This window comes from Saccostrea echinata, unplaced genomic scaffold (genome assembly GCF_033153115.1).
Source record: "Saccostrea echinata isolate AGI-Se365-2 ecotype Australia unplaced genomic scaffold, CSIRO_AGI_Sech_v1 ptg000058l, whole genome shotgun sequence".
Classification (NCBI taxonomy): Eukaryota; Metazoa; Mollusca; class Bivalvia; order Ostreida; family Ostreidae; genus Saccostrea; species Saccostrea echinata.
Genome location: NW_026889807.1, coordinates 2,435,999 through 2,508,087, shown reverse-complemented (window position 1 = coordinate 2,508,087; position 72,089 = coordinate 2,435,999). Strand labels below are relative to the sequence as shown.

The following is a 72,089-nucleotide window of genomic DNA, read 5'->3' as shown; positions in this document are numbered from 1 at the left end:
TTGAATGTTAAGGTTACATGATAATTTCTTGTTTCCCAAGGTAAGAGTTCCTTCACCCAAATTTAACTGACAGTTATGCTCTTTAAGAAAATCAAAACCCAAGATCATCTGTGCTTCAACGTCAGCGACAGCCACTCTATGTTGTATAATTTCCCCATTGACACGAATCTGAAGTATTGTCTGACCTTCTGGTACCACTAGTTCACCGTTTGCCATTCGTAAGTTATTATGATTTGGCGATAATTTAGGTCTTACACATCTATCTATCTCGTAATATTTCTTTGGGTGAATAACTGTAATAGCTGAGCCAGTGTCAATAATACAGTTAATTTTAACTTTGTTAACGAACACATCAATTGTTAATGAGTTATTATTAATATTGGAACCCTTTATTTCAAAAACATGTGGCCCTTTCTGTTGTGTAGTTGACGTTAGGCCGCCGACGTCAACTACAGTGCGTTTCCCTGGTTCTCAGGTTCTTTGGTCGTCACGTTTTCCGCGTAATCTGGTTTTCTTTGGTTTCTGTGTTTTTCGTCTTTGAGGTGTCGTTGTAGCAATCTGCATTCACTTTTGACGTGACCATCTTTCTTGCAGTAGAAACAGGGACTTTTCTTGTAAAATTTCTTATCTTTGTTTTGACTGATCATAGCTACTTGATGTGTATAATCCTCGTTTCCGTCTATGTACATTGGTTCCTCTCTCTGCATACGTACTGCAACTTTATTTCGTCTCCCCCTTGCTTGTTGAAAGGCCTCAAATTCCAATGCCAGTCGCACTGCATCTTCTAGGTTTTTAGGTCTTCCTTGAAACACTGCCCATTCCATTTCTTGGTCATTTAAACTTTCGATGAACGAATCTTTGGTTATTTGGTCACGGAAACCTAAAGGTGCGTTTGGATATGACATCCTTACAAGTCGTTTTATGTCTTGCATTAATTCTGTGATAGTTTCGTTTCTCTTCCGTATTCGACTCTTAAGTTGTGCTTTGTGGATCTCTGTTTGATTTTCTGGGTCAAATCTCGCTGAAAGTGCGGAAACAAGGTGGCGAAAATTATATCGATATTCTGGTCGTAGATCACTCAACACGCTTAATGCCGGGCCGCGTAGACTGGTAGCCAACTCTAATGCCTTTGTTTCCTCATCCCAGTAGTTTAATTGGGCGATCATGTCAAAATGAACTATGTAGTCGTTCCAGTTCATGGCACCATCAAATGTTGCTGGTTTTCTCCCTTTTGGTTCTGGTGTTCGCCTGAATCTGTGTTCATGGACTTGTCTTGTGTGACCATAATTTGGTACATCGTACTCAAAGCTGCGCATGGTCGGCTGAAATTCGTTGGTTCTAGCGTTGTTAGTAAAGCTGCGTGATACCATCGGGTTTGCATGGTTTGTCCAACTTGTTCTTGAATCTTCATAATTACGAGATTCGTCATATGAATTTTGTAGAGATGTATATCTATGTGGTCGATGTTCGTTCCGTATTTGGTCCTCTTCAGACGTGGTATTGGTACAGAATCGCACACTGTTTTGGTCTACATGTTGGCTGTCAGCACATGTTGGTCTCACTTGATTTTGTAATAAATTCATTTGCGACTTCAAAGTTTTTAATTCATTTAGAATTGTTTGTAAACTGTCTTGTGTACATGAATTTATTCCGCTGCCATCTCCTATTTGGTCGTTGTTATTAACCCGCAAAAGCACTTCTCTGCTTGGAGTACCTTCGATAAATTGATGCTCTTGTGGTCCTGAAATATGGTCATTTTCCTCCATAACTTCGTCGTTCCTCGACATCTTTATATTTTTTTTTAAGTTTCACAATTTTCTTGAACAGCGTATCCCACCGCTGCCACCAATGTAACGAAACCGAGGGTATAAGGTTATTACTTAATCAGTTAATCGTGGGCCGCTGTTGGTTACTGGTAACTGGTCAAGGTTGAAATGGTTATCCACAAAGTTTATATACAATCGGAATAATGACCAATTTTTGGTCCACTGAATAATTGGCGAAATGACCAATTTTTAGTTCACTATAATATCTGCACTAGAACCGTGACGAATAACACGTTGTAAAGTTTATGATATTTATTAAGACGATCAAATGGTTCAATTATAAGCACAATGATAAACCTGGTAGGTACAACGTTATTTGGTTAATACAAAGATGACGAACCAATGGTCAATCCAGGACGTTTCTACTCTGAATGACTCTTCATTAATGATTTCGTATACATAGACTTGGTACTGTTTGTACATACCACTGTCTTACACCTGAAGTATACGGAGTCGCTACCCACTGCAGACTGACTTCTAAACACAAAACAGCTGTCTTTTATAGACAAAAGTTGTTATGATGACGTATAAACGTCAGATACCAATAACGTCACAATCAATATCTAATTTGTAAGTTAGCGGGTTTTGACCACTAAAATTACTTAATAACGTTGTACCTATATAGAACATATACAACATAACGCTTTGTAATTACAATACATAAATCAAATTGATAAAGTTCAAATAATAAATCATTGTTCAATTCTTTCGTTCATTGTTCATTGACATATATTTTAGTAGTTTATATACATCGGGTTCAGGGTCCGTTTATTCAGAACTTGTCAACAACAGTTAATCCGAATTTCACAGGTAAACTTATCGGAACGTAACAGTATCGAAAGAGATTGAAGCTTTTCTTACCCAGCATACAAAGCTTCAGCGTGAAGTAGATCAACTGGTAAAGGATAACACGGAAATAAGAGTTTTGATGACCAACCTGTCGTCAACAAGTATGTATCAAAGTGATATTTTACTTCAATTGGGAATCTTCTTGCTAGGAATAAGTACACCAAATGTAACACTTTTGATTCTAAAACAAATCTTAGTAGCTCACATAAACTTAAAGCCCCTGTAGACTTTTCTGACCATTTTGTCCCATGTCCGTTCAGCCGTAATTTTACTTTTCTTTTACAATTTAAACCTCTTATACGAAACAAATAAACTTGCCTCAAAGCATTTTTGGGTGAAGATAATTTAAAGTTGTTCAAACAAAGAGCCACGGCTTTTCTGAAAAAAAATGAAGATAAAAAAGAAAATTTGGTGACATCTCCAAAACATTTTTTTTTTTTTTTGAGAACCATTGGGTCAGAGAAGCCAACAACTTCGAAAAGTGTTCAGAAAAAGTAGCAAATTCAAGTTTGGTCATATCATGACTCCCATTGTAGAACTGGGTCACAATAGGAAAACAAATCTTTACATGGGAAATATATCGAAGAAAGTTCAATCAGTTCTCCTCAAAAACAACAGGGCAATGGACTTTTGCGAGAAGGGTTGACTTTTACAGTCGACGGCTTACTTTTTTACTAGGACAATATACGGAAGCTCTTTTGCGACGTAAATATTTAGCTGAACAATTAATTAAAAGGTAATAATGGGCATTTTCAAAGCACATATTACGTTGTCTACGGAGAGAACTGCAACCACTCTATCATCTTTCCTCTCCCTTTCCACCTTGACCAATTCCTGTCGAGTTTTCCTTTCGAAATGTTTTTTTTCCTTCCTTATCTAATTTCTTCAGCAAATGAGATTGAAAGGAGATACTACCCCTTATGAATAACATATTTTAACTAATGTTATTCTGTCTACCATCATTCTCAAGTATTGTTTGTATACAGGTAAATCATTTAAGTGACCCTAACACCATACCTATAACCACTATTTATGTTTTTTTTTTATCTATTATCAATTTCGTACCTCCGTAAATAACACAGGTTTAAATGTCAAAGTAAGCCGTCGACTGTAAAAGTCAGCGCTTCTCACAAAAGTCCAGTAGTAAGTTATATTCATATAGGAGCATCCACAGGTAGTGTAGATTCAAGATTGTTCAAATCATTGCCTGGGGATGGGGCCACTTTAAAGGGTTAAAAATTTGGGTGGGAAAATGTTACAAATATTCAGTAAATAATTTCATTTTCAGAGAAACCGGTTCTTAATTAGTCAATGTTAGTGAAGAATTATTTAATTATAATTATCATAAATATTTATCAGGTATGCCGAGGTAGTGCTGACTTTTTATCAAACCAATAACTCAGGGTAGAGTGAAGTCACAAAAGGAAAGCATAGTTTTACATTGGGAAATATAGGATATTTTTCTCATTCAGGATTTTTTTTTTTAAATCCCTCTTATGAAACGAAAGGTTCATGATTAATAATTATAGTAAACAAGCATATTAAGATAGTACAGATCAGTATATATATATTATTATAACAGTAACTTGATCCGAAGAGCCGTATCACGTCGAGTTGACAGGCGCGGATCATCAGATCAAACGAGACGCGGAGCGTCGAGTTTGATCTGATGATCCGCGCCTGTCAACGAGACGTGATACGGCTCTTCGGATCAAGTTACTGTTATAAGGATAAATTTATTATATACCCCTCTAAAGTTAGCAAACTATTATAAAAGAAAACTTTTGGGATCAATTACATAACTTTTATCCATTTAACAAACCATTTTGTCAGGGAACTTTTTGATACGCGAGAATAAAAACGTTATTTATCTGTGTACTACGTCATCAGTTTCAGAGAGGGGTGATATGGATTCAGAAAACCACAGTGTGGTGATCCGGAACATCAGATCACACCGTCACGTGATTGCATAAATTCAACAGTAAAACTGAGTGACAAACAGTTGCGTATATATATATATATATATATATATATATATATATATATATATATATATATATATATATATATATATATATATATATATATATATATATATATTAACAAGTCATGGCCCATGGAAGTTGATTTGGGCAACAACTTGAAAAAGACGATAAGGGTAACCTAACTAAAAAGCTTTATGATAAAAGTGATGACTTCAACTGTTCAATCGTCAACTTCCCTTATTTGAAAAAACAACCTATCATTAGGTCAAATGCTGACTTACGTTTTCCATACTAATTTTTTGGTCATTATTTACACACATAATTGTCTACGGATTTTTTTTTTCATTTTTCTCGATTATGACAAGAAGAACACGGCGGGTGTGACCAGTTGGCAAGGGATGCTCAATCCTCCATGGCACCTGATCCCACCTCTAATGTTTTTGGAGGTTCCGTGTTTGCTCTGCTCCCAATTTGTATTGTTAAATAGACTTTGATCTTGAATATTGTTGTTTTTCTCCAAATTTCATTTAGAGCATCAGAGTAAACTATAGTACAATCTTTAAAACTTTTTTGATGAATAGATAAGGCATAATTAGTCTTTTTTTATGTTCAGTATTCTGGAGTAGTGAAGATTCATTTTTAATGACCCCCCCCCCCCTTCCCGTTAAGGTAGGATTAGGCTACAATAAGGTTTCAATCTTTACAGGATTAGAAGGTCTATACACAAATATTAACAAGCAAACTATTTCTGTTCCCATTAATGGACTTTGCGATGATACAGGGGCTTAAATTTGAGATAAATTTCAAAAAAGCATTTGTTAAGGATTTAGAATAGAAACTAAATCTTCTCAAAAATCTTCTCTAAAAAGAACAGAGTGGCCATTTTTTTCGGATTGATATTGAAGCATTTCAATGTTTTAAATTCAGTTTTAGGTTACCCCTGACCTTATGTTTAGTCACTAAATAGCGTCAAACCTTGTTTTTTCAACGAAAAACATAATTTTAGAACCTTCTTTGAAGGAAAATAGGTTCAAGACGACACAAGTGAGCATTGTGGCCGATGGGCTTCTTAATTTTTTCTTTAAGTTGGCCAAACGCCTTTGGATTGTTTCGAAATTTACAACAACGGACAAAGAAAGACCGGGATGTACAAAATATACCCATTTGGTGAATTTAGGAAAGCAGTTTACGTGATGTGTGATATGGAATTACAAGGCGGAGGTTATACGGTAATGTCCAGTAGCCTAATGGATCCTTAAATCATGAAAACGTATAGTATCTATTGTATTAAAAAAAGACATGTGCAGTAAAAATGTGACCTAAAACCAGAATAACTTAATCCTACTATATTCTTAAATATAATAATACATATAAGATCATTGTCTACCTTTAAACTATTATAAAATGGTTAACATGGCCCATCTTAAAACCGTAGACTGTACATAATACATATTCAAACCAAAATAGCACAAAATCTGAACAATCGCAAATTAATAGAAAAAAAGTATCTTTTGTAGTATACCATTCAATTGAAATCACATAATGCAAATATTGGCTTCCAAGCTCAAGAAAATATATAGTGCCTTTTATATACACACATGTAAATATTTAAAAAAATATAGTACTAAATGTATTCATTTGATAAATCATAAAATGATTACAAAGAAGGGACTATATCAATTACCTAAAATGTAATAAGGACAGACAAATAAAAATTATGATTGCATGATGAGTAATTTTTGTTTTAGAACAGGTAATCGTTCATAAGAGCACACCATTTGTGTGCAGTTATAAGTGAAATCCTTGAAATTTGAATGTTGTATGCTTTAGATTATACAACACAGACATAGAGAAAATCCCAACGTGAATTTCAACAACACCTGGGAAGAATATAAACGAGGCTTTGGGTATATTCGTGGAAATTATTGGCTTGGTAAGCAAACCAGAATCATCAACACATGTCATATACTTTGATTTTCTAAATGTATGCATATAAATGTACAGTTGATTTATTGTTTAGACTACTTTTTTCAATTATATGACAGAATAAAAATCTTTTTTTATTTCTATGAGTCTACAATATTTAACAGAGATATTTAAATTATACAGACCCTGAAATATACGTTTTTGAGCACGTTTCCTATTGGAGACTAAATGTAATGTTTCCTCGGCTCTGTTAAGGAAGGAGATCGGAAATGTGAGATTAGTTTCTTTGTAATATACACTGTATATTACTATAAAAATTTCTGTAACAGAGTCACTGAACACATATAGACAGGGTAATATATATAATAAATATATCCATGGTTAATCAGTTTGTACCATACCAATACAATTAAATTGCATGTGTCATCTGTGTGTTACATGTCTGGCATAAATTAGAATTGTTAAGCAAAATGTAGAGAATGGAGCTACCTATATTACATGTTTTTGGACACAAAAATTGATACACATTAAAAAGATTGATTGTTTTTTTACGTCCCGTTCGAGAATTTTTCACATATATAGAGACGTCACCATATACCGGTGAAGGCTTCAAATTTAGACCTTTACTCTGCACCCAGGGCCATTGAGCAGAGAAGGTTCTTTATCGTGCCAACGTCTATCATGATACTGGGCCTCGCTTTTTAAGGTCTCCTCCGAAGGACTCTCAACTTTCATTCCAAAGTGCCGAGCCCTTAGCGAAGGAACAGTTGCTACCTGTTTTTTATTGACTTTGTTCAGTCGCGGCTGTGATGCGAACACACGACCTTCCGATCACGGAGAAGCGCTCTACAGACTGAGCACATTAAGAGAGATTTCAGTCATATATCTGAAAATTTTGAGAGCCAGTTTGTGCTATATCGGAAATACGCGTAATTTTATGGAAAATACATACCGTAGTTAAAATTCTTTCTTTGCACAAATTATTCTCTGAAAAAAAATAAATGTAGTTTGCGGACCAGAATCAGCTCTCAATACTTTTAAAATTATATGTGAACAATTTACCATCTATATTTCACCTTTTATAGTTTAATCTATTCACTTGCACTTTTGAGGTTAATTTGGAATACAATTATCGTGTTAGCGGTCCCCTTTCAATTCTCTACTGTGGAGCGCCACAGCGCCTAAAGAAATAGATAAATATCTTAAAAAGTTCTGTTGATTTAATTTAAAAATTGACAATGGTTTCATATTTACTTGAGCATTTTTGTAATTATCTAAATAATAGATTCATATATTTATACTGTCTCATTTCAAGGTTAGTGACGTCATTCATAACACATGTCACAGGGTCATCATTAAAGAATATAACGCTAGATTCGGATTTGTGAAGTTAAATGAGGATAACAAAGAAATGAAACATAGAAAACACAACACTCACAACACACACACACACACATAAACAAGAGACAAATACGGCAGATTAAATAAAGTTACAAATTACATAACTTGAGAAATTCACGTCGCCGCCAATAAAGATGATTTACGTATTATCAAAATTGGTGTAATAAGTATTTACATCATTAGAAATAAATCTTATCAGGTATCCAGTATTATAAAATAATGAAACATAATTTATAAGGCATATTGAAAGTCGATGACTTCAAAAGTAACATGAAGCGTTGGACCTCTTACACCGTAAAGGTAGAAATCTAATAGTCATTTGGTTTGGCGGGATAAGCGCTCATGTAGTGCACGAAGTTAGTATACATCCATATTAATAATCAAATAGTGGTCTGTCATTGGTCCACTGGTCGTACTCGTATACCTGGTCAGTTTGTATACTAAAAGTAGAAATACCACGTGACAAAACAAAACATTCACATATGGCACTCATTCACACAGGCAGCGCTGTTTGATAGGCAATGCGCACTAATCAAATATAATTTATTAACAAAATATTTAATTTAATATCAACTGTGACACACAGATTATATTATTTTGCAGTATTGTTATAAAATGATGTCATAATGATAACTACTATTGGTTGCATCATAAATGTGAACTAAGGCCTACCTCAAAGTGAAACAAATTCACTTTCTTTCATTTTTTTTTTTTTAATTTCCTTTTCAGTTATTAACTTTCTGTCCCCCTCCTCGATAAATCAAAACTATGATTCTACATCGCAGCTTTGTTGTGTTCAAAAGGTTTTTAACTTACTTTCAATCAATTCAAATATCTTTTATTTAGTTATAATGCACAAAATCTCTCAGTTGGACCTTTATCTAAATTCAATACCTACATAAAGAATATTTTTTTAAGATCGCAGAGTGGCCATTTTTGTCAGATTGCGCTAAGTTGTCAAGTGATTTGTTATTGAAATATTGGTTACTGTATGAACATATAAATAAGTTAAATTTCCTACCACTAATTTTCAATCATCATAATATTCCAGTACATCGATTCGAGTATTTTACAAGTGTATAACCTTTCAAGTCATGTAAGGGATAAAAATTTTATGTTACCTAATAAAAATTGTAAAAAAGAAATCCAAGATGTATTAAATACAATTATACTAATTAATTACTTATTTCATTTTTTAACTCAGGGAACGACGTCATTCATAAGGTGACCACAAAATACAACAACACACTGTTTATCAGACTGAAATCTAAAAAGAATAAGTTGTTTGAAGTTCAATATTCTTCATTTTGCATCTCTAATGAAACCGATGGTTATAGACTCTCCTTAGGGAAATACTGGTGGGCCCTAGATCATTTTTTCTTCCCACTTTTCATTTAAGTTTTAAAAAATATATACTTGTTTGCTATTACATGCTTTAAAACTTGGGGTCGGTAGGCAGCATTTGTTTTTCTTCATTTTTCAATTTTTTAAAACTAATTAAGGATAAATAACACTTTTTAAAAAAAGAAATCAGCAATTTATCAGTATATAGTTTATGTACATATAGATGATTTTAATAATGTACGTTTCCAAAAATGAGAGTGGAAACAATGTGAGATTTTGTAAAAACGTAATAAAGTGTGTGCAAATACTTGCATATATTAAATATAAAAAATACATAAGGCACGAAGTTGCATAATTGAACACAATTCTATCATACGATGCTTGTTTTTATTCAAGATTTTTTTTTTTTTTTTTTTTTTTTTTTTTTTTTTTTTTTTTGACACGATAAACGATAAATTTTTAAATCGATGCAGCCTACTGACAGATATGTTGATGTTACAGGAATTTCAACAACCTCGTTTAAGAGTCAGCATTTTGTAAATTCTATGGTCGTCATAATGACCATATCAGTAATTTAACCTAGGATTGGGTCATATGTTGACTGATGTGTTTCATACCTATCGTTAGGAATTTGTTTTTAAAATGAATTTTGCTACCTGATACCTATACATAGGGCTCACAGCGGTTGTGACCAGTCAACAGGGGATCCTTACTCCTCCTAGGCACCTGCCTGATATCACCTCTGGAATTTCCAGGGTTCGTGTTTTATGCCACAGCCACATTTTTTTTTATTGATAATAGACTTTTATGAAATCAGTTACTGTACACTTATTTTTACCTTGCCATTTTATTCAAAATCAGTCAAAAAATGCGTACCAATCCATGCAGAATTTTTTTTGTATGTTATGGATGATTAAAGGCAAAATATTAAATTACAATTTTTCCTGAGACTGTTTGGTGTTTTCTTCTTCAAACCATATTTTTTTATTATCTGTTCGGCAGCTTTTAAAATAACCTTTTGAATAAAAAATCGTTATGTTGGAAAGAAGTCTTATGATCATGCAGCTTCTTGATTTTACATGGAAAAGAAAGAATTCGTTTGGCGCGATTAATTAGGGACGGTCGGGTAACTGTAATCAAAGTAATTTTATCTTAGGTCATTTTTTAACTCAGAAAGGCATAACAAAAATGTATTATTCAGAAAAAGTGGAAAAATAATTGATGAAACCCCTATCCCACTGAATGTAATTTTCACCTTAATGCGTCTGCTCAGCATATATACCAAGCGACAATTGTGTTTTCAGTAACATGTAAATGGAAATTACTTTTTCTTTTGTTTTAGTTGATGCATTCAGATCGTATTTGGTGGTAGGATTTCCCTTTTTTACCTTCGATAATGACAATAAGTACATGTGCGGAGCTCGGTGCGGATCTGGATGGTGGTACGATTGGTGTACCCGAGTGAATCTTAATGCTCCTTTTTCAAAAGAACATCTGGAGTATGTTTGGTATCAAACTATTCCGAATGGCAGTGAGCTATACCTTTCAGAGATGTTAATAAGAGGAACGTAGTGAAGAATAAATCTTCTGTTTGATAATCCGACTTATCTCCTTAAGATATCATAAACATTATTATAATTTTTTTTCTGTCAAACCAATAAAGATTAATATCTTTTTTTTTAATTTGAACTTAAGAAATATTATCTAAAACAAATATCCAAATTAATTTAAGTAATGTATTTTTTTAACGAATTGAAATTAAATGCAATCAACAAGGAAAATTTGTGGAATAAACTTTATACATAGGCATTTTTGCCCGAGTTTATTTTTCAATTCAAAACGGGGCACATTTGTCTTAAAACATCTACGTTAGGGATATTTGGAAATGGTGTAATATTAAGTCATAGATGTCATTGATTTCCTAAATAACTCGGAAGAATGCCAAACTGTACACTTTTCACGTTAGATTACATGTATAATTACAATGCTAAAGTTCAAATATATCTAATTTAGGAAGCATCTCTAGAAACAATGCTATTTCTGATTACATTGATCTAATTCCGTCAGCATAGGATCCGTGTAACTAGGAATCGAAAGCCAGCATTTAATTGAATGGGAATACAATAAGTATTTCAGAAAAAATCACACAAATTATGTATCACAAAACGATTCTTAATAATAAAATCACACATGATAATGTTATTTATTTTCAATTGCTTTTGAACGCTACTCATTCTTTAAAGTCATTAAATGATCCTATGCACTCCAAACATTGGATTATGCTCTTGAAATATATTTTTATCCTAAATAAAAATACACTGGATTGCAGGCAAATAAGATTTTTCTGCAAATGATTGAATTGGATTTGGTTTAAAAAAGAATTTGTATTTTGATATACAGAAACAGGTTCTCTAAATACATATTTACACGCAAGGGATTAAACTCCGGCATTCAGTTATTTGATAGGTGACCAAACCTTTATTAAAAGGTGACTGCCAATCAGACACTTTGTTTCTAGACGTTTCAGTAAATAGTCAGTTGACTGAATGGAACAGTTCCCTGTGTGATGATTCCTGTTCGAGAAACCAAAAATTCATATCAATGCACTTTTTGTTGTTGGTCTATAAAGGTTCTGATAATTTCATAAACCACACCGAAATAGTAAATAGCTAATTAATATATGCAAACAAATGAATTCATATGAAGAGATATTCTCGAAAAAAAACAAGACCAAAAGAGATAAATAAAAATGTAGAGACGTGCATCTCCATTGAACATGTCTACTTTCTTCTTAACATCAATTAGAAACTAGAGCTGACTTTTGTTGTTACTCAGTACCTTGTTGATCTATATATTCTACCAAACCACCAATATTCACTCCAAATAATTCTGTAAGAAAAGATATTCTCTCTTAATTGAATAAGTTCAACTTTATACCTTTTTAACAGCTTTAAAATGTATACTGAATCTTAAAATGCTATTTTTGCAAGTAGATGTAAGTGCTTCCTATACATGTATAAGTAATGGATATATGCCAAATACTGTTCTATATGTAAAATTATCAGACTGTTTGAGGCCCGTTAGGGCCGAAAACAGTCTGATAATTTTACATATAGAATTGTATGAGGCATATATCTTACTTAAAACATTTCTATTTAAATGTCCAAAAGTTACCTGGAGGAGTCCGATAATTACACAGGAGTTCAGGCATCAATAGTTTTCTACCTGAAACCATCTGATAAGTAGACAAAAGAAAAGAGAAAGTTTTTTTTTCTTTAGACAGTAAAATCTGTGAATGAACTCTTTTGTTTCATTCATTCAATGTCAGTCGTTTGGCTTAGCAGGAACTAATGACTGTGGTCAGGTGATGAAGGATTTTTTTTTTATGATTCGGAATATTTTTTTATTAAGTGCGTTTGACATTGATCCAGATACAGTATTGGATGATATCATCAAAATGCATTTAAAGTAAAAATGCGGATTTTTATCTAAAATTTTGATTGGATGATATAAGGAAAATCTTGGGTTTTAAAATTGCAGTCATTGGCGAACAAACCTCGTGAAATGAAGAGATTCGCAGACTGGTTCTTTATCAGAAATGGATTTAAATGGGCTTATTCACAGTGCTGTATCGAAAATGCTTTGCAAAAAACCGAATGGAAAGTGTTACTTTTGAGGAAGGTTAAAACTCCAGTTTCTTCTTGGATTTGCTATTTTAACAACTTAATTTCCTCGCGTTCGCTTTCCCTGAATTTTTCTCCCTAACTTTTTTTTTGGTTTCTGGACAAATTAAACCTTGATTTTACTCTAGTTGTTGTTTTTTAACTACTGTCCGATTTTGTTATCACTGCCGTCCGATAATATATTATTGGACTGCTAATTGTTATTATCGGACAGCTACAGGTAAATTTTTAGACTGCAAGAACAAAGGCATGACGTCACAGCAATGTTTAAGTATATATACAGCTGTGGTAGGAACCCTTAAATATCTGTCTAAATCTCTATAATAGAATTTGATAAGGGACGCCTCTAGTATTGCTCCTTCACAATGAAAAAGAAATATCAACCCTAAAAAAGATAACTAAATTAATTTCAAATAGGAACTTCATACGTATACATGTATAATGTATAACTAATGTTATCCATTTCAGATACCTAAAGTAGAAGATATGAGATTCAGATAAACTGTTGACAATGGTTGTGCATCAATGAATTCTTTTTTTCAACCTTATTGTTGAAATTTCGTCCGTAACTTGCAAGCATATTAAGGAAGCTTAGGAATTAATGAAAAAAAGTTTAATTGCCAAAATTGAAAGATATGGTACACCCTCATTGTACATATATCGGGTTTTACTTTGGGTGAATAAACATAAAACAATAGTCTTTTTTTCTTCCTTATCTATTCATTGCATGTACTTTATTTGTTCGAAAAAGGAAACTTCTTTCTGCATGCAGGTAGTCTGTATAGATATATATGCATGGCGTTAACAATTACGATTTACTATCATAGATCAAACCCTTTGGCACACATAAGCTATCTCTGCAAAAACCAACATTCACAAGGAAGTTCCCTTTTTCTACCAAATAATGTAAATGAACGACGAAATAAAGGATTTCTTTGGGCTTTTTCACCTAGAATGACACCCGATGTTAGTAAGTGTACATGTACCATATTCTTATTTTTTGGCAACTTATCTACATTTTTTTTTTCTAAAGCTTGGTGATTAAATTACAGAAGAACAATTTAGCGATAAGATTGAGAAAAAAAATCGATTATGATAGTACCAAGGAAAACGAGTTCATCCTTCTTGGATTTTTTAAACGTTAAGATATAAAAAAAAATACATTCAAAAAAATATTTAACTTAAACGAGCAAGAGATCAAATGATGGCGATGATGTGGAAATATATCTTCGTGTCCGGTTTGTTGTTTACGAGTTCTCAGTATCTTAATTTGGGTGAAAAAGATGAGTGCGACAGTAATGAAAACATAATGGAAAAACTGCAAACGCTAGTGAACCAGCAGTCAAAGCTTCAGCATGAAATAGATCGGCTGAAAAATGATAAGGAGGAATTAAGAGTTTTGCTGACCAACTGTTCATCAACAAGTACGTATAATAAAGATATTCTGCTTTAATCGAGAGGCCTTATAGAAAGAACTTGAAACTTTGGACAACTTTTGAAGTCTATACACATTGACCAAATTGACAGAATAGGATTCCATTTTAAAATCATGATTATGTTGAAACAAGTTAGAAACCGATAATTAATCGTTGAATCCAGAATCGGAAGAATATAGACTGTGGTGTTTAGGTTTTCGTTTATATGCTTAGTATACGTAATTATTTCAAAAATAGCAAACTGGATGCTGGATACATGATCAGTCTAACTCATGTCAGATCTTTTTATCCGTTCACGTTAATTGCCACACTCGATATGATGACAATTTATAAATGGTAATCTTTTATGACCTTTTAAATATTGAGGAAAAATTCGCTAGCAAGAATCTACAAGCTTGTTCATTTGTCAAGGAATATATTTTTAATCTAATTTAAACATTTGGTTGTTTTTTTTTTTTCTAAAGTACTTTTTAAAAAATAAATTTATGTACATTCATATAATAAATATCAAATAATATTTCAGGCCCGTAGCAACTGTTTCAATAGTGAGAGGGTAGACTCCAACAAAAATCTGACCCCCCCCCCCCAAAAAAAAAAAAAATTCTGTGCTCGACCTTATAGCAACAATCAACCAGCAGATAATTGAAATTTACTGTAGCAATGTAACTATCTCAGAAAAAATGGGGCGGGGCATTTATTGTAAAAAAAAATTAAAATTTTTACTACAACGGGCCTGTATTTGTATTCAAGTTTTGATATCTACAAAAACTCTTCCCCTAATCACTAAACATGTAGGCATGTAAGTCACCCTTCTCCATTTATGAAGAATTTTCTTGATATAATTACTTTGTAAATGATCTGACGTGAATCAAAGCAAAGCAATGTTTAATTTTTATATTTTGATTTTTTGCTAAGTAAATTTGTGCATTAATCTTTGATTTATATATCTATTTATATATTTTCGTTATTAATAAGTACAAATTTTAGATTTTTTTTTTACTGAATGCTGCTGTTGATTATTATTAACTAGGCAAGGTATGTATATTGTATTTCAAGGTTGGTTTAATAATCGCAACTAAAAAAAGCAATAAAAGTTTTATTATATGATTTAATTACATATATATTTACAAAGTCGATAGATTTTTTGATTGTTTATATTTGTTGAAACTCTAACAATAAACAGTGAGAATAGCAAGGTTAAAACATAGGTTAACTGTTGCACAAATTTCGAATTTCTTATTAAAATCTATTTTTGAAGGAAAAACGGCACGTAACACTTGTTTGGAATATGAGGAGGTGAGGAGGTAAAAAATGGAAAATGATCTTGAAAAATAGACAAGTCAAAAAAGGAAAAATTCTCTGAACCGATATTTTTTTTTTTCGGGATGGAGTGAGGGTGTTTGGATTCATGAGCGTAAGAGGACTTTCATTATATTTTATCAAAAAGTGAGGGACAGCCTTTCATTGAAATTTTTCATTCTAAATCGATTGTAAAAAAAAAAAAAAAAAAAAAAAAAAAAAAAAAAAAAAAAAAAAAAAAAAAAACCTCAACTCTTTATACTACGTGCCTGAAATGTTACATTCATCCGTACAGAAGTCGGGTGTATGTAAAAAACTTTTCATAAATACATGTAATTCTGTCAGCTTAGAAGTTTGCAATCTACTTTAGTCCAATGTAAGAAAATACTTTTTTGATCACCTGAATGGTCACATGCAGGTAAAAATTACATATTATTTTTTTTTCTGCAATATTGGATCTCAGCCAATTTGAGAGCTAGGAATTATTCACAAGTATAGTTAAAAGGAGAAAGAAACAATGTAACAGTTTTAATAAATTCAATCTACAGAATATTGACAAGGTATTAACAATTAGGTAACAGTAGAAATGGTAGCCTTGTTGATCCTTATAATGGCAAAATAATGAATTAAAGTTGGATTATACAATTTCCAATAAAACCTGCACATGCACTAGGACATTTTTTTAAATTTACATGAATTTCCAAGCATTTTAGTTTGAAAAATTTACAAAAAGGTCAACCTTGTAGATTTTTTTTAATATTTTTTTTTCTTTTTTTTTCTTTCCAGATGATCAAACCCGTTCATTGGATTGTTCCGATATTTACAACAGTGGACAAACAAAGACTGGGGTTTACAAAATTTACCCCTTTGGTGAAAACAACAGGGCTGTTTCCGTGATTTGCGAAATGGATTCACCAGGGGGAGGTTGTACGGTAAAGGACAGTAACTCGGGTATCCAAAAGGCATAATAACGTACAATGCTTAGTGTATCCTTAAACAATAATAACGTACATTTATTAGTTTATTCTAAAATTATGATGATCCAAAATAAAATACAAGTATATCCTTAAGTCAAAATAGTGGTGACTACATAGTACATGTACATTGATAATTTTAGCGTAATCATGAATTATTTATTTATTCCAAGTTTGAAATACTATATAACACTGAGTGGATGCACAAACTAAAATGAATATCTAACATGTATAACTGACTTCCTCCATAAGCTAACCTATGAGAACAAACAAACAAACAAACAAACAAACAAAAAAAAAAAAAAAAAAAACATACATGTAGTAGTATTGATTAATGTAAGAACAAAAATAAAATATTGTCATTGTCCATCCATGAACATATTTTACTTATTTTATCCATAAAATTTCATGACAATTGCACATACATGTATTATATCTTTAAATCATTAATAAGTCATGTGTGATACAACTTGAGGTATAAACTATAATAATTTATGGTACGAATGATGTCCATAAACCATTAAAATATCCATTTATACGAAGTGTATACTTATAACATACTTATACCTATATCATAATTAATAGAAAAGTGTATTTTATTACCAAAATAACGTACAGTGCGTATCATACAACAATTCTCTTTGTTTAATTTTCATATTCCCTTTTGAATTAATTGATGTATCACTCCTGTCAATTTTATTCAAAAACTGAAACCAATGCATGAACGAAAGTGAGTTAAGGCTAGGCATAGACATTTCTATGCAAATAAACTAATTAGTGAATATATGAAATATGAAGAAAACGAACACTTATAAACCCCAAATTTAGAACGAAACGGCACAGTAATGAAGAAGTAGGGCGTTTGCTTCGTGACCAGAGGGCCCGGGTTCGATTCTCGTTCGCCGCGCCGCGTCAAACCTAATTAAGAAGTAAATGTATGCAGTGATTCTTCCTTCGCCAAGCATGGAAGTCATGGGTCTTTCGGATGAGACCTTAAAAACCAACGTATTTGCACGATAAAGTACCCCCACTGCTCAATGGCCCTGAGTGCCGCGTATAGGTCTAAATTTAAAGCCTTTAACCAGTATATGATGACCTCTCTATATGAGGGAAAAATTCTCCAATGGGTAGTAAATCAGTATACCATCAATTTGGGAGCTGAGCAAACACAGACCTTCACAAACATTAGCGATGGGATCAGGAGGCATGGAGCAGTAAGCATCCCCTGTCGACCGGTCACACACCCCTAAATTTCCTTGATACAAATTGTAAACGTATTAGTTTTAACAGTATTCATACTTCAGCGCCTTTTCCAATCCTTCTTGATCGCTAATTATGAACATACTAATATATTATTAAAACTAATACATATCACTGAAAAAAAACTTTGTGCGCTTGTCAACATTGAGCTATTCTGTTTAAAAGGACAATAACACTTATTTTTAGTGTGCTAACTTATATATGATTACAGTATATATTCAATGAACCAGGTGATACAGAAGAGGCATCGAGAAAATCCTCGTGTAAATTTCAATACGTATTGGGATGAATATAAAAGAGGGTTTGGGAATGTTCGAGGAAATTATTGGCTTGGTAAGTAACAGAAAAGATACACATTAATATTAATTTAAGCGGTATTATTTTCTAACATAATTTTTTTCTTTAAGGATCCTTCAGGTAGTATGGGCATGCATACTTTTTGAAATTTGAATACGAGTAACTCTTTACGTGTATTACCAATACGTCATGGAACATTGTATTGCAATGTTTACAATGTAAATCCCTATTACAATAAATTACCTACTACAGTTAATGGTGAGGTAAACGAACAGTGATTTTTCTCATAAATACCGAAAACAAAATGAATCACAGACAAAAGCACAGACAGTTTGCTTTTTTTTGGTTTGTTTGTTTGTTGTTTAATGTCCCTCTTGAGAATTTTCACTCATATGGAGACGTCACCACTTGCTGGTGGAGAGCTGCAATTTTTTTACCTATGCTCGGGACTCAGGGCCATGGAGCATTGAGGGATCTTTTTCGTGCCAGCACCTACTGCGACACGGTACCTCGGTCTCATCCGAATGCTGAATGACCGGTTTCCATGTCCCACAGTGGGATTCGAACCCGCTACGTAAGTCTTACCTCCTTACTCCGCGACTCTAGAGTTTAATGGTGGCTTAAGTAAGTTAAGACATTACGCATCTATAAGCTGCAGCTTTAAGATGGCTTAATCGTGGCTTAAAGGAGTATGGACATTGAGCATCTATAAGCTGTAGCTTAATGGTGGATGAGAGAAATCAACTTCTTTAAGCCCCCCTTTAAGCCGCCCTTAAGCCGTTTTAAACGAATGCTTAAAGATGTTTTTTCGTCTTTTACAGTATAACTATGTTGTCTGAGACAGAAATTATCCGTTTCACTGTAAAGTCCGGCCGTTATCTTTATTTACACTTTTATATGAACACATTGCAATTACAACCGTCACCCTTCTATTCAAGCACAAAAAAATTCATTAGTTTTTCACACCTTTAAAATTTTCTTTCAAGGAAATGATGCCATTCATAAATTGACCTCTTTATTCCCAAACCATCTGTACATGAGAATGAAAAGTACGAGTAACCAGTCGTTCGAAGTAAAGTATACATCATTTTCCATCTCTGATGAGGCAGATGGTTACAGATTTTCCTTGGGAAGGAGTTTAGGAAGCATAGGTGAGTGTTTATTTTATTCACAGAATATCATGAATTTGCATATAAATATAATCTCTAATAGCTTTTTTTTTAAATAATTATTATTCAACAAGTTGAATGTCTTCTTTCTTTTGATGAGGGGATAAAAAAAACCAGAATTGCTTGGATAAAGCTAATCAAATCATAAACTATGGAATTTATTAAAGTATTTATTTACCTTATTTTATGAATTTTATCGTATTTTCACTTCCCGTTGGTCACTTTATACCGGTATATGCTACTTTACAAGGTCAATAATATTAGGCTACAAATATAATGCAAAATGAAGAAAAGAAGAAAAAGACTTTTAAAATAAGATTTGTTTGTTTCAATGATTTTATCTAATGTATTTTTTTACATTCTACTCCCATCTTTAGCTTTCTTGTGTATGAATGCCAACATATTAATTTTTTGTTTATATGCTATCCAAGGCCTCAAGTTTTGGATTACAAACTGTAGAAAAGAAATCAAAATTTTTAACCCGAAATCCAACATTTAAATTTGTAAACATGTAATTATTAACATATATAGCTACTAGGCATTGATAAAACAAAGATGTTTATTAATTTTACAATATTTACTCATTTATTATTTTAAAAAAAAAACATTGTTCTGTTCTAATAGGAGATGCATTTCAACGTTACAGTCCGAATCAGAAGTTTTCTACATTTGACAAAGACAATTCCAACAAGTGCGGGGCTAAGTGTAAATCAGGATGGTGGTTCGATTCCTGTACATGGACGAATCTTAATGCCCCTTTTTTGAACATCATCAAGATTTTGTCTGGAATCCATCCATTAACAAAGGGATAAATCTTTTTAGTTCGGAGATCTTAATTAGAAGAAATTGAAACGGTAACAAAAAATAGCGCATTGCAAATCATAGTCTAAAGATGACTCTCGGTGTAAAATTTTTCCACAACGAGGAATTTAAATTTATTCACATTCAGAGGAAATGTTGCGATCATTGTAACACTTCTGGGACAATGAATTACCCTTATTATAAACGTTTAAAAGGTAAATTCTAACTTTGTTTAAATACAGGTGAGATTTAATTTTTAAGAAACAGCAACATCGTGATCAACATATTTTGGCAGTGTATTAGGTTTTTTAAACAATAAATTTCGTGTCTTAATAAGATAGATGATGTTTTTGTACTGATAATAAACTCTTCGTCAAAGAGAGAAAATGGAATTATGGTCCAAATTTGGTTTACCTTTGTTCATTTTTCTCGTGAGTCTAGAAAACTCAATTGCTGTAGTTTATGCTATGTAAGTAAAAGTTTCCTCTTTTTTCAAGAATTATCTTAAATAACTCGAGTCCCTTAAAAAGCTTGGTATAGAGAGATCAAGAGTACTATCAATGTTTTACTTAAAGGCTGATTGATGACTTACTGGGACATATGATAAAGAATAAAATGGGACTTACCAGGGAATCTTTAGCACAGTTTTTGTGCAACGTACAATCATTGTAGTGATATGTAGTGTGTAATAAATGTACATATTTACACACTACAGCTCCCAAAATTATCTAAATATGTATATTTACACACTGTAGCTCACAAAAATTATCATTATAGAAAACAACTATAAGTACCTTTCTACAATGGAAGATTAATCGATTGGTTAAATGAAAACAGGAGTATTTTAATATTTAAAAAAATTCTAATAGCTTATTAAAGTTTTCATTAGTTCTAACAGTGTGTTTACAAATTCACGGCTGAACAGTTAAGGTATACGACTGAAAAAAAAAATCCGATATTAAATTACAAAACAAACTTGACCACTTTCATTTTCAGTGGGCATTTAAACCATAAGACCTTAAATTACTTAGGGTGAAAGAACGGGGGAGTTTAAATCATGGCGATGGTGTGGACATATTACTTTATGTCTTGTTTGTTGTTTACAAGTTCTCAGTATATTCCTTTAAATAAAAAATATGACTGTAAAAGTAATGATAAGTATGAGAAGATGATGGTAGAAATTCAAACACTTCGGGACCAGCAAACAAAGCTTCAGCGTGAATTAGATGAACTACGACAGGATAACAAGGAAATCAGGGATTTGCTGATCAGCCGTAATTTAACAAGTGTGTATAATATTGATATCTCATTATAATCTGAAGGCCTGATTACTTTATTTTGGCTAATCTGAAGTGAGGAAATTATTCGCTATTCACTATTTGAATAGAAAACCATATTCTAAAATGGGTTCACGATTCAAACTACCGGAAGTTTCCTGATAAATTTTGTTCAGTTGTAAAGGTGCAGATAACGAACGGTGATGTCAATAAATCTATAAAGAACATATTTTTTTTTTCAAGAAACTAAATAACTTTTATCTTTTGATTGTCTACATTTTTTTGTAATTTGGAACATTGTGTTCCCTATTATTCTTTAGTATTGTGACGTAATTAAGAATTAATTTAGAAACAAAAAATTAGTTGGAGATCAAGAGTAGGTTGACTCTGTTAAAATATTGGCAATTCTTCATATACAGTAGAGAAGTGAATCCAAAATCCAGAACTTACTGACGTATATCTCATTTATATGCACAATGACATGGAGTAAGATATTTAACTCAGATTTGAATGTATGTGTGTTTATTAAAGTATTTATTTAAGTAATTTTTAAAAGGAACTTACCTTGTGGCATTAAAATAAGAAATATGCAATATTAACATTGTAGGTTGAATATGTATTTTTTCTTCATTTTTAACAATGCAATACTGCAGTTTTGTCATTTGAATGAAAGTGACATTTTTTTCAGTAAAAATATTCATTGTAATTTCTCAGCAAACATCTCGAGTTTCCTCCCTTGTCGAAGAGTTTAATACAGAAAAAAAACTTCCAGTAGATAGCTAGAGCAAATAACGATTCTTTAACTACTGTTAAAACTTCCAAAAATTTTTGAGTTCTTTTCAAAAACCCATATTTATAATTTTTAATCAGCATAACGTTTCAACAAAGACGTCAAAGCTTAAGACATTGTATTACGTAATGACAGTAGCAAAAGAAGAACTGTATACCAACTGCAATAAACAATAACAATCTCAATGCTTTGTTGTTGGATGTTGAATTTATTCAATATTTGAATCTAACAGACAAAAACTAAGTAAAAAATTTAAAGCGGAAAAATATGATCAGGTTAAGTGAAATCCGAAGGCATTTTTTCATAAATTATAGAAATATAGGAAAAATTGAATTTCTTGAAATATAAAATTCCAGTATTCAATGTATTTTAAAATTATGGAAGACCGTTTTGATGTCTTCTGAAAGTTAAAATATTTAATCTTTAAATAAAAAAAGATTAAAAACTTATTCAAAAGTTCTAGGAAAGAGTGAAAAAAGGAGAATATGTTTGAGGTGCAGCGGCATCTGAATCAATTTGTCTCAACTGTATTTAGAAATAGAAACATATGGGGTTCTTAAGATATCATTTCCTTCACTTAAGGTACATGTATTTTATAATCATGAAAAAGCTTTTCGATGTCAAGGGAGAGTAAAAATCTACCAACTATAAAAGGGTATATCAAGGGATAAACTATGCATGAAAGTTTGTATCACATGTCCTTTTTTATGTTTCCTTACGTTATTTTTTTAATAGGTAATCAATCACCCTTGGATTGTTTTGACATTTATACGAGTGGACAAAGAGACACTGGGGTGTACCAAATTTACCCATTTGGTGAAATCAACAATGCTGTTAACGTCATGTGTGATATGGATTTGCAGGGGGGAGGTTGGACGGTAATGTACAAAATCTGTTTGTCTGTTTGGTTGTTCGTTGTTTATAGTCCGTTCGAGAATTTTTTCACTCATATTGAGACGCCACTTCTTGCCAATTGAGGGCTGCGAATTTGTGCCTGTACTCAACACTCAGGGTCCTTGAACAATGATGGATCTTTCTCATGAAAGCACCAACTGCAAAAGAGGTTCTACGGATTCACCCGAATGTGTCCTAAACCCATCATTCGTCCTTTCGATTGATGTTTCGTATATAAAGTTTATGATGAGAAATGATTATTAAGTTAAAAGATAGAAAACCTTTTGTCTTGGAATATAATCTTTGATGTCATTCTCATTTTTCTTTGAGATTACATGATTTGTTGAAAATTTTCAAACATTTAAGAGGTTGATAAAGCTAATGACTGGGGTATAGCATGTGTTTTCAAGCCTCAAAGAAAAAAAAACAACACTAATTTGATTTAAAAAAAAACTTATCAACAAGCTAAAATTGCAATAGCTATTCCAACAAAATTCTGTCGAACAAGTGTAACTTGTTATTATTTCCAATCACGAGTTTGATGAAACAGTTATTTCGTTAACAACTAGTGGATAAGTGTATAAAAGCTCGTCGTATGTATCAATCTTTAGCATGTCCATGTTTATATAACCTTTTCTAGTAATGGTGCATCATAATTAAATAACAACCGGCACAGTAGCTCAGTCGGTAGAGCACTCGCTCTGTGATCAGAAGGTCGTGTTTTCGAATCACGGCCTCGACTGACCTTAGTCGATAAAAAAAAAAATTGGTAGCAACTGTTCGTTCGCCAAGCGCTCGGCACTTTGAAGTAAAAGTTGCGGGTCCTTCGCATGAGACCTTAAAAACCGAGGCCCCGTGTCACGGAAGGTTGGCACGATAAAGAACCCTCACTGCTCTATAAATAAATTGAAGCTCTTCACCGATATACGGTGACGTCTCCATATGAGTGAAAAAAAATTATCGAAGGGGACGTAAAACAACAATCAATCAATCAATCATAATAACGTATGGAACCGGATTTATACGTTGAACAACTAGTCCCCTGCTATACTTAATTTCCTTGTTCTTTATCATAATGTATAGAATGATATGAACCTTCAAATTTATAATAAGGTATGAGCGTATCGTAAAAAGTACTCGTTTTCATCTCTCTCTCTCTCTCTCTCTCTCTTTTTCGTTTTTTTTTTTTTTTTTTTTGGTTTGTTTGAATTCATTTCAGCGTTTATTTCAGTTTATTCAAAGAGCAATTTTTTTTGAGAAGAGGTTATCGTTTTTAAGAATTCACTAGATGTCCTGTAAAAATTACCTTTAGACGTATATATTTTTTTTCATTGCTTCAGGTAATACAAAACAGGCATCGAGAAAATCCACGTGTAAATTTCAACACTACATGGGATAAATACAAAAGTGGATTCGGGGATGTTCGAGGAAATTATTGGCTTGGTAAGAAAATTAACCTATGACAAATATATGCAAGTGATATATCAATGTTAGCGGCATAACCTTGAAATAGAATTGGTTAAGATTGTTTGGGTTTTCTTTAATAAAGCTTTCCTAATCATATACAGAGAACAGAAGTATGATGTGGAAAATGAACAGCAATCAATTACATGATTAGTAAAATATTTACTGGAAAAGGGAGTGTTTATTGTTATAATTATTTTTTCACGAGTGATATGAGTTTAAATCAATTCACGAATATGATGTAATGCAGATACAATCAATCAATCATTTTTATACAATTTGTTTTTCATTATAAAATTTGATTTGAGGATTGAAGAATAGAAATAGCGTTTGCTACTACCTATATATGATATGTACGGATACATGTAGTAGGCCTTTGTTATGTAAACAAAATTTTTCTCCAAAAAAAGACGATTTAACGAGGCCGAGTCTAATTATTTCTACTCTAGAGATTTTGATAAATTTGTTTGAATTAATTTTTACTATTATATTTATTGTTTTAAGATTAAAAAATCGAATGTTTACATGTACCATCCCGATTTCTTAAGGGCCATCTCAAAAGTTGTCAAATTTTATTATTGGACCTTGGGAATTTCTTAAAAAAGCGCCAAATTATCACATTTTTTTCCATATTTTTTTGTATTTCTGCCCTAGAGATTTTTTTTTGTCAGCAAAGTACATAAAAGCTATTGTAAAAAGTCACCAAATTGTGAAATTTCAAAAAAGTTGACCATCTAGGTTGATCTAGGGATTATTACAAAGTTTATTTCTTCAATGTCCAATACCTCTAAAATTGCGATAAAATAGCAATGTTTAGATTGCTACTATGTTTCTTTTCATGTTCTGTGAACAGTTTTTAGTATAATATCCATGGACGTCTTGAACATACAAGCGAGTCATGTGTCATTTTTCAGCGTCATGATTTGCTAACAAAATCAGAAAACAGTGACGGTGTTAGAGCCAGTTCATCGTTTTTTCCTAACTATTGTCGTAAAAGAACATTTTAAGATCCATACGCATTACAGCTAATGTTAATTTTGTATTAAAATCACAATATTTGGGAAAGGTGAAATGTCGCACATATGACTGCATGAAATCAAAAAGCTGCGCAAAGTCATGCAAATTCGAATTAGACTCGGCCTCGTTAAAACATTTGTTTTGTTTGTTATGACGGTCCAAGGAAATGAGTGAAATTCCTCCTAAACGAATGCTGGTTAGGTAAAGCAATGCTTTCTAAAGGTTTGGTCATCCTAACATATTTTGATATGGAATTAAACCAGTAAAAAATGTGATTTATTTCATGAAAACCAAGTAACAATTAAGATTCTCTAAAATCAATTTCATGAGAATTATTTTAAACGTTTTTTTTTTTTTCTTATGTTTAAAAAAATACATTGAATTGAAAATAACAAATAATTTATTAAATCCGATTGTGCTGTAGAAATGAGCATAAACAAAAGCAAAACTAAAAACAATATTCCCCCACCCCCATCACACCACCTCCACTCCCGCTATAAGGGAAGAAAGAAAAATTGAATAGTTAAAGGACACAACGTTGTGCCACTTGCTTCTTTCTAAAGGGGACTGAACACAGATTTGATTTAATATTTTCTAAGATTTTTGATTTAATTTCATGCCTATGACATATTGCTAGAGCAATTCAGACCGATCTATTATAAGAAATCACACATTAAGAATATTGTTTTATCTAAGAAAAACATAAAGCTTCGAACAAATGACAAACATTCCCCACTTCTACAAAAAATAATACATCGTTAATATTTAAGAAAAATGAAAAATTATCAAGTATTAATGGAAAATATAAAACTACATGTATAATCCGAAGATTTGAGAAGCAACACCTCATGGTCACTGAGTTGCTAGTTCCTGTTCGTGTGCTGAGTTGTCAAACAAAACACACTCGGTAAAACGATAATATAAACAATAGAAGAGCTGGTGTCCATGCTTAGAAACAAAATGTTTGACCTAATTTGCCTAGTTTGGCCGCTATCGTAGTGCACTACGATAAGGTCCAGGTGACGTAATGTATAAGGACATCCCGAGCCCTCTGCTACAACTTAAATTATTTTTTTTTATGTAAAAATAGAAATTTAAATACTATATATATAAGATTACATGTAGATGTAGTAGTAATTTAATCACCTATGTCTTTTATAACCATAATTTATGCGATAAGTTAAACAGAGTTCAAAGTATGGTACTGCAAGTTAACTTTGTTCTTTGTCCTCCTTCAATCAGTATTGTTTTTTAATACAAATTTCTCTTTACAGGAAATGATGTCATTCACAAATTGACCACTAAATCCCCAAACGACCTCTACATAAAAATGAAAAGTACAAGTAACCAGTCTTATAAAGTAAAATATACCTCGTTTTCTATTTCCGATGAAGCTGATGGCTATAGGCTTTCTTTGGGGAACAAATCAGGACGCATTGGTGAGTGTTTACTTCTTCTTAGAAAAAAAGTGTCTTCAGAAGATAATTCTATATACATGTACGTTTGTATGCAAATCTGAAAAAAAGAAGGCATCGTTGTAATATGTATTATTTAACAAAATATCCAATAATATATATATTCGCAGTTATTTAAGGGGGAAAATAGAAAATTGAAAGTTTTTCTAAACAATACTTTCTTTTTTAGTTTTCTTTCTTTTATTTTTTGCATTGTAGATGATGCATTCAAGAGTTACAGTATCCTAAATGAGCCATTTTCTACCTTTGACATGGACAATAATCACAAATGCGGTGTTCTCTGTGGATCTGGTTGGTGGTATAATTACTGTACATGGTCAAATCTAAATGCTCCTCTTTTTGAACATCATTCCGATCCGGTCTGGTATCCATTGATTACTCAAGGAAGATTTCTTTATCATACGGAGATGCTGATTAGAAGACATTAAAGTTGTGTGATATTTTGATTTTAGGTCAAAACATCTCTCAGTATTATATGTTTAATATTTATTCATATATTTTCGAGCTTCAAATTCATTGCAAGTCTTCAAGAAAAAAAATCTTTAGTAAACTTTACAAACTTTTCTAATATTAGGAATTGAAATATTTTCTTTGCATGCTATTTTTTTCTTCGGATTCTGTGTTTCCCTTTTGACCACTCTATTCTTTTGGTTCTAAATTAAAATCACAAAAATTTAATCATATACAGTAACATGTTGTATGAGAATCAAATAAACAATGTGTTAGATGTATTGAGGACGTTTTATCAATCATCAATCATTAATATCGCTGGTGTCAATATATACCTGTGTAGTGAGGGTTGGTATATATTGTAGCCGGCGACAATATGTTTAGGGTGACAAAATGCACTGTAACAGACCCTTATTTTACACTTTTTGTTTAGACCAACTGTCTTGGAATGAGTTAATGGAATAGGGTTAAACCAAAACTCAACTTGAAAGTCTACAATAATTGTAAGTTATCTCGTAGGACACCCCGAACTGACCTTTTTTGTTTTCATCTCTTCGGTATTTGCTTGTGTAAATCCTCGGGATTATTTATATATTATCACTTTTTTGGTCTTTTTTCCAGGAAACGACTGGAGTTCCATGTGCTTTATGTATTATATTAATTTAAAAAAAATATTTAAAAGCATAGTCGTAAATAACCCAACCTCCTTCAGTTAAAAATTAAAGTGTTTAATTTATAAACAAAATGGAATGAATATTACATAAGAAAATTTTAACATGCCCGGTTCCACAGATATTTGAACTGTAAGATATATGCAAGTAAGACTTTAGATAAAAACAACATTTAAATCATATTAAAAATTGTGTGAACATTTCTTGTACCCAGCATGTTACGGATTTGTTCTCAGTATGTTCATTTGACCGGAAAAAGATGTCTGAAAAAGTTTTGAATTGTATGAGAAAATGATAATAATAAAAAAAACCACTTCTAACACAGCAAACAAAGCTTCAGCGTGAATTACATGAACTACCTCAGGATATCAAGAAAATTAGAGATTTAATAAGTTTGCATAGCAGGATATTTTATTTCTAATTGTAGGTCCTGCACACTTTGAGTAATTTGGAATACTGTGTTTCTTATTTTTCCTTAGTATTATGATTTGGTTAATAGAGGAAGAAATTTTATGTTTGACTGATCGATTGAGTGTTATTTTACGTCCCATTTGAGAATTTTTCACTCATATAGAGACGTCACTATATATTGGTGAAGGGCTTCAAATTGATACCTATACTCGGCACTCAGGGCAATTGAACAGTAAGGGTTCTTTATCGTGAGACCAGACTTGGATTTTTAGACCTCATCCAAAAGAACCAAGACTTTCACTTCTAATGCCGGGCGCTTGGCGAAGGAGCAGACACTATCTATGTTTATGTCTTAGGTTTGACGCGACGCTGCAGACAAGAATCGAACCAGGGCCTTCCAATTAGGAAGAAAAAAAACATGAAAGTAAAATAGATAGGCCTAATGATCTGAATGAAATTTTATTGGGAATGTAGCTTAATTACTTGCTTTACCTTGGCACATTAGCTTTTTGTTATTTAAAAAGTTCCCTATAATTGCCTATGTAGAACTTAGACATTGTTATTAATGAATGTTTCTAGAAAATACCGAAGAAATTCATATCACAAGGCATGATATTCAATTTGCACACGTACTACTAGAGTAACGGCCAGTCCGGAATTTCCCGGTTTATTCAGCTACGGGTTTTCTTTGTATATCTCGGAAGTGGAATCATGGAAGGCACGATTTTTTTTGTAGCCTATTGTTTTTGACTCTGTAAGAGTATACCAGTGTCTAACAAATTTGGTATGTATATATTTCACCTAAACAATGTCTTGAGTATATTTTGCATAAGTTTTTTTGCTTTATTTTGGAATAACATTGAATATTGAAATGTACTCAGGTACGTTAAGGAAGGCATGAGTTCACATCTGTGATGCACCGTATGGGATGTTTCATTGTGACATTATTAAAAATTTAACAAGCGACAAAAATATATTTAACCACATGGTGATGCGTAAATAACAACTTGCATTCATTTATTTTATCAATTATTTATAAAAGCTTGTAAAATCATAACATTTGAAAGCAATAATGCCGAATTATTAGAAGCAAATCTTATGTCATAAATGACGTCACTAGCCTTGACTTGACTCAGTACAAGTGATCCAGAGGAGTGGATCCATTGGTTTAATAATTACAAAAATGCTTAAATAAATACAAAACCATCGCAAATGTTTAGATTTAATCAATAAAATTAAAAGGAAATAATTTATTTAAAACTATAATGTAGATTATTAATTCATTTCTAGTGCTATGGAGCTGCACAAAGTCCGAGAATGTAAAGAATATCTCTTACACGATAAGTGTATACCTGATTAACTTCAAAAGTGCAAGGGCATAGACTAGACTGTTTGAGCTGAAATATGGAATATCAATTGCTTATATTATGTATATTTTGAAAAGTGCTGGGAGCTGATTCCAGTCGGCTTAACATTATTCCGAAACAGCTCAAAGAAGCTCCCAGCACTTTTCGGAAAGTCAATGTAAATATTTTTAATATGTATAATTTTTTTTCTCCAAAAACATGCGTATGCCCTTGCACTAGCCTCATTTTTTACATTCAGCTGAACAATTCTATTTTTATACCAGTCACGTGACACACAGCTGATATACATGCCATGTAATTGGTACTGAGTAAGCCACAAACCTATCCATTATGAATATCTATATTACCATTCCTACATGTTAAAAGTTACTTTGTTACAAAGATTTTTAAAAATGATACCTATTAAGAATGTACTGAGATCGCATTTTCCATTACCTTCCTTAACATAGCTGAGTAAACATACCCATGTGGGCACAGTGTACAGTACGTAACGAAAGTAATTCTTAATCTTGCTATATTGTATATTTTTAAATTATAAAGTCTTATTAAAATTCATAATTTAGAGAATAGGAATTATAGTAAACATACATATTTATGTCTTAATTCAAGAAAGATGACATGTTTAAAGTATCATGCATTACATTGTTATTTCATTCTTTATTGTAGTCAATTGCATCAAAATAATAAACATGATGGAATTTGGATATGAACATGATTTATAGTTATACTGGTATAAATTTGGAAGGATACAATTAGTTCTCTTTTTAGTACAGTGATGAAACATTTTATTAATATAAAACAAGGGATACTCAGGGAAGAAATACATAATTGTACATGGGAATATACGAGGGTTGTTTTGAAATTGCTGAGACGTTTACTTTTAATCCATAAAAGGAAAAAGATAAATTCATAAAATTCGTCAACATTTATCAGGAAAAAAAACAAAACAAAAACAAATGTGTAAAATGTCTAATTAATAGAATAATTAGATATATCCCGGTGAAATTATAACCTTGCATATGTCTGTTGACCTGGAACAGCATCGCTAAGTCATTTTAACGCCACGCCAGCCGTAGATCTTTTCTCTTGCAGAAACGATCAGGAAGCGTTAACTCTATTTTTCTCTGTCATCACAAATAACATTCCAGAAATCAAACTCTGTCTTTTTTTAAATGATTCTTTAGAAAAAATAGATAAAATGTGTATTGTTGCTACCCTGATGTAAAATTACATAAATGTCATATACAGGTTGACTTAGCATCATGCAGTGCCGATTTTTGTATTGCGAGTCAACGTTTATCCTTAATATATGATGGTTGTCCGGAGCCTTTGTTTTGACTCTGGTTGAATGTTTTATAAGAAAAAAAAGTACACCATTGAAAAAAAAAAACAAAAAACCTTAGACATTTTTATTTGCATTGTTATTGTTTAAGCAGGCCGTTTGGTCTGGATATGTGGTCCCCACCCCGATATATAAAATTTTAGGTATGTTCGCTGCGCCGCCTTAACGTCAAAATCCATTTTGTTGTCGTAATCTGATTTCTATACCGTGCTTAACTTTATTTCGTGATATTCGTATTTCTGATCAAAATTCTAAGAAACTCGCACAAAATGACACAAATATAAAAATAAAAAAATGCTAACATAACTTGAATTATTTTTGTGCTTACTTTGGGTCCACTGGGAGTTTGAACTTAGGTGTTACATGATTTTAATATCCGGTTTCGTGACTTCGCCGGGTAGGCCTACATTAATATACCATTGAAACTAAGAAATGAAATATTTTGTAAAATATTTCTTGCTTTTATTAATTCTTAGTGGTTGTCAAACGTGTATGCCAATTTTCATCAAATGGCGTTCATTTGAAAGAAGAATAAACACAATGTCCCAATAATTTCGGAACAGTCCTCGTTTGTACTTATATATTTGAATCTGTAGCTCTTCACTGTACATTTATGATATTTCTGTTTTCTGTGGTTTAAAACACATTGAAATGTTACACGTCTTAATTACAACATTGAAGATAGGGGCATCATCGGAATCTAAAGTATACTGTATGTATAAGTTGATTTCAAAATCAAGACAAACCTGTATTATCTAAGGGGCATAATTTTTTTGTCCAATTTGATTCAAACTTTTCCGAAAAATATAACCTGTCCTTTCCTTATCAACAGCAAAAATTGAAAGGGTTAAACTATTTCTAAATATTTTTATTCATTCATTTTAATGAAGATCTTTTTCAAATTTGTAAAAGTTGGACAACTTCCCTTAGATTTTGTCAATATTTACAACAGTGGAAAAACGAAGACTGAGTTTAAGAATATACCCATTTGGTGAAATGAATAAATCTGTTCCTGTGAAGTGGATTTATAAGAAATCGGATGGTTGGTAGCATCTAGTACCTGCAGTATCCTTAAATGATGATAAAATCAATAATTTTACATGAAACTATTTTCCTTCTTTAAAAGACAATATTGTTTTACTTGACTAGTTTCCTTGGAAGGAGTTCCGCGTTTGTAGAGGAAAAAAAACACTCTAACAAAAGAAAGTAGATAAAACAAGATCACTATCCTATATCCTGTGCTGATTGAAGGTTAAGTACTTAAAACGTTTATTTGTGTATCCTTTTTGTTAAAATAATGATGAGACTCCACCTAAGCGTGATGGGCGTTTGCATATATATGGCAACAGATCAAAAAAAAAAAAAAAAAAAAAAAAAAAAGAACTCGATTGAAATATTACATAAGAAAATTTAAACACTTCCTGTTCGAAAGTTATTTAAACTTAAGATCTATTTAGGAAACTCGATCTACAATTAAAACAACAAATACATTAAATCATGGCAATGATGTGGATATCTTTCTTCATGTCCGGCGTGTTGCTTACAAGTTCTCAATTTATCTATATGACTGGAAAAGATGACTGCAGAAGTAATGATATGTATGATAAAATAATAGAAAACTTTCAAACATTTCTGAGGCAGCAGATCAAGCTTAAACGCGAAGTAGATCAATTACGACAGGAGAATACAGACATCAGAGGCTTGCTGTCTAAAACAGGGAATTGTAGCTGTACAAATTCGTCGACAAGTATGTATTGTATACATTATTTTCATTCGGAATGCCTTACACACACACACACACACAAATGAAAACGCTAAATCTGATTCCTTAGAAAAACTTTTTTCTTCTTTTTTCTCAAATTTTTATACATCGATGGAATTTATGAATTCACGATTTCTTCTATTTTATGGAGAGAAATTCAATTTTTAGACTCATAGTTTTGCAAATGTTGGGTTCTCCTTTACTCAAGAGGTTACAAAAATTGTTCATTCTTTATCAGAGAAAGTGTGTATTGTATGAATCTCTTTATAACGTTTTGATTTATAAATTAATAAATAATACTATTTGTGAATAAAGGAAGTTATTATACAGGTATCAATAAATTGAAGTTTAAAAAAATGAGTTTTCATAACTGATCTTTTATTGGACCTTTTATTAAAAATAATTGCCAAAAGTCCTACAAAATTACCATATCGTTGAATTTGAAAATATTTGCGATACAACAGAGGCAAAAATCAAACTTTTCATCCTTGATTTTATGCTTTTCTAACGCGATAGTTTCCTTTTTGTATTAATGTGTTAGAGAAATGCAAGTAATATTATAATTTTCTTTACATGTAACATGAAGAAGACGTCGCGATAGGGTACATGTTAAAATGTACGACTGACATTCACGATCGGATAATTTTTTAAAAGCAACCCCCTTCATGTTTGTACTGGGTGAATAAATTTATTATTAAAAACCTAAACAAAAGTACAAGACTGTTAAATCAAACAACCACTTTATTTGCATTATTGATCTTAATTGTATCCAGTACGCTCAGTTCAGATTTTTAATCAACAATTTTAACAAATTTTAATTTTTTTTTTCAATTAATATCCCTTAATAAATATATCTCAGTAAGTTATAGATGACTATAATTAGTGATTGTTTAGTAATAACTATATTTAAACTTTTACTTAATTAAATCAAAGTATTTTAAATATGAAATACTAACTTGTATATCCTGATTCCTTCAATTCTTACTTCGATTTTTAATATGTAAAAAAAAAATTAATTGTGTATTTATCGATAATTTTAAAAGTAAGCACCATCGGTATGATAAAAAAAAACTATCAAGGTTCTTCATCTAAAAAGAAGAAGGGGTTGGTTATAGAGTCAAGTTAGGTCCGTACTACATGTAAACCAAGGAAATACAGATTGCACTATACTAAACCATATTCAACTTTAGTTTATTTTTTTCATACGGATTATCTAGCTATACTAGTAAGAAATTATTGTAAATATACATATTAAAGTTCAATTTATATCCAATTGATTCCGAAATTAAAATTATAAACATGGATTTCTATATCGAATTATAGAACCTTTTTGTATTTTTTAGTAAGTGTCATGTCAGAATTGTTTGTTCACACGGGTTAACTATAGGTTATACTTCCTTTATTATTCTTTATTATTTGTGAAAATGGGGTACATTTGCTGCAATTTTGTAACTTTCAATGTATCAATTTACGGTGAAAACATTTCATCTTAAATTCATTGGATTCATTACAATATTTAAAATTACTATGCCATTTTTATTAAAACAACTATGAAATCCATTTGAATGCGATTCCCTTTTATAATCAAACGTAGAAACATACCCCCAAAAAAACTCGCATTAGTGACGTCACAATGAAGGTACTGAGATGGTAATGAAACTATAAAAAGAATAGCACAGCAAACAAATCTTCAGTGCATTTGTATTCGATTTAACATTCAAAATGTTAACATAATGTAGAGTATTTCATGAAATATGCCCGAGTTACACGTGTGCTTTACACGCCAAATATATCCAAAAAACTTTAAAAAGGTGTTTTATTGTTGAAAATATAGATGAAAGGGCTCTACATCATAGTTTCAGCACAAAATGATCTCTTAACAACATACTACATAGCACTCTTGCATTGTTTCTTTCATCTTTTGCATAGCCAATAAGAATTTAACACAACATGGTATACACCCTTTTGGCAAAAGTTCAGTCCGTCAAAAATAGGCATGTGCACGCATAATATAGACATTTGAAATACTTAATAAACAATTCTCAAGGAAAAACATCTCCTGTTAATTATGATTAAATTGCTTCGGCGTGGGGTTATTTTTTTTTTAATTTATTTTAAGTACCTTAAAAAGCCACACAATCCCTTTAAAGAGAGACAACGAATCTGGCGATCAGAAAAATGGATAAACGATGAAATTATTACAGACATAGAAGTAATGAACACCCCAAAAACAAAGGCGGCACGCATCAATGCTGATCACGTCTGAAGTTTATGCATAGATGTTTATCGATGAATGGGATCTGCAATAGCTTTATAGGCCCTAACGCAAATTTGTTGAGGAAGCGATTTCCCTGGCTAAAGGCAAGCCCAAAATAAAATAAAAAGACAAATATTTCAGCCAGAATTTTTTTTTGAAACTTCCCCTTATAAATTATTTTCATCATGTTCAAGCAATGATCAGCACACACATGAAGTCTGCGTACATCCCACCTCCATCCCACACCTACAATTAGCTAAACATTCCTGTTTATTCTTAAGTTTACTTTCTGAAGTAGTGAATTTATTAAAGAAAGTTTAATTTTTTTATAAAGCTATTAGAAGTTTCGCATATTGAAAAATGTGAAGATAACGAAGATGGATCGATCAAACAATACAAATCTGTGAACAAGACATGAATTCCCGAGGTGGAATCAGTAAGCCTACCTTGTTGACCGGTCTTCCCATTCCCTTGAGCCTTATGTATTGATGAACTAGATGGAACATTCCATTGGCTAATTTAGTATAAGAACAAAGACCTTACAATTGGTATGAATTAAGTCAGCCAAAATACGATCCAATGAGGCTATATTTGCTACTAAGGTCATTATAACGACCAAAGTTACGAAATGCTTATTTTAAACAAGGTTAGTGAAATTCCTTTAGCATCAACTTATCTGTGAGTAATCAACCTGTCTCGGATTAAAAAATGAACGTACCCAGAGCAACCTCTTGAGATCGAATGAGTTGGGAGACATACACATCATATGCAGGTCAAAGTTGAATATTACTACTCAAATACGAGAATTTGACGATGGAAAAGCTGAAGTCATCTCGATTCTCATAAAATTTAATCTTTAAATTGGCCCTTATCGTCAGTAAAACATCCAGATATGAAGCAGATGTGGCAGACAATGTGATGTCGTAAGTAATAAAAAAAAAACACACAAATAATTGACCAAACAATTATATTGCGCAGTTTGATATCATTTTATACGTGTTATGTACAATAGAGCGTACCTAGTTACCTACTCTCTATCGATCGTCTCCTGATAATGAAGTTCACGATATTACCAGGCGACATTATGCATGTTTTATTTATTATAGCAGCACAAGCCTAAGGGTTTTCACATAGGTGTGAAAATATCGGCAGTCAGGGTTGAGATATGTCACATCGTGATCATTTTAAGTTATGATGAATGAAAATCATTAAGTTACAAAAACACAAAAAAAAATTAAGAATTAGTTTCTTAATTAAGCAATGAAAAAATTGTTTATTTATCGTGTTTATCGTGATTTTTTTGCCCCCATATCAAAGGTTCGAGGGTATATAGATTTTGCCCTGTTCGTCCGTCTGTCTAGCTGTTTGTCTGCTTGTCTGTTTGCCTGCTCGTCTTTTTGTCCGAAAAAACTTTAACTTTGCCTATAACTTTTCATTGGTTGGAGCTATGGCTTTCATATTTCACTTGTGTATTCCTTGTGACAAGACCTTTCTTTGGGTTCCACCATATTTGACCTTTTGACCTTGACCTAGGAGTTTGACCTACATTTGAAAAACTTTAAACTTGGCCTTAACTTTTGAACTGTTGGTTCTAGGACTTCCATCCTTTATATGTGTAATCCATGTGACAAGATCTTCCTTCGGATACAAGCAACTTTGACCCTTTGACCTTTACCTTGGAGTTTGACCTACTTTTGGAAAACTTTAACCTTGGCCATAACTTTTGAACGGTTGGTGCTAGGGATTTCAATTTTCACACATGTTATCCTTGTTACAAGACCTTTCTTTGTACACCAACAACTTTGACCTTATCACCTTGACCTACGAGTTTGACCTACTTTTGGAAAACTTTAATCTTGGCCATAACTTTTGAACGGTTGGTGCTAGAGCTTCATATTTCACGTGTTATCCTAGTGACAAAACCTTCCTTTGGAAACCAACAACTTTGACGCTTGGACCTTGACCTTGGAGTTTGACCTACTTTTGGAAAACTTTTACCTTGGTCATAACTTTTGAATGATTGGTGCTTCGGCTGTCATATTTCACCTTTGTATATCTTGGGAGAAGGCCTTTCCTTGGGCACCATTAATTTTGAGCTTGATCTTGATTTTTGACATACTTTTGAAAAAAAAAACACGTTTACCTTTTCCATATCTTTTCAATGGCTGCTGCTAGGATTTCATATTTCACAAGTATATTTCTCAAGACAAGACTTTACTTTGGGTACCAACCAATTGGATTTACATTCGAGAAAGTTCAACGTTTGCTGTAAGTTCTCATACGGGGCATCAGTGTTTCACAAAACACATTTTTTTTTTCTTTCAGATACAAGAAAACAAGTGTATTTCTCAGCTGGAATTTCAAAAATCACGAATTCTTCCATCTGGAATATCAACAGTGTGATTGTATTCAATATAGTCATTTCTAATGAAGGTGGGACATACAGTGCTTCCACGGGAGTGTTTACAGCACCGGTGGACGGAGTTTATGTGTTCAGCTGCTTCATACTGGCTGATAAAACGACCTTTTTTGCATATTTAGAAGTCAACGGCTTAAGAAAGTTTAACGTTCTTGGCTTAACACCTCCCAGTGCGGTTGATGATGTAGACAGTGCTGGAAATCTTGCAATTTTGCACCTACAGCAAGGTGACAAGGTTTTGATGAGACGCACGGGGGGGAGTAATATTAGAACTGTAGAAGATGCGCCTTCCACGACCTTTTCTGGGTTTCTATTGTACTGAAATATCAAGTGGGTCATATGTAAAACATTTTCGAAATTTATATATAATGAAAACAATAAAAATTGCAAGGAATGTCTCTATTTTTCCCATAGTTGTTTATATGTGTTAATTTGAATTATAGTATAATTTCCGTAAACTATTTTCATCGTAGTGGAAAGAGGAAAGGCACTAATTCGAACAATTACAACGGTTGTCCCAAAATAACTTACAAGCGTAGATTTATCGGAAAGTTAGGACATCTTCAACTTTGCCAAATCTGTAATTTAACGGTTGAATGATTTTTCATTCCATTACCGGAAAATGTTTTGAGCCCTTTTAACAGAAATCAATAATTACATGTTTAATTAAATATTTGACAATAATTTGGGTTTTCAAGGGTATGTAGCTGTTAATCAAAAGTATTGCACTAATATTAAAAAAATCCTTCTTTCTTTTCCCGATGGGACCTATGGTAAGAAATCACATGGTGAATTATGATAATCATCCTGCCAAAGTCCTTGGTTACAATAGAGAGAGCGAATGTAAGAAGACGTCGGGTTATTTTTTCTTTTAAACCATGAGCGCATGTTTGTCTATTAATATCCTTTCGACACAACAATATTAATGCAAATATACAACTACTTGTAAACGGAGAACAATAGACAAACATGCGCTGACTATGTATAAAGTCAGTGAAAAAGTGGGCGTCCTCATTATTGTACGGAGAATCAAGGAATTGTGATGACCCCTGCCAATGAAAACTGATTCGGGCTTCGTTAATACATTTTTTTATTCAATGTAATTACGTAAAATTATAGATTAGATGTTGACCATTCCTGTAATTAAAAGAAAAATGCTTGTTTTGAAAAGTTATTTTTTTTTCGCAATTTTCGCATATACTTAAGACCAAGATCTAGTAAATAAAAGGTGCCTACAGATTTCTCAAACTTGAGAAATAAATTCCTTTAATGAGGCTTTATAACTTTAGCTTGGTCAAATAAGGTGTTTCGGGGCATAATTTGTAGGTAAGCAAGAAGAAAAATCATATTTTAGACTGTCATTTTCAATGAAAAACTAAGAAAACCAGTCATGAATACAAGAGCTTTTTTCCATAATAGACAAAAAACTGTATCTAGATTGCCTACAGTCTCTCGGAAAACGGTAATTTGTATATTCTTGGCCTCTTTTTTTTAAAATAATATGAAATTGAATATAGGTATTGGGATTACCTTTCACGTGATTTCAAATTGAATTTCATGAAAATACTTAATTTTGTACATAAATCTTTTAGAGCCGTAAAGTATAGGAAAAGAAAGTTGAAATTGATTATGACGTCATAATGGATCTAGCACCAAAAAGTAGTCTAAAGCATTTACTAGATCTTGACCTTAAGTGCAGTCATCTTTTACTGCCAAATATGTACTCAGAAATTCTGGAAAAGAAATTAAAAAAAATCTTATATAATTAACTATACTAATACTCAAATTATGTTGTTTATGCTATAGCTAATATGAATCTTAAATGTTTTATTTGAACCAGTTTGAAATCTGACTTGTTGCACAATAGTGGCTGTGTTGACACAGACCGTGATCAAATGTTCCGAACTTGAAATCACACCTAAAGAAAAGCCAAAAAATCGAAGATAGCCATAAAATGTTTTTCGATTCTTTGTATTTTAAAATAACAGAAGCGGCTTTCTAAGCATACTAAAAAAAAACAGAGACTGATGTAATCGCACATAATTCATGTTCAAGGTGACCTTGTGCAACTCCTCTGAAAAGTCGAAAAAGAACGTTAACCTTAAAAAATATAGGATTTATTAAAATCATTGTTATTGTATACAAGTACTTGAACATGGTTATACTCTGTTCTTATATGTTTATGTTAAATTATATCACTTAAGATAGTTCACATTTATATATAAAGTCTTTATGATGAGCTAAATTATTTGAGAATGCCAATTGTGTATACGTATTTCCCAAAAGAATTGAACAATTGACTTTATCTTCTTTTTGTGCATCGGAAATTGCTCTGGGTGGCTGGGTGGTAACTGTAATTCTAATTACTTGATTTTTTTTGGTTTTTTTTGTTTTTTTTTTTTTTTGTTTGTTTTTTTTTTTTGTTTTTAAGTATTCATGTGAAAATTTCATTATTTATCGACCAACACACTTTACCTCGTAGAAAATTATATAGAGATACTTTAATCTCTGACTAAGATATAAGCTCAGTCTACAAAATTTTTAGACAACCATTATATAATTTATTCAGTGTGGAATAGATTAATCATGTAAGACAATTTCTTTTTCAGGACCTTATTTATCAGGAATGGCTTATTTTAAAAACGTAGTGGTAAATCAAAAGATACAGAAAGAACTATTTTGGATGGGTAAAAAACAATCACGCAATAATAAAATGCTCAAAGAAATACTGTCTAGAGGGAATAGAGTGTCTCCAAAAACCACATAGATATTGTCAATCAGAAACTCAAGCACTTTTTAATATTAACTTCAAAGTACTTGTGTATACAATCGGAATGTTTTTTAACAACATAATTTTGCAAATGACCAATGACAAGGTAAGTAAATTTTCGAGTTCTATTTTCATTGACAAAGCAGCTGTCAATGATATCAGAAAGCCTGCACTTTAATTTATCGTCGGGAATGGTTGTATATTGAATTGAAAAGTCGTTTTATATTATTGATTTTGGTTAAATTTTGTGATATCATATCTTCCAAAAGTTCCTTGGATTTTTTAAGTACCTACATCTGATTTACACCACTTCGCGAATATATTGTTGCACAGTACGCCTGAAGTTTCTCCTTCACTGCTGATAATATTTTAGTGGGGAGTAAAGAAAGAGGCTTGGTAGAACATTTACTGCAACCCGGTATGTATCTTTGTAATGATTTTTATGAAGTTTCGGAAATCAATATATATATGGTAATTCGAATTCATTCTGGTTGTTGGGAATATTAAAAATATTCAACACTGACATACGATTAGAAGAATTTCCTCCTTAGAAAGGGTGCTATGGGTATTAGTTTGATTACCATTTGTAGAATTAAATCTCAGTTCCTCTAAAATACAATTAAGATAATAAGCCTTACAAACAAAGACAATAATGTTACCTGCTTTGTCACTGGGACCAGTACATACTGATTGTGCAATCTACCTTATTCTTTTTTCACTTCTGAATTACTGAACACAGAAGGATAGATGGTTTTCATATTGCCCCTCGATCGCTTAATGGCTGACTAATTATAACAATGAAAATAATATTTTGGGTGAGGATTTGAATAGTTCTAGCCGCCGCCATACAGGAGCGGCCATCTATTCTAGTTAAAATATATAGGAAAAATTGTAGGAGAGAATTGAAAGTCTCCGCTGGTCACAGGCGTAGTAATGATACTTTTGAATGGAATAAATCATAATTTACTAATTGCTTAGAAATGATTTAGTAACAAGTTTAACAAATGAAAAGAATTGAACTTTTGGAAGTCGATAGTGTTTTTTTTTTAAGTTTCAGTCTTGTGTTTTAATGATTCTCACAAAACCGGGAACCTTCTCATGTAAATATGTATTCAGATTATACTAAACAAGATGGAAAGATAAGTAAAAAAATTAATATGAAAACTTGTGGTGATAAAAAGTTCAGAATATGTCGGATCGGGAACAATGGCTGATTAGTTTCAAATATGATGTCTCTGCACAAAGATTTTAAATGTGTCTGAAATTAAGTTGTAAATAATGTTGTCATAGAATGTGTTTAAGAATCAAAATTATATTATATTTTAAAGGCTTCTTAATATTTTTATGCAAAATATTTTTTTTATCTTTCAGATACAGAGAAACAAGAGTATTTCTCAGCTGTAACTTCACAAATCACGAATTCTTTTGTCTGGAGTATCAACAGTGTGATTGTATTCCATATTTGCTTGTCTTCTTAAGAAATAAATAATAAAAATAAATCACCGTGCTTAGTTTATAGACTTTTATATACCGGTATTTTATTTGGATATTCCTCGTCAGTGGTGAGAGCGTTTTTAGAGTCGCGGAGTAAGGAATTTATCCTTATGTCAGGAAATCGATTCTACTCTGTGACGTGGAGACTGGTCCTTTGCATGAGACCAAGGTCCCGTATCTCAGAGGGTGCTGGCATGAAAAAAAGATTCCTCGCTGCTCAAAGGCCTCAGTGAAGAGTAGAGGTTTAAATTTCGAGCCCTTCACTGGCAAATGTTTGCGTCTCATTTTAAGTGAAAATTCTCGAAGGGACATTAAAAAAGGAATCACACAAAAAATATGCCTCGTTTTATGAATCTATAATCTAAATATTTCATCTTAGGAAATATTTTGTCCGCCAAATTTGTTTAGTTGAAGTACTCTGAGTAATCTGCAAGTCGACCTTTACTCAAAAAGAATTAAGGTCGTTCTATACACGGCACTTCCAAAAATAAGATGTTACCACATTTTACTATAATAATGTTAAAGTTTGAGTGAACATTTGTATTTGCAAAGCTGTACATATTTAAAATAAAATATAAAACACACTCTATACCTATGTTCCTAATTTTTTTCTTGTTTTACATAAACAGAGAGAAAAAAAAAACACTTGTCAGTAAATTAGAGTCAATGATTCATAAGTGATCGACTGCTTCTCACACACTGGATAATATGGTTAAAGAAAATAGGTGTGTTGCAAGTGAATCAACTATTTTCATATACTAGCATTCTAAAGATAATTTGCATTGTGATTCAATGCGATGGTTTTTTTTTTTTTTGTTTTTTTTTGAAGGGGGGGGGGGGGGGTCATCTATTGTGATAATTGTTATGCAAGATAAATATTGCAATGTTTGAAGTAATAAAAATTGTTACTGTCAAATCGTAGCAACTCCTTTTTTGCGAATTATCAGTGTTAGCTTGAACTTGTCCGCCGACAATAGTCTGTCTGTAGCATCAATTTCATACATGTAGAATACTCGTGGTCCATGATATCGGCATATACTCATCCACAGAAATGTCGTTTATACTATATTTTTATTATCAAGTAAAAGTCAAACCAAAAAAATTCAAAAATCACATCTCGGAAATCATAAGTGTGGTTCCTGTTTTATTATTCGTTAGTGACGTAGTGCGAGTATTGATCTACTTTAAATATGCGTTTTGCTACTCAATTTGTATTCAAATAAAGCATTAATTACATTTTGTTAGGTCACGATGATTTATTGATGAAACACTTTTTTTTAATTTACATTTATTCAGCTGGCAACAGTAATTTCTGTTCATTGATACGTAGTTACTTTTGTACATTTTCCGTGGTGGAAAATGGCTGATACATACCAAAAGTTATTAAAAAGAAAAACAAATAAGCTCAATATTTATAACTTTTTTTACGCTTTAATTTTCTCAATATCCATAAGTTAAACATAGGGGATTCTACAGGTGAGGAAAAAATGAAGAGATAAAAAGCTAAGACAAATAATACAGCATATACGTAGTAATATTTTCTCTTCAGAGTCTGAAACTTACCTTCAAATATGTTTCTAGACGGTGTCTTTTTTTTCTCTCTGGAACTGAGTTTCATTGCTCTAACCCTTTTTGTAAATATAAAGATTTTAACTTTCATTGGACATTCCTTGTTTAAAATGAATATAAATTAAATCTTAAAGATTAAACTTTATTAAAATCTTTTGTGGATCATACAACTGTTTGTTGTAACGAAAGTGAATTGGCCGTGGTCTGTTCTGGGAAGAAATATAAAATAGTATTAAATTTGGTTCTTATGCCAGCTATAATGGCGTTTACATTGCCTCACAATTACTTTTGCTTCTTTTGTAAAGAGAAAATCCATTGTTCTTATGAATAACAGGGTTTTTTGACTTTATGGACAGGTACAGGTAACTTATAAAATTGCTAAATACACAGAAGGCGATATTTGACACAATAATTGTGTTTTAAGAACATTTTTAGCCATATTCAAAATTTATTTTGACACAAGAAAAAGTGAACATGTTCATTATTAGTGGCCTTTTGGTAATCAGCCATAAAGCTAACACTTAATTTTAGCTATGCACCATTTTTTATCATTATTTTTTTATGACATGTTACATATACAATCTGATCATTTCTGCTGCATTATTTTCCTGTTTTCCAGGTAATCTAAGCATTCCACTAAGTTTGCATCATTCTTTACACGAGAACTCTTTTTTTCTAAATAGAAACAATCTTCCTATCCGCAGGAGGCTAAGGACGAGGTGTGAAATGAAGAAATGAAGGGCTAAAATAATAAGAGATATCTTTTATCTTGCTTATGAGCACTTTACTTATAGGTGCAAACCCATAAAATGTATCTTTTTCATATTTCTTGTAATAATTATAGTGATAAGTTAATTACATAGCACAGCTTCTCGCGAAAACATCAAACGATTAGGAATTCAAAGTAATTCTTTTTTGAAACTAGGAACGTCAATGGTGATATAATGGATGGTGTACGCTATCTTTCATTGAACATTACAGTTAATATTACAATGTATATGTGATTTACAAGGAATTAAAATTTCATAAACAGGTAAGCTGATTTATTTTTATCAAATGCTTCTTGAAATGAATACAAGTCCCTGTCAGCCTTTCGTCTGCCATTCTTGACACCAAAGATGCAACAAATTTAGCATAAATTAGCATAAGCTGCATACTTTAAAATGTAATGTATTTCAAACGATAATATACATGTACTACTTGTTTCTATTAAAATATCGAAAAAAAATGTTTGTAGAAAAAGAACATGTATTAATATAACTCAGGACTTTAATGAGTTTGCATAGAACATGTAGAAAAGAAACAAATTGTCATTAAAAGATGAAGTTTTAAAAAAGTCTTTTAGTCTGATGAATGAGATATTTGCTCTTTATTTGATATGCGTCAAATTTTCGAAGGAATAAAAGAAAATTTGAATGCACCTTTTTAATGAAGATTTTTTTAAGGGTTAATTAATCATTGTAAATCGATATCTTAAATAAAAGTATCAGAGGGATTTTTCATTAACTTTTCTTTCAGTTACTCAAAGATTCCAAAGATGCTTGTAAATATATAAATTAAAAGCAAAACAATATGATTCCGACTAAAAAAAATCTTATTTTGATTATTTGGAATATCAAGTCGAACACTAACTTTTTTTCTTCTTTTTTTAGTATCTTTGACATTTATACTGTACGTTTCATTGTTGCCCGGACTTTGTCAAGCTTGTTAAAATAAAAATTTCTGATCTCAAGAAGATAGTATGGTATTTTCCTACCAAAAGTTATATTTCCGTTTAGTCTCACAATCATAAAGGTAAAATATAAAGGAGAAAAACAACAAAGAAAGTGTTCATAGAGTCTGTTTTATATGTATTTTCCATTGCACTCTTTTAGAAATGAAAACAAAGTAGATTTCAGTATCTAATGAGAACCATAATTGTAGCTAAGAAAATTGCGAGAGAAATCGAAAAACAGATTGAATTTAAAAATCCATAACGAACTATTCAATAGGGGTGAAGAGTATTTAAAACTCTTCACTAACAAAACTATGAGACATAAAAAATCCTAATTAAAAAAAAGCAAATGCTTTCATTGAAGTAAAGTTAGGCATGGTTATTTATGACATGTAGCACGTGATCAAATTCCATGATATCCCGCCTTCTTTTAATATAAACTCAAAACAATCAAAACATTTTAGAATGCTTTAGCAATGTTCTTTCATCTGAGAATGGAAAAGTCACAACTTTTTACACTTATCTTTTTCTTTATTCGTGGGACATTTGGATACCTTGAATTACCTGCAAATGATCCATCCGAGGAAAATAACTTATTTCGCAGTACCACATCTGGAAAGACATCCAATATTTTACGGGATATCCTTAACCAAGAATCTTTGGTGAGGTTTTCTATGGTGCAAAAAATTCAGAATTTGGTGATGGATGCTATAGACAACAAAAACAACACTGAAATATTGAAAAAGAAGCTCTTTCATTTAGCAAAAGAATTAAAGGCATTGGAAACAAAGGATCAAATACTTGAACAAGATAATGTTGAACTTCGAAAGGAACTGAGTGGCATCTATAACAGAATAAGCGACAATCAGAACCTCACTATTACAAACATTCATACGCTGAATGAGACGGAGATATATTTTCTGAAGAGACAATTCCTAGCTCTTCGGAGAGAAAATGAGGAACTTAAATTGGTAAACTCCAAAATGAAGGAGCAGCTAAAAGTCGATGAAATTACGTTTAGAAATGAAACATTTGCTATGAAAGAGCAATATAGTGCACTCTCACAGGAAAATGATGCAATTGAAAGCAAGTTACATCAAATGGAGAAAGAGATAAGGTCCACTAACATTGACTCTCGCCTTAAAATGATTGAAGGCAGAGTTTGGAACCTTTCAATCTCCGTCGATGAAGCATTAGATGATATCCGTGAGGAGCAAAATGTCTCCAACACACAGCTGTTAGTTTCTTCTTTGTTTCAGTCAGGTAAAAATTGCCTTTTCTTCCTTCTTAAGAACTATGTTGGAAATTATCACAGTGCTACAATTTAAAGTATTACTTGCAGAAGTACAAAGTTATTTATGTTAATAAGGCTTTTGCGATTTCAGTGAAAATGATATATTAAAGTTGTATAGCCTAATTTTAAACATCATGTATATAAATTCCCCTACTTTGATTTTATAAATATTAATACAACACCCCCCCCCCCCTCACTACCCACCCCACCCCCAACCCCACTCACCGTCTCCAAGAATAGTTTAAACACTCGAAAAGTTTCTGTCTAAGTTAATCTCATCACTAATTTGCGAAATGTTTCATAAATATTTTTTATTCATAAGATATTTTCAACAAGGAAAATGAATAAAATCCAAGGCAGCGAAATACTTTTAGCATTTTCATTAAAATTAATTACAGCTGTAGTGCATGTATAACGGTCACCTGACATCGTTGCACCACAAGCATTCTAAATATGCTTCCTATTGATTGATTTTAAGGATCTTTCACAAAATCTGTGTTTTACAGTGGATTCGTTATTGGTGCCTGAAACACTCGCAAGGGGACGTCTTGTGTGCTTATTTCATTTACTATTGTTCTATTCTTCTTAACAAGTTTTCTCTGAGCATAAGATTTATCATATGTTTAATCCTCTGTAACAAATGAAACTCTTACCAGCGTCCTTTCCATCTGGGGAAATGGGTAAATTTGAATAGGCCTAAGCACATGTATGTTTATCGAATCAGTTGTTAATTATAAAACTTCACACTAACTGGAGATCTTTTGCTGCCGATGCATGTGTGAATCTATCACTTTCAAAAATTAAAAAAAAAACGTTAATTCAACTTGGTTTTCTTTATTGAATAATTTCTCAAAACACATATACATTCATAACCATGTTTCCTCCAAATGTATTTGCAGGGAATATATATATCTTTTTACTTCTACTCTTAAAATTGTATAGATAAAACTAATGTCCTCTTTTTTAATACTTTTTTAATTAGTTTCTTAATTGAGCAAAATAAATTGTCGAGAAAGAATGCTATTAGGACGATACAGCAATTTTCTGGCCAAAAAGGCATACATATCGTGGTTGTTTACAATTTAATCAACAATCGCCAACATTGCAACGCAGTGATTAAGAGAAAGCATATAGTCACACTTAGGCAAACACTATTTCTGACCAAAGTTGTTCTTTTTTTTTTCTTTACCATAGAAAACTGAAAATATTTGTCATCTGTGCTGTAAATTAATAAATTGATAATAAGATCTTTTATTAGCCACTAATTTCTGTCAGGTGAACTAAGAAGCAGATGGAAAAAGAATTTTAGTGAAATTAAGTTTATATGTGCGTTTAAATATTTTTTTAAAAAAAAAGAAACTTTGAAAAGAAATGAATTACAAGAAAGTATACTTCGACACCCCTGTTAATTAATTACTGCAAAGATCGTCCGTCAACACATCAATATCTTGTGTACTAAAAGTGTGGTTCATCTTCTGCCCTGCCGATTACAGTAATTTATCTAATACGTGTGGTGAATACTACCCATAAGATAACCTTATGCTTTATCAACGGGTATGCTCTTCCGGCTCTTCCGGTTTTGACACAATTCTTCACTTCGAGATGTAAATTTATCAAAACTTCTATTTGTAAAAGTTCTTTCGTTATTGAATGCTGATGAGCAAAAATGTTTGTTAAAAACAAGAAACGACTCGTTTTACCTCAATGAAATGTCAAAAAAGATCTATTGCAACAACAACCACTATAAGAATAAATATAAGGATTAATGTTTACCAATTTATCAACTAGGATAAAAGTACATTTTATGAATTTATATTTAAACATTAGATCTAATCTATCCTAATTCTGTCGAAATTTCATAATCTTCATCAGATGTATGGAATAGGAGGTGATTCATGTAATAAAGTACAACAAGAGGTCCATGGGTCACTACACTCACCTGAGTAAGTTTGACCCTGATGTTCTTCACCAGTTTTTTCTCCTTGTAATATTTATTGAGGGCCCGCCATAATCCAGGGGTATTTAGACAATTTAGAATCTATTCTACCCCAGGAAGATTTCACATAAGTTTCGGATTTTCTGGCCCAGTGGTTCTTGAGTAGAAGGTTTGTAAAGATGTTTCCTTCATATTTCAATGTAAAATTTGGATTCCCTTTTTGTGGCCTCACCCTACTCCTGGGGTCATGATTTGAACAAATTAGAATCTTCAATACCTCAGAAAGGTTCAACATATGTTTTAGCTTTTCTGTCCCAGTGGTTCTTCAGGATGTACAAGACACCCATCAACCAAAAAATTCCGATCGTTTAATTTTCGTAATTTTTGTATATTGTATATATGACTATATCTACTATGTGTATGCACATTTTGGACAAAATCGTTCGAGTCGAATTTCCAAAAGTTACCCCCCAACCCCACCCCCTTTAACTGTTTACGAGAAGATGAAATTTTCAATTAACCAACTATAAAGTCCATGATTTTCTAAAAAAAAAAAAAAAAAAAAAAATAGTGGGATTGCCTGGCTGTCAAACTTCATTAACTTATTCGTTTGACCATTAAGCACACCAATAAAGTAATTTTGTAGATGTATATATGGACATAAATGTTTTTGAAGACCTTAAACTGAAAAAAAACTATCGTTCGTCTTAGCCTTGTAAAATGCTTATTTTTTAATTTAAATATTTCTGATGAAAAAAAAAATCTATCGTTTAATGTTGGGGGAAAAAATACTTTCTTTATGTAGCTGGTTGCAAAAATAATCTTCATAATTTTTTTTGTAATATTTCTAAACGAGCCGTTTTGAATTTATGGCGGAAAATCACCCCTTCCACTTTTCTCACTAAATAACGTTTCTCAAACGTCTTTCAGACTTGGGACGATAAAATACTATGGCACATTAAAAATTCAAAGTGGAAAAATATATTTTGCTTTGAAAATGTTATATAAATTTTATTTTATCAGAGTTTTCAAATGTAAAGCGCATTTTTTTTTACCACGCCCCCTTTCAGCTTACTTGTCTTGTCTTTTCTCTTTTTTTTTGTTTGCGACACAGGCTATTCGAGCTTCATGAAACATAGGATACATTGCAGATATAATTAGTCCATTGAATTTCTAAAGTACTAATTTGTTAATTCGTGTTTGCATATTAAAAATTGACTCTTAGTATGTTTTCTATTTATGTAATTTTTATGCCACCGTGCCCGGCATGTAGTTCAAACATAGGCATTCATATTTCATACCTGAATATAAAATTCAACTGACATTGAAATCTACTTTTATTTAATAAATTTTAATTTCAATTCTTGTTAAATGTGAACTAACAATGACGTATGTTCAAATCTTCTGTAATATAAATGGAATATTTATAGTTCTTTGATATTTTCAAACAAAGGAGTGTGTGAGAACCTCCCCCCCACCCCCCCCACCCACCCCCCACCCCCCCCCCCCCCCACACACACACCCCCCTCGATATTGTATGCATACTTCTGTTCCTTCTATAGATAAAATGGAAATTTTGTATTCGTCCATTTTAACTTCGATGTGAAATATATGGAGATAGCGAACAGTATTCAAGCTTAAAAGTCCATTAAACAATACAAAATAGGAGCAGAGGAAACACATACCTCCAAAACATCAGAGGTGGGATCAGGTGCCATGAAGGAGTTAGCATTCCCTGCCGACCGGTCACACCCGCCGTGTGCTCCTTGTCATGATCGGGAAATAACGGAAAATTTGTCGACAATTCAGTGTGTAAATAATGGTCTAACAATTAGTAAGAGAAACATCAGTAATCATTTGACTCAATGATAAATTGTATTTGCTGACAAGGTATATTGCTTCATAAGTAGGGGAAGTTGACGATTGAAAGTTAAAGTCATCACGTTTATCATAAAGCTTGGTTGTTAGATTACCATTGACGTCTTTTTCAAGTAAAATATCCAAATATGAAACAGTTGTGTCCGACTCTGTGGTATCTTTTATCTCAAGCTCCATACAAATTTTTGTCTCTTGAAATTCCATTATTGTGAAAATTTGAATGCAAAATACAATTTGTGCGGTTAAATGTATGACTTGGGTTGTTATTTTTAAAATTGTTGATAAAAAAAATGTTTCTATCATCTGTCCTTAAATGTGAAAATAATGGCCTAACGGTGTTATTTCAAAAGTGGTTGCAATGTTGCAACCACTATTGATATAAAACTCATTATTGATATATCATTTCAACAGTAGATATTTTAGCTTACCTGAGCTGAAAGCTCAAGTGAGCTTTTCTGATCAACCATTGTCCGTCGTCCGTCCATCCGTCCGTCCGTCTGTAAGCTTTTCACATTTTCAACTTCTTTTCAAGATCCACTGGGCCAATTTTAACCAAACTTGGTATACAAAAAATCCTTTGGTAAAGGGGAGTTTAAATTGTTAAAATGAAGGACCAAGTCCCCTTCAAAGAAGAGATCATCAAGAAAAAAACAAAAATTGGGTAGGGTCATTAAAAAATCTTCTCAAGAACTACTGGGCCAAAAAAGCTGAAACTTATATGGAGGTATCCTGGGGTAGTGTAGATTCTAAATTTTTCAAATCATGACCCCCGGGAGTAGTGAGGGTCACAATAGGGAATCCAATTTTTATATTGAAATATGTAGTAAAAATCTTTAAAAATCTTCTCAAGAACCACTGGGCCAGAAAAGCTGAAACTTATGTTATACAACTAAATTGTTCAAATAATGACCCCCGAAGGTAGGGCGGTGCCACAATAGGGAACCATGCTTAGCATTGAAAGATACAGAAAAAAAATCTTTAAAAAAAATTCTTCTCAAAAGCCACTTGGCCAGAAAAGCTGACATCTATGTGGAAGCATTCTGGGGTAGTGTAGATTCTAATTGTTCAAATCATGACCCCTAGGCGTAGGGCTGGGCCACAATAGTACAACAGAGGGGGGGAGGAATCAGGTGAAAAACAGCAAGGCCAAAGTTACTCAGATGAGCGTTGTTCCCCAATGTCATCTTTTCAATAATGGTTTTATATCTGTGACCACTATTGACGTTACACTTAGTATTGAAAAACTCCTACTGATTGAGTTAATTCCCCTGAAGCGTTGCTTTCATTGTGTGAACGGGCTGAAAATTTGGTTTTATTTCTAAGTTTAGTAGTGTACGCAAGTCCGTGAATATGGGTGATAATGCTATATAAAGAGATACGGTGCGGATAAACGTTAGGTTGAGAGCATTGAAATTACAGTGTGATATGGAGGCCATTTTTGGTTGCATTTCAATTATTATACAAAGTTTGAAAGCAAAAATAATTCATGTTTCACTAGGTAAAAAATGATTATAAACAAATATTTTTTTCTGTCCTCATTTTTTAAAAGCATATATATTCAAATTTCCATCAGAAAGCCTCTCCACAAGTTTTTACAACTGAGCCTTTACTTTCCTCATTTAATAGCAAAGATGAACTTTCTATAACATAAATGCTAGAAACTTGCCTTTAATAATTGATTGATTTTTAGTTGTGTTACGTCGAGTCGGCAGTATCTTAACCACTATTGAAATAATTATTTCAATAGTGGGCCTTATTTCAAAAGTTGCATCATAAAAATGTTGCGCTCTCATTTTTCTCAACATCTGAAGACGGTTTGGGTTAACTTATCAACTCAGCATAAAATTCGTGTTCAGCTTGTATACTAGTAAACCTTCATGTATGTTAAAACTGGTAAAGTTACATGTATGTTCTATTTTAAATTTTTTAACTGCATAACTACAGATATTTCTGAAATATTGAGAGACGTCGTTCTCAATCACGTTAGTAACAGTCCTGATCAAGTTTACGTTCATGACCTTCTTCTGTTCCCTCCCACATTATCTTTTACTGAGGTTCTAAATTCTGAAATTCTCCTTCGTTATTTGTTGAAATTTGTAGGTAATATTCATGTTTCATCATTCATATGTTGGGTCTATGTAGGAGTTTTCCCGATCATTACAAATAATTTGTCAAAAGTGTGTTGCTCCGTCAAATCATTTGACGTCATTTTTGCAGTTGTTTTCATAGGGATCGAAAGAAAAATCACAACATTTCTGTTAGTACTTCACATATTACGTCAGAAATCTAAATACAAATTAATAGAACAAGAAAATGATTGATTGATTGATTGTAGTTTAACGTCCCATTCTAGAATTTTTTGCTAATATAGAAACATAACAATATACCGGCGAAGGGCTTCAAATTTGGACCTTTACTCGGCACTCAGGGTCATTGAGCAGTGAGGGATCTTTATCGTACCAACGCCTGCCGTGACACGGGGCCTCGGTTTTTAAGGTCTCATCCGAAGAACCCGCAACTTTCACTTCAAAGTGCCGAGCGCGTTGCAAAGGAACAGATGCTATCCATTTTTATCGACTAGGTCAGTCGCGGCCGAGATTCGAACTCACGACCTCCCGATCATGGAGCGAACGCTCTACCGACTGAGCTACCGTGAACGGTAGGAACAAGAAAAAGAAACTTTCGAGAAAATGTCAAAAATCTCGTGAATCATAGAAATTTAATAAGTATCAAAAGAGGAATATTATTTTGGAGAAATTTATTATTATCGAAAGACATTACCAAAATATTTCTGTAATATTTAGGAAATATGTTTCTGTGAAATTGTATTACTATTTAACAACTGTAAGAGTAGATAATAGCAGAACTCCGCGTAATTGTTGAACGGCCATCATACCTTGTGAATTCATAGACTACTGTAAAATCACATATTTTTGTGAGGTTAAATTTTCGTGGTTAAAGGAAAAAATATTAGTTACTGGAGATTTGATTTCATAGCTAAAGAAGTTCTGCATTTGAAATTTTGCATTTGAGTGGGGGGTGGGGGGTGGGGTGGGGGGGGGGGGCATGAACTCATGGGTCTTTTCATACCTCGAAGACAACCAAAATTAAACCCCCACAAAAATTTATGATTTAACAGTATTACGTGAGCATTTTCAGTAACTTAACTACTGAACTTTTAAACTTGAAGGACGGACTGTCTTAAAGTACGGATAATTTGATATGCATTTTTAATTGTTTGATTTATTGTATGTTGTTTTATGTCCCAATTTAGAATTTTTCAGTCAGAAAGAGACGTCACCATATACCGGTGAAGGGCTTCAAATTTAGATTTATTCTCGGCACTCAGGGTCATTCAGCAGTGAGGGTTCTTTATCGTGCCAATGCCTACGGTGACACGGGACTTCGGTTTTTAAGGTTTCATCCGAAAGACCCGTGACTCTTACTTTTAGTGCCTGGCGCTTAGCGAAGGAACAGTCACTACCTTTGTTTAGGTCTTAGGTTTGACGCGGCGCGGCGAAAAAGAATCGAACTAGGCCCTCCCGATTTCGAAGCGAACGCCCTACCAGTAGGCTACACATGCATTTTTGAAGATGAAATGGTTCCATTAACCTTCTTGACATTTTCCAAGTTCCTTAATCCAATATTCCAATTTCATTAAACAAGTAATATAAAAAGCTAATGACAATCTGAAGTCAATTATCAGGCCATTCATGTGAAGCCAAAATGACAATTTGTGAGTTTCAACATGCGTGAAATTCTCGGAAAAATTTAAATAAAATACAGTCTTTAAAAATTACAAGATTTTTGGAGAGAAAGGAAAAGGAAACGCACTCTTTAAATCAGGGATCTTCAGGGCTTGTACTTGTATAATGTGCATATGAAAACGTGGTCGATGTTAAAATAATATCCTACTTTCAATCATACAGAAGCCTTTCTCGTTCTTCTTTGATTTGACACAACGTTTCTTTCCTTGTAGTTTTTTCCACGTTTGTAAACAAAGAAATATCAAGATAATTTATACTGGATTTAATATTGCCATAGATATTTAGGGAAGTTGGAATATATTTATAGATTGCAGTGTTCCGTTTGACTGTTACGACATCTACAACTGTGGTATAAAGAAGACTGGAATTTACAAAATATTCCCTTACAGAAATGTCAACAATTCTACTTCTGTCCAAGTGCTGTGTGACATGGAATTAACTGGAGGTGGCTGGACGGTAATATATCATATCTTAAGATAAAACTGATGATAACTCTCAACATTCCTGTTTTTTTTTTCTTTTTTTTTTAGATACAGAAATGATGTGTTCAATGACTTTTTATAGCTACCTTTTAATAGTATACTTATTACTTCAACTTCTTTTCAGTGAGAATGGTATTCTCAAGGGTATTCTTAGTATTTGAAATATAATCATATTTTAGGTTATTCAGCACAGGAATAGAGACAATCCCCGTGTAAATTTCAACACCACCTGGGATGAATATAAACGAGGTTTTGGGGATGTTAATGGAAATTATTGGCTTGGTAGGTACATGTTCACAAACATATCCAACATATTTATGTATCGATTTTGAAGGCATAAATTTAACCCTGAAGCAAAATTTTTCTTTTTATCCTGATTTAGATGTACAATACGAACGCAAGAGACTAACACTTTTTACAGTATAAAGGATTACTCTTGTTCGTTATTACAATTTACATTTTACACAGTACTATGTAAGTTAATAATTTGCATATATATTGAACTAGGGGATGCTACAGGGAGTTAACATAATATATATCATACTTTGACAGAGGTCTCAGTTACATGTATATAAACATACACAGGATGAAACCCTGTCATTCAGTCACCTGAATTGTGACTGAAAGATCTGGAAAGGTGACTGAATGCCGGGATCTGCCAATCAGTCACTTTTCAGTAATCTTTCAGTCACATTTCAGTAAACTGAATAACAGAGATTCATCCTTTGATACAGTCTGATACATGTATAAAACCACCCTAATAGAAAAAAAAAACGTGTCCAGCAGGTACAATCTCTTTGCCAGAAATAGACAAACATTTAGCAATATTTCATTAAGAATATTTAATCAATGCAATTGTTCGTACAAATATATCAATCTAGTTATAATCAAAACAAAGTTAGAGAAATATTATTAATATTTTTTTTTTTTTTTTTTTGGGGGGGGGGTATCGCTTTAGCAATAACCTGTTTAAACTAATTAAGATACCTTCCTGTACTGATCTTCAAAGAAAAAAGTTCATTCAAATAGTTCAAAAATCTGTGGTAGAGACAAATCCTTTTTAAGAGAGCTTAAGCCAGCTTTGAGGCGGCTAATAATATTGTAGATGGTAATTTTAACGATTCACTTTTTAGATGTCAGCAAGCAACAATGTAGATGTACAATGTCAATTATACTAAATGTATCTAATTTAATTTTCCTCTCAATTTTAAACTTTTTAGGAAAGCGTTGACAATGAGTTTAAAATAAATTATTTACAATTATATGCATATTTTACTGGTAATAAAAGATAAAATCACATAGGACTGTCAACGTAAGGATTAAAGGGGGGTAAAAGCCAATTATGTCAGATAAAAAAGAACATCAAATATGTTTACATTTATTCACTTATCACCAATGCAAATTCAGCTCGTTATTCTATAAGCAAAATATACGTATTTTTTATAGTGGTGTTCTTGTCTATTTCGTTTTCAGTTTTCTTTGTTTCCATTTTTAGATAAATACAACTAAATAAATGTATCTTTTTCTATCAAGGAAATGATGTCATTCATAAATTGACCACTACCTTCCAAAACGAGTTATACATAAAAATGAAAAGTACAAATAACCAGGATCATGAAGTAAAGTACAACCAGTTTTCTATCTCTTCTGAGGCTGATGGCTACAGGTTGTCTTTAGGAACAAAAATAGGAAGCATCAGTGAGTAGCTATGGTTCTATTAATGATTAAGGTGTAGTGAATGTTACAAATGCATCAATGGTATAATATAAACACAGTAAAAAATATATTGTTATCAGTTTTCTCTACAACACAGATATGTTGTAATTTTTTAAATAAAAATCTTTCGGACAAAACGTTTGGTTTTTAAGTATCAAATTGTAAAGTATTTTTTTTATTAATTGAAGATATTATTATATTCCTTGCAGCCGATGCTTTCAGAGGTTACAATATAGTGAATGAGAAATTTTCCACATTTGACCACGACAACCAACACAGATGCGGGTCTCGGTGTGGATCTGGATGGTGGTTCAAATATTGTACATGGACAAATCTCAATGCCCCCTTTTTTGAAGATCACTTAAGTAATGTCTGGTATCCTTCCATTGATAAAGGGAAAAATCTTTACCAATCGAAAATGATGATTAAAAGAAAATAGAGGAAAGTAACATACATATATGCGTAATGAAATTAATGGAATATATACCGATATCTATAAAAATTCAAGAGGCCCGTGACCCTAAGTCATATTTATCTTTTTTGAAAATGAATGAAAGGCATTCAAGCCATTAGGTAATGCATTTGAATAATTTAAACCTACTGTGTTTTGATTTAATTAATTTTTGCATAATATTGTTGCAATCTTTTTAAAAAAAAAAAACAAAAAAAAAAACATTCTTTTATCTTAAAAAAAAAAGATTCCTTCTTCATTTCGCACTCCATAAATACCGGAATGATTGCCTCACTGTCAGTTCACTTCTCTTCAAATGATATTCATAGGAAATTTTGTCCTCTAAAGAAGATTTTCAGGCAAAGTTCAAATGATATTATAAGCGCAGATAATTAGGACGATATTATAAACTCCGAAACTAGAGTTTTAACACTTTCGAATAAACAATAGTATAGGTACATTAAAAGGGAGGGAGGCTATATCCCAAAAAATCTCTCTGTGTGTTCTATTTTTCATTTATTAATTTTAATGTCTTCCATTGTCATAACTCAAAAATATTTGAAGTAATTTAAAGTACAGTTTGATATGCTTATTTTCATTCTGCAGCGTGTGCAAAAACGCTGTATGATGCTTAGAAATGGTCACTTTTTTGACAGCTTCAATTTTACCAAAAATGTAAACAAAACACACACACCCACACACACACACACACCAAGAAAGAGCCAAAACAATAAAACAAATTAAAGACATTTTTTTCTGTCATAATGTTTATCAAGAGCACAAAAATGATTTGAAACATAGTGTAAGTTACACCTAATTAATCTCGCAGCACTTTTTAATGTATCGCATTAAAGAGAACTCTTAGAAGAAAAAAATCTTTTTATTACACATTTGTATTTGAAAGAAATTACGCTGATAATAATAATGACCTCATAATTGCAGAAAATTTTTGAGATTTATGTTGTAGTTGTTTTTGATGATGTTGTTGTTGTTGTTGTTGTTGTTTATAAGGTCTATGGTCTATATGCACAATCTATTTCATTATGACTGACTGCTTGAATATGTATTTATCACACCATGTCTGTACATAAGTGCAAAAGTCAAGTGCACACGCGATAGAAAGAAGGCCACTACTGGGACGTCAAATACCACTGCTCTGGCGTGGAACGACATAGGTCCCCCCTAAAGCTTACCCGAATGCTCGGAATTTAGATTGAATTAATGGTAAATGAGCATTATGACGCCAATGAATATGGTCAAAACATTTAAGCATTGAATTATTCTTCTTCTTATTTTTTTTAGTCTCAAAATTGCAACAGTGTGTAAAATCAAATTGAGTAACGCGCGTTATAATAAGCTTAATATATTAAAGTTTTTAAATTCCCTGCCTCGTCAGCAAATGTGAACTATATTCAAAAAGCCCTGTATTATCTTTTGGGAAAGTTACAATTCATGGAAGAGGAATTTCAACAGCTACTACTGTTAAACTGTTCAATTTGAGTGTGCGTTTTGATTTTAGCTTTTGACAGTGCACTTGCACGGCGCTCAACGTTTATGAGTTCAAAATGAAAATAATAACTTAGCCATTTGACCTTCCCGTTCGTCGTATGCTGTTTTTACTTAATATATAACTATTTACATATTTTCCTTTTAGAATGAAATAAATCTTATATGCATACCAATTTTCTATATTTATTTTGTTTGTTGTTTGACAACGCCAACACTATAATTGTTTATAATTACTGATACGTTTCTCTGTGCACTTGTTTAAAAGATAAATTGTCAATACACAGCCAGTTGTGCCTTCATTGTGCGTTCATTTAACGTTAAAATGACATTAATTAAATATTAAATATTTAACGTTTTATTAATGACAATCGAGCATATACATGGATTTACGTTTTTAACGTTAAATTAATGTTGAGTTAAGTGTTGAATTAACATTGCAATATTTCACGCATATTTTAGATTAAATGGCATATAAAAATCATATACAGATTGTCTGGGGGTGGGTGGGGGGGGGGGTGGATCCCTAACATCCTTTCGAGAAAACTAGTTGCTCCATAGCGGTATCTTGAATGATTAATTACTCATCCCAGCCTTCTTCTAAATCTACCTCAGAGGCACACTCAACAATTTTACTCTTTTCTTTCCTCAAACACCGTATCAAGCTTAGTTTGCATGTTGACATCATCCACGATGACATCAGAGTTTTCCTTCAATTTAAATGTATCAATGTGGATAACATTGGGAATCATCGACTCCGTCAACAAAATCTTCAGATATATGACCATTAATTCTGCTGAGTATTGCCTAAAATGTCAAATAGTTTGGATAGAAAAGAAATATTCAAAATACTTTTAATCAGATATCTTAAATATACTGCTATTTATATTCTCTCGTTTCCAGACTAAAAAAAAAACAAAATTAACATAAAACACATGCAACAAATTAGAATCTGCTAGGGTGCTTCACCGGACACAGTCTAGCATCAGAGTGAACCCTTGGGTCCTTTGCATTCGCTCGGAGTCCACTTTAAAAAAAAAAAACTAATTAAGAGAATTTTTATCCTCCGCTTAAGGAAAAAAGAAGAGCATGTGCAGATCGAGGGGGCAAACCCTCCCCCCCCCCCAACGGATTTGCAGAATTTTTACATGTATACTAAAGCAAATAAAAAAATGCCAATGTGGATATAAGAATCCCATTGTCTTTAATATCTGTACAGAGGTTTTTCATATAAAATATTCATCGTACTGCAATAATGATTTTATGAAAAGTTTTTGCACGCCAGACTTCATAACTTCTTCATTTCATATATTGAATACTATTAGTTTCTTTTTTTAAATCTCACTATCTTAACTGGATCTCAAGAAATTAATCTTTGGAAAATGTTCCGAATGTTTTAAAGAGGTTTAGAGAACACTTTTTGTTGAGGGCAGACGTTCCTGAGTTTTTTTTTCCAACCGTGACAAAAAGCAAAGGTCATCAATAATAGCAATGCAAGGATCCTTCTCAATAAACCACATTTTGACAGTTTAAAACAAAGAATGATCAAATGAAGATGAAATCTGCCCTGCCTGCTGTACATGAAATCTGAAACAATGATAATTGTTTATCATACAACACGGTGTCAACAACATTATGGAGATCAATTATGCAGATTCAATAGGCGTTTTTACACTGGGATCGAGTGCCTTTGTAGCTAAATTACACCTATCATATCAATGACGTTGATGTGGTGACGACCAAAATTATCAGCCTGATTTAAATGATATCTACCATAGATGTAGCACATTTCAGGCTTAAAGGTCTACATCTATATTCGACAGTTTCTCGTGTGAAATTGTATCCTAATTTCTTACATATTTTAAATTGAGTCTCAAGAACTAATATACACACTGTGTCTTCAACACTTTTTAGGAATTCGATTAATTTAGCGTTGAGCTTTCGATACTCAAAGGAAGTTTTAAAGAATAATGGATTTTATAACCACTATTTAAATTTTAGTAAGTATGAAATTCATTTTCTTTATAACTTTATATCGAATATATAATTTTGTGGTCGATAATATATAGCTAAAAGACTGCACACTCGGCGGTAAACAATAAACAATCAATCTATAACTTTTAGTAGTGGGTTCTACCAAGAGGCAATAGACCTCAAAGTTTATTTTGTTTGTTTGTTGTTTTGCGTCCCTTGTGACAAATTCTAACTCATTGAGATGTCACTATATATCGGTGAAGGGCTTCAAATTTAGTCCTTTACTAAGTACTTATGATCATTGAGCAGTGAGGGTTCTTTGTCGCGTAAACGCCTACCATGACACGGGACCTCGGTTGTTTAGACCGATGACTTTAATGTCTAATGCTAGGCTCTTGCGAAAGAACAGTTACTACTTATGTTCCATCATTTATTTGACATGGTACCGGGAAATGTAATCAAGCCCGTTGCCTCACGATCTGGAAGCGATCATCTTACTTCTACGCTACCACGAACGGTACATCTGAAAAAAAAAGGCTGAAATCCTTGAAATATTTTAAACGTCGTATATCTATATATTTGTACTATAATTTATGAAGAACACCTAGAGTTCTGCTCTTGAGCGTGGAAAAGGAAACATCAAAAGCAAAATATAGCTAACTAAATCTCTGATATTTAGAGGCATTAAACATAAAACATTACAACTGCTTTTCATGTCATACATACATATCAGTAAACATATGGTTCAGAGAGAGATAATCTTAGACAAATCTTTGCTATTCAGCATTACTTTTATCTTATATTTCTTATTTATGCAAGAGAAATCTATATCGGACATAAAGAAATCTTTGGTGTGCAGTTGTAGAGAAGACCCTAAGACCAGCACCAGCATAATCTTAAACTAGGCTGAAATGACGAGTCTACAGATGATATATTTCTGACTTTCTATATACGTGACACATGGCCACTTAAGTTTACGTGAAAATGGTACCTTATACAAAGGAGCATTGTTGTCCAGTACAACGTCTGTAAAAGAGTCAAGTGTATTGCGTGAAATTTTAAATCAGGAGAGTCTAGTGCGATTTTCAATGGTGCAAAAAATTCAGAACTTAGTAATGGATGCATTAGATAGAAAGAACAGTAGTGAGAACTTGAAGACGAGGCTTAGTGACGTGGTCAAGGAAGTAGGTTCACTGGAGGCAACACAGAAGATAATAAAGGACGATAACATTAAACTTCATAATGAATTAATGGATATTCAAGAAAAACTGAGAGAAAAAGAACAACTTAATATGTTTAAAAGTGAAAATATGTCGAGCACTTTAAACAACCAAACTCTTGATTTGCAGCAGAAATATAACCAAGTCGAAAACGAAAACGACGCTTTCCGATTTCAGTTGCAACAAATGAATAAAACAATGAAGGAGGTCGAAGGTAGTTTAGCTTTGTTTACGATTTCAGTTAACGAAGCATTGCAAAAAATTCGAGAGGATCAAAATGCATCAAAAATGGCACTGTTAAATATCACCTCGCAGCGAACTTCAGGTAACAGATTTTTTTTTCACTCTGAAGCTTATGTTTGCAAATTACACAACTTTTTTCATATCTTATTTAGTCGGATAAATTACAGAAAAGAAAATTAAAGTATTTTATTATCTTAATCAACAAAATTTACCTTACACATTACCGTGCACTGATATCATAGCAGACGTAATATGATTTAGAGTAATATGAATAGCAAACCACGAACGGTGCAATGTCATGGATATCAATGTTCTATGTATATTTCCATCAATTAAAAATGTGCACTTAGTCTTTCACTCTTATTATATGACTTATTATATGCTTGTCTATCTGTCGAGATGGTATCATGCTTTAATAAAATGATTCAAATGCAGGCCAGCAATTTTATTTTGGAGAATTCTAATACATACATTATAATCTAATCTAGTGGCTATGCTATGAAAAAATGAGCTTTTGATAAAGGTAATATATATATATATATATATATATATATATATATATATATATATATATATATATATATATATATATATAGGATTCCCGTGGTTTATGATGGTTTATGATAATCCCTGAGTCTCCTCTCACTGCTTTACGCTACGTTACGTCAATGATATTACGCCGATGAAAAAAAGTTCTAAATGATAAAATGAAAAAGGAAGTCCTTTAAAAAGAAGATATGTTGTTACATTGATTCTATTAAATAAATTGTTGAGGTTTTGTTTTAAACATTCCTCCCTGCAAGCTGTGGTGTGGTATTTTAGCAAACCCTTATGCTTTGCGTTTTATACAATCATAATTATTTTTTTTTAAACTTTAAGCCATGTTTTAACAGTAAATTATTCTGAATAAAAAAACAATAAAAAGTGCTCTGCATTGCTAAAATACAATTTTGTTCGGCAGGTGATAACATTTTATTCAATAATTTCTGGGGGTTTTTTTTCTTTCAGTATTTGGTAAGATACGAAGTTTGCAGCTATGGTAAGGCTGTCCAAAAGCTTAAATGCTTCATTTTATTCATTTGTTTATTTTGAACTAGTTTTTGGATCCAGTATGTTTACTATTTAATATATAAGTAAAGCCAATTTGCAAAGATAGTTTTATCATGTATTATATTAATGCATTTTTGTGAATTCACATGACTTTTTCACGTCACGGACACTTAATGCTCCAACACTGCAGAAATGTGGCACATGTGAAGGCACAATCATTGGCAACTTTTTATTTCATAAATATCAATCAATCATAACTACTGTATATGAATATCGCCCGAGTCAAGTCTGAAATAGGGGCGGTGGGGAGTTTCAACTCTTCATCACAATTTATACAAAGTATCCTAAAAAATCATACACTCTCCCATCGAGATTAAGTTAGAAAACATGGTTTTCGTATAGACTCACAAACAGAATATCTTCACTTTATCCTTGTTTGTCCCAGTATGATACATACACGATTTACAAATCATACTTTTATCTTCGGGTGTGTAAAGTGGAGCATTTCACATAATACTTTTTTTATTCTTTGAATACTCTGCGGATCAGAACACAGAAAAGAACAACGACATAAGTGCAAATGTTCTTCCTCATAACAACATATTGAAACTAAAAGGAACAACCCAGACAGTTGAATTCAACATTAACTTAAAAGTCTTTTTAAATGTCAGATGAGAGGTTTGTAAAAAGTTATGACACTTTCCTCGTCATGTCAGCTCAGGTTTACAGTGCCGTGACATGATACATGTATGCTATTATGACGTTATATCTAGGTAGTTCAGATAACTTGCTACATATGGTGCACTGCGAGATTTTTGGGACAGCCTTATCCTACCCGCATAGGTATGTTGATAGTTTCAAATAACGTATAGATATCCTTTTTATCATTTCAAGGAAACATATCCATTTTTAACAGACTCTAGCATTTCTTGACAAGCTGTTAGAATATTCTAAGCATTTGTAATTCACTTATGTATTCATGTTTATCTTTATAGCCTGTGGTGAGGAATGGACACTATTTAAAGATTATTGTTATTGGTTTTCAAACAAGACTAGCACATTTAATGGAGCTGTTGTAAGTAATTACTTAAATGGTTTTTTTGGAGGAGAGAGGGGGGTACATATATCAAAGGGTCAATATCTAATCTACTGTCTTGTCAAGAAATTATTAATTGCGGTTTTCAGATGGAAACGATTCCAGTTCTCAATTTCTACTAATGAAATTTCTGAAATTTAATTATGACACCATAATTAATGAATTTGCCTATTTGTTAAGGGGTAGGAAATAACTTTAGCAAAGAGCACATGAAGGGTGTGACCGGTTGACAGAGGATGCAAATTCTGTCACTTAATGACTTAAATAACGGAGTAAAATGATAATTTTATTTGTATGAAGTTGTTTCTTTTTTCTTTTTACTTTAAACAAAAAGATCATAAATAATTATACCTTTAATTTCAACATTAATTTTTTAAATAATAGTTGGGCTATTGAAAATATTTAATTTTAATTTAAAATATGTAAAGATGAAAAAACTATGTTTTTAGGCCGAGTGCATCGGAAAGCAGTCAGCATTAGTTGAACTTTATGGAAGTGCAGAAGAAAACTGGTTGCGACTTCAAAGTGCTATTCAAGGTATGTAAGTACACATTCATATAACATAATTCTTTGTAAGAAAACAAATATTTCAAAGTATAATACAAAAAAGACAATAAAAACTTTTCTACATTAATAATTAAAGCATATTTTGGTATTACAGGGTATACTCATATATGGATTGGGGTGACAGATTTGGCCCATGAAGGCAATTTTGTGTTTGTTTCTAACAACATCAGAGTTCAGTATATGTACAGTAACTGGCATAAAGGAGAACCTGGAGGTGGGAGGGCGCAAAATTGCGCGATAATTACTCCTTCATACACTGAATGGCACGATTATCCGTGTGGTGATAAGTTCAATTATGTTTGTAAAAGATTGGTCTAATTAGATGTTATATTAAGTGACCCATTAAACGTTGATGTTGATGAGAACGACGTTTACGATCTCTCAGACAAGATGAACATCAAGTAATGTACCAAATATATGTATCAATCCATACTTTTGAATAGATTTATTAGAAATATTATAACATTGCAAATTATCTATATTTTTAGGGGGGAAAAATATAGCAAAATAGCTATGATATGTCATTTACTTTAATAAACATACTTCAATATCAATGAATTGACAAAATTGAAAAAATAAGACTTTAATTGATAATTATGTCTTTGTACATTTTATCCCTTTTACAGGGTTAGAAAGTATAAAGTGGATAATGAAATCTCATATTAAATAGCTGCGAAGTAAAATCATCTCTTCTTCTGTCTTCAGTGATTCAGAAAAAAGAATGAGATAGCTTTGCATGATAACATCTACTGGTTTATCCATAGAAATCTACTTGTTCTATCTTATAATGCATGCAATAAATATTTTTTGTTCGTAAGTCTCATTAGTGCAACTGATTTTTAAGGAACTTAGTTTTGCTATAGTGTTGGTAAAATAGGTAGGCAAGCCCGGTCTGGGGCAAATCTAAAACCCGGGTTTTTCAAGATTTTTCAATTTTTGGCGTTACATGTAGTACCTAATCAATCTAATTGAAATTTTCAGTTTATATTTCTAATACGTTGACAAGCATTTGCAGTAAAATTCAATTTGAAGTACATAAGAATTTCGATTTTCTAGTCGATTTTTATTTCATAGTTGGTAAAATCGGTAGGCAGTTGTTAACGACATTTTACAATATATTTGATCATTGCGGCGATCAACCAAAATATGTTTAATTATTCTGATGTTTAACATCACACATTAACAATAAATAATATTTTCTCCCATACTAAGTGTTATCGCTCTTCAGAAATTTTAGAAACCCTGAGTCATTAAAACAGGATGCGATCACCCAGGACAAATCTGAAAATTCCGAATTAATTTCCAATATATTTATAGAGCTGTTTAGAGATTGTGGCATTACTCAATGCTAACCGAGATACTCTATAGTAATGACTTTATTTGTATTTCATTTTAAGAAATTTTCATATATATGTTTCTGTTATACATACCGAACCTTATTTGTATCTGATTTGATCACACAGCGGCATATAATCAGTCTAATATTTTGTAAAGACGTGACATATAAAAAGACAAACAAGTCTAGGCCATCCCACTTGTTTTGCAGAAAAAGTAAATTATATTAAAATTAATATTTTTATTTGGGAATTTTCATTTTGTCCGGGGTTGTCGGATCTGGTTTTAATGACCCAGGTTTTCTAGGTATATTTATATGCCAATAGCATTTGTCATGAAATAATTTTTTTTTTAATTTATATCTTTTAAACAACATTAAAACTTAATAATTCAAAAGTTTATGGGTAAATCATCACAGTTATCCAAAATACTGTAAATTATTTGTTTGTCACAGCCCATCTATTTTACCAAAATTGAAATAAACAATCGCCCCGAAAATTGTTTCAGTGCAATTTTTAAAGCGAACACTTGTCAACTATTAGAAACAAAATCAGAAAAATTTCATTACTATTGCTTAAGTTTAAAATATATGCAGAAAATTGAAAAATCTAGTAAAACCCGGGTTTTAAAGAATGTCCCGGTCTGGGTTTGCCTACCCATTTTACCAACACTCGTTGTGATATTTCATACTCATTGTCCCCTCACAGAAAAAGAGATTCTTCAAAGCCAAGCTTCAGTTTTCATTTTTGTTTTATATTTCCATCAACTAAAAGGAATTGAACTACCATATATGCCCCAATATGAATACCAGATTCCATCACAATAAAAATCCCCTTTTTTATTGCTCACGAAAATATAAAAGGAAGGAGAAACTTCTTCAGTACTGTGAGAGACCATATTGGAGAAGTGTTGCAGATAACATTGATAAAAAATGTTGATTATGCACTTTTCTTGTGAAAATTTGAAATTTTGTTATCACAAAATCACCAAGTTTTGTCAAAATAAATAGCATTATAAATTTGGCTTTTCAGCACTTTATGCATTCATTTTTTAAGAACAATCAAATATCAGACCTTTTGACATTTTGGACAACTGCAACTTAAAAAAAAAATGGAACTTGAAAATTTTCCTATCTTGTCCTTGGACATCTATAAACTTACTTTGTTAAAACTCCTTCTGATTCTCCACAAGTACTCCAAAGATGATACTAAAAGATGATTGAGTTCCTCATTAAAATATTTATGTAGTCTTTAGATACTAGGTTCAAAGTTTCAAAAAAATTGTTAAATGTTCAGAATTGTTGCCATCAGAAGTTTATTAAGTTCTAAAAATACTTTTATCAGACCCATGTTACACTGGCAATTTTGTCCAACTGCAATTTTAAGAGAAAGTGTCTTTTCTTATCTATTATAACTGTATACAAACATCCAAAAAATAGATCTCTTTGCAGTGTTTCTATGGGAAATTTACTGTTTTCATGAAGATAAGTAATTATACATCATCGATTTATTTCTAAAAACATTTTTTTTTAAATATTTTCTATATCTTGAAAGTTGACCATTTTTCGCTCTTCATCTATCAACAACATTCAGTTCTGTTGCTAGACAACTCCAAAAGAGGTAGTTCTCCATTTTTATGTGAAATACACGCAACAACTGTATTACACGTAGGTATTAATTTTAAAATGACCTTTAACATTGTCAAAATCAAGAAAAAAATCCTGAATCATTAAAACACAAAAACATGTAGATATTCAAATGACTATTACAGAACTATTTTAAAATTCTTTTCAATGTCTTCTGAGGTTTAAATACTTAAAAAAAAATCTTAATTATACCAGTAAATTAGAATTAAGTAATATTTATATTCAGTTTTAAGTCTACATGTAAAAGATAAGTAATGTTTTTGTCCATCCACATGGAAAAATTAACTGGTTCCTAGTGAAATTTCTCTGACCAGGTTTCCAAAGTAACCGTGAAGCAACAGATTTTTCGTTTTACATACAAGGATCATAGTGCAAGAGAAATCTAGATCTATTTTTGAAAATCATCGAATTATGGGAACCTCGGTGTATCACCTTTTGCATGATTTTTACCTGGACTGTTACTTAGAGCTTTAAAAATTGCAAAACAATAAGAAAAAAGGTATAGAGAAATTAATGCAGTATCAAAAAACAAAAGTAAAATCTACGTATAGGTGCCATTCTGACAATTTTTATTTTTTTAAATTCTACACTTTAATCTGTAAAATTTACACTTTAATGTGTAAAATTTACACTTTAATCTGTAAAATTTACACTTCAATCTGTATATTTTACACATTAAAGTGTAAATTTTACAAATTAATCTGTAAAATTTACACTTTAATCTGTAAATTTTACACTTTAATCTGTAAAATTTACACTTATATCTGTAAAATTTACACTGATATCTGTAAAGATTTATTCAGTAATCTGTAAATTTTACACTTTAATCTGTAAATTTTACACTTTAATCTGTAAATTTTACACTTTGATCTGTAAAATTTACACTTTCATCTGTAAAATTTACACTTTAATCTGTACAATTTATTAAGTAATCTGTATTAATCGAACGGTCGTTGCATGGTGTTAATCTTTTGAGAATTGAAAAATTTGTCTAAAACTGAGATGTTCACAAGTGTTTGCATAAAAGTTTATGCATGTATATATGATAAGTAAGGATGGGCGATTTGCTCATGGGCATCTTAATTTACCCTCAGCAAAATATAGGGAATCTGCTTTCAATCCAGTATATCGATTTAGTACTATAGTAAAGAGCGACGAACAGTTAAAAATATATATGAAATAAATGGCGATAACGAACAGTATTCAAGCTCAAAAGTCCATTAATCAATACAAAATAGGAGCAGAGCAAACACGGACCTCCAAACATCAGAGGTGGGATCAGGTGCCATGGAGGAGTGAGCATCCCCTGCCGACCGGTCACACCCGCCGTGTGCTCCTTGTCATGATCGGGAAATAATGGAAAAATCCGTCGACAATTCAGTGTGTAAATAATGGCCTAACAATTAGTGTGAAAAACGTCAGTCAGCATTTGACTCAATGATAAATTGTATTTGCTGACAAGGTCATTGTATCGACCATAGAACTACGAAATGATGACTTTAAACGAGACAGCTGATATTCTTGTTTCATCAACTTATTTGTCAATAATTTACCTCGTTTTAGAAATTGTACATACGTAGAGCATGCTCTTGCGTATCGAATCAACTGAGAGATGTATACCCCGTATGCAGGTGATGAAGGTATATTGCTGCATAAGTAAGGGAAGTTGAGGATTGAAAAGTTAAAGTCATCACGTTTATCATAAAGCTTGGTTGTTAGATTACCATTAACGTCTAGTAAAATATCCAAATATGAAACAGATGTGTCAGTCTCTGTGGTATCTTTTATCTCAAGGTCACAAGGATATATCGTATCGACATAAGAATGGAAATAGCCATTGTTAATTGACAATACGTCGTCGATATATCTAAATGTCGAGTTGAAGGCCACAGCAAGTGTTTTCTTCTTTTCACGTACAAGATTTTGGACAAATTCTGCTTCATATGAATACAAAAAAAAGGTCTGCTAATAACGGGGTGCAATCGGTACCCATGGGAATTCCAGTAGATTGTTGGAGGACCTGGTCTCCAAAAACCACATAGATATTGTCAATCAGAAACTCAAGCATCTTTTTAATGTCAACTTCAGAGTACTTGTGTAAACAATCAGAATGTTTTTTAACAAAATAATTTTACAAATGACCAATGACAAGGTAAGTATATTTACGAGTTCCATTTTTATTGAAAAAGCAGCTGTCAATGATATCAAAAAGCCTGGACTTTAATTTATCGTGGGGAATGGTTGTGTACAAAGTTGAAAAGTCGTAAGTTTTTAAGCTGTTGATTTTGGTAAAATCTTGTGATTTCAAATTTTCCAAAAGTTCCTTGGAATTTTTAAGTATCCAAATCTGATTTACACCACTTCTCGAATATATTGTTGCACAGTACTCTTGAAGTTTCTCCTTCACCACTGTTAATATCTTAGTGAGGATATATCGTATATTTTTGTCTTTTCATTTGCAGTTCAGATTGATATTGCAAGCTTATGGGATTATGATCATTATGTAAAATATAACAGTTAAAATTACGGTTATTTTAAAACAATAAAGATACATTATTGAATCAGAGGATATTAATTTCTATGCTATTCCAAATTAATATAAACTCATATACTTTAATGATTTATACATGTATATTCTTTAATAATTAATATATTAATTGGTTATTTAAAAATTTTCAATTCAGTAAGTAATTCAATTGTTGCTGGTAATGCATGTAGAATGTAATTAAATTTATGCTATCAATATGTAATTGAACTGCTGAGCGCATCGAATGATTTGCAAATAATGATATCAACATTATATTCATTGATCGAGGAGATGATATTTGTGTTTGATTTGCTCTTCACTTTCACGCAATTCATAATTCTTTCAAATATTCTATGAAAGTCTCACATATATCAGTCTTACTAGATTGCTTATTATTTGTTTTATATCCATATATATATATAATATCTGATAAGTAATTTTTTTTCCCACATTTATTGTTAACACGAAATCAAAATTGAATTTTATCATGGTCTGTTAGCTTTATAGCGTGTTACTTAAGATGTATGAAGTTGCCAAATTGATAATGTGAATTATACAGATTAAAATGTAAATTTTACACATTTAATTGTAAGTTTTACACTTTAATGTGTAAATGTAACACTTTAAAGTGTAAATTTTACAGATTAAAGTTTAAAATTTCCCTCTTAAAGTGTAAAATTTACAAATTAAAGTGTAATTTTTACAGATTAAAGTGTAAATTTTACTGATTAAAGTGTAAAATTTACAGATTAAAGTATGGAAAATGAAAAATAAAAAAGTGTCCAAGTGGCACTAATACGCTTCCGTAAAAATCAAATATATAAATCAAAGTAAAAAGCTCCAGTTTTTATAGTATCAAAAAATTTTCAAAAATATAACAAACGAGGTAGCTTAAAGGTTTTATCTACCGTTTTGTTGTTATTAGGCATGTCAAGGTCTTGCCACTTTTATTTTTAGCGTAAACTTGTAAACAACATTCATTTGAAGCATGCTAAGGCAAGAATATGTTCTAATAATCTTTTCTGAAAACTGTATCAAAATTCTTGGGCAACCGACAATCATTTTTGGTACTTGAGACCATGGTAGCTTCTTCAACTTTTCTGCGCACGCGTACAATATGGAGGGAGAAGTTAAACAATATTTTTATTGTGGGCCATACAAATTTTTTTTTTCTCCTTAAAATTAGATTTTTATGTTCCAAAACCTGTAATTTTCTGAAACCTAATACTTTCAGGAATTGAACAAAATTTGCACAGGTCATGTAAAAATTCTATGTTCGTCATTTTTTCCCATTGGTGGGTCACGGTGTCGCTTTACAAATCTGGAAATTCGATCTTTAAAAAAGTGCGTTTTTAGCATTTTTCTTAAATCATAATATTTTGGGTAACCTTCACATGTGTCGGCTTCATTATCATTGCTTCATTATCATGGGGCCTTTGGAACTGTTGCCTTGCATTTCAGCTTCACGCAGCGCAAAGTTTTTTTGTGAAGTCTTTCCCACTACCTCGGGAAACGGTTTGTCTTTTTCCTTAATAGTCAGGAAAAAAGTGTATACTTTTAGGTCAGGTTGCTCCTTTGTTACATGCCTATTTTACATGTCATAGAGAGGGAGAAAGAGTTCACTTTTTCCAATTAATTGGAATATAAATAGCAATGTTATCTCGCTTGTTTAATTTTAGACCCATTATTACAAAATTAGTTGGGTCTCCCATACACTTTTATCAACCTGATCTTCAATCAAGAGTTGGTAAGTGTAAATTCCCGACATTTCCCGATACCAAAACATATAATTTCTGAATTGTGTCACAGATTTCTATAACAAATACTGTAAAATCATATATTTTCGTGGGGTCAAATTTTCGTGGTTTGAGGAAAAATTTAAATTCATGGGGATTTGATTTCGTGGATGAAGAATAGTTGTGTAGTTATACATAACTATTTTACGTTTCGTTGGTCTCTTCCTACCTGGAAAACAACGAAAATTAAACCCCCACGAAAGTTAATAATTT

The 72,089-nt window shown here is 32.0% G+C and overlaps 5 protein-coding genes across 5 annotated transcripts; all 5 read left to right on the top strand.

Moving 5' to 3' along the window:
- The first annotated feature begins 14,218 nt into the window (after positions 1–14,218).
- LOC133174541 (angiopoietin-1-like) lies at positions 14,219–16,717 on the top strand. Its single transcript, XM_061309653.1, has 2 exons — positions 14,219–14,438; positions 16,536–16,717. Exons 1-2 carry the CDS (start codon positions 14,219–14,221, stop codon positions 16,715–16,717), a joined length of 402 nt encoding a protein of 133 aa, XP_061165637.1.
- Positions 16,718–21,307: 4,590 nt separating this feature from the next.
- LOC133174540 (microfibril-associated glycoprotein 4-like) lies at positions 21,308–28,735 on the top strand. Its single transcript, XM_061309652.1, has 6 exons — positions 21,308–21,524; positions 23,053–23,195; positions 24,552–24,654; positions 26,967–27,131; positions 27,366–27,458; positions 28,716–28,735. The coding sequence occupies exons 1-6, from the start codon at positions 21,308–21,310 to the stop codon at positions 28,733–28,735; spliced, it is 741 nt and encodes a 246-aa protein (XP_061165636.1).
- A 4,170-nt stretch (positions 28,736–32,905) lies between these two features.
- Positions 32,906–38,234, top strand: LOC133174538 (C1q-related factor-like). The gene is made up of 2 exons (XM_061309651.1): positions 32,906–33,155; positions 37,753–38,234. The coding sequence occupies exons 1-2, from the start codon at positions 32,906–32,908 to the stop codon at positions 38,166–38,168; spliced, it is 666 nt and encodes a 221-aa protein (XP_061165635.1). The 3' UTR covers positions 38,169–38,234.
- Positions 38,235–45,870: 7,636 nt separating this feature from the next.
- LOC133174468 (angiopoietin-related protein 7-like) lies at positions 45,871–58,589 on the top strand. The gene is made up of 5 exons (XM_061309591.1): positions 45,871–46,656; positions 54,576–54,724; positions 54,930–55,032; positions 56,284–56,448; positions 56,676–58,589. Exons 1-5 carry the CDS (start codon positions 45,888–45,890, stop codon positions 56,903–56,905), a joined length of 1,416 nt encoding a protein of 471 aa, XP_061165575.1. The 5' UTR covers positions 45,871–45,887; the 3' UTR covers positions 56,906–58,589.
- Positions 58,590–63,888: 5,299 nt separating this feature from the next.
- LOC133174701 (CD209 antigen-like protein C) lies at positions 63,889–65,031 on the top strand. The gene is made up of 3 exons (XM_061309782.1): positions 63,889–63,985; positions 64,456–64,543; positions 64,668–65,031. Exons 1-3 carry the CDS (start codon positions 63,890–63,892, stop codon positions 64,889–64,891), a joined length of 408 nt encoding a protein of 135 aa, XP_061165766.1. The 5' UTR covers position 63,889; the 3' UTR covers positions 64,892–65,031.
- Positions 65,032–72,089: the final 7,058 nt, after the last annotated feature.

Excerpts from the sequence above, each read along its gene's own strand:
- LOC133174468 (XM_061309591.1), top strand. The coding sequence starts at position 45,888 with ATGGAAAAGTCACAACTTTTTACACTTATCTTTTTCTTTATTCGTGGG. Across the intron at positions 54,725-54,929 it reads TAACTGGAGGTGGCTGGACG|GTTATTCAGCACAGGAATAG; the intron begins GTAATATATCAT and ends ATCATATTTTAG. Across the intron at positions 56,449-56,675 it reads AACAAAAATAGGAAGCATCA|CCGATGCTTTCAGAGGTTAC; the intron begins GTGAGTAGCTAT and ends TATTCCTTGCAG.
- LOC133174541 (XM_061309653.1), top strand. The coding sequence starts at position 14,219 with ATGGCGATGATGTGGAAATATATCTTCGTGTCCGGTTTGTTGTTTACG. Across the intron at positions 14,439-16,535 it reads GACCAACTGTTCATCAACAA|ATGATCAAACCCGTTCATTG; the intron begins GTACGTATAATA and ends TTTTCTTTCCAG.
- LOC133174540 (XM_061309652.1), top strand. The coding sequence starts at position 21,308 with ATGGCGATGGTGTGGACATATTACTTTATGTCTTGTTTGTTGTTTACA. Across the intron at positions 24,655-26,966 it reads TCGAGGAAATTATTGGCTTG|GAAATGATGTCATTCACAAA; the intron begins GTAAGAAAATTA and ends TTCTCTTTACAG. Across the intron at positions 27,132-27,365 it reads GAACAAATCAGGACGCATTG|ATGATGCATTCAAGAGTTAC; the intron begins GTGAGTGTTTAC and ends TTTGCATTGTAG.
- LOC133174701 (XM_061309782.1), top strand. The coding sequence starts at position 63,890 with ATGTTTATCTTTATAGCCTGTGGTGAGGAATGGACACTATTTAAAGAT. Across the intron at positions 63,986-64,455 it reads GCACATTTAATGGAGCTGTT|GCCGAGTGCATCGGAAAGCA; the intron begins GTAAGTAATTAC and ends CTATGTTTTTAG. Across the intron at positions 64,544-64,667 it reads ACTTCAAAGTGCTATTCAAG|GGTATACTCATATATGGATT; the intron begins GTATGTAAGTAC and ends TTGGTATTACAG.
- LOC133174538 (XM_061309651.1), top strand. The coding sequence starts at position 32,906 with ATGGCAATGATGTGGATATCTTTCTTCATGTCCGGCGTGTTGCTTACA. Across the intron at positions 33,156-37,752 it reads CTGTACAAATTCGTCGACAA|ATACAAGAAAACAAGTGTAT; the intron begins GTATGTATTGTA and ends TTTTTCTTTCAG.